A 70,223-nucleotide genomic window follows, 5' to 3' on the forward strand; every position below is an offset into this window, starting at 1 on the left:
GGCGGCCTGACTCCCAAATTTAGATATTTTGAACCGACCTACTAGTGGCCAAACCGGCCCTAGTGGCGGTCAGACCGCCAGACCCCGCCAGCAGCACCTTCGTGAGGTCATCGGCGAGGACTCCGATGAAACCTTCAATGACAAAGAGCACCCATGTACTCAATAGGACTAAGGGAACATATTCTATGATTGTTTGACATGCACGATTCGAACACGTAAAACCCCACGAATAAGATCTAGGCCTAGTATTCACTATGGTTTCACGGTGAAAATCAAAATAGTGATCACCTAGGGCTAGGAAATAATGGTAAAATGGTAGGGGGATGTTTACCTCGGTGTAAAGGAACTTTGTATTTGATCGGAATCCTCTAGGGAAGCTTTGATCCATCAATTTGACTCCTAGAGGGTGAATGAACTCGCAGAGGAAGAAACTGCAAGGAAACCCTTCTAGAGGGGAGGGAAGGGGGAAGAAGCTCAGGGAAGTCCTCCGGGAAGTTCGTTGGAGTCCCCACCTCCGATCTTTGGCTTTCGACATGTCGATTTGGAGCTCTCTCTCTCTCTAGGGTTTGTTGGAGTGAGAGAGTGAGACAGTGAATGAGAGGGAGAGAGGCAAATGAGAGAGAGAAGGAGTGAGATAGGTGATTGACCACTTAAGGGAGCCTCTGTGCGCTGGCGGTTAGACCACGGGAAGGGTCGGTCAAATCGTGGGAAGGCCACGTGGCTGTCCATCTGGTGGTCACACCGCGAGAAGGGTTTTTGCTAAATTTTGTTTTAATTTCCTGCTCTTTTATTTCTTCTTTCTCCAAGGTATTTAGGGTCTTCCTATCTCTTACTATACCATTTTCACTCCTGAAATATTCAAAATAATAATTAATCGCATAAAACATGCTGCCATGATGATTATGCATACTTAGTCCTGTAATTAGCATTTTGGAATGTGACATCCTGCATTGTGCAGTTTATCAAAAGTTAAGGAGCTCAATTGGTGTCAGTATGTAGTAGATTCACTGAAAACTTCTGTACATAAAATACAGACTAGGAATTATATCAAAGGTTACCTCTTCTTTCTTGTGGTAAGCCCACCTAACTGTATAAACATTGTCATTTAGTATATTTTTGCCTTTTTTTTGCTAATCACATTTTTGTTAATTATTGTATGTTTTTTATTCATTTGTACGTGTCACATCCGGTTTTAACGGACAAAATCAAGTGCGGCTTATGTGTACCCAGGAAGCTTAACACACATAAGGACATCATAGGTGAAGTAATAAAAGCAATATCTTAACTTACAACCATTTACTTCTTATAAAAAGACTTCACCTAAACAACTTTAATAACTAAATGGCAGCATCTAATCAACAACAACGGGACGAAAGCATCGGCGATCAAGCACTCCACAGGCACCGACTGGAAGACACGCTCTTAGAACACCAGGTAGTCATCTTGGAAATTTTCAAAGTCTTCCACTGAGTAGCATATGTATTGTGTAAGATAGCAAGGGTGAGAACATGGAGTACTCAGCAAGTGTAGCAAAAAAATAATATGTAGTCTTACAACAAGAATAGGCTAACACATGGTATATTTGCATAAATGCGAGTAATGAAAAGATATTTGAACTCAAAAAGCATTAAATAATTATTAAATGAATGTAACTCATAGAGTCCATCCAGCATACAAGGCTCCCCACCTTGCATACCATAACTGTCTAGTACTCCCTGTACCAAAATCACAACCAAACCCATAATCATGTGAGGATCCAAGTCTCCCATAACCGCGAGCACAGCTGTTATAACAGCTTTTGCACTTTGCAGAGGTTGTCCAGCTTTCCCCACAAGTCAGTGAATTCCAAGTTGTCGTGTTTGCAAGACACTTAACACACGCCAGTGGTGTGCCACCAAGAAATCACTAAATGATATTTTCCACTAACCAGAGCCTAATCCAGTATGCAACTGCCCACTAGGTTTCACCGCTAGGGTTTATGCATACCCAGAAGCCCCCTTTTGTGCTGACACAACAGACACTGGATAGAGTCTAACTAGTATGTCATGCATTACCCATATCAGCCTCATGGTTGGTACGTTACTTCTTGGGCTGTTTCTCCACGAACCGGTCCTTACTTACGTTACATGAGCAAACACTAAACCAATATCATAACCATGACAACCACCAAAACCACTTTGCTCAAGGCCTAACGTGCCATATTGCTAGACCATTAACAATTTAACCACCATTGCTGCATATGTTCATTAGTCAAGATTATAATACTTCCTAGTATCCCAAAAGCATGGATAACCAATGTACCCAACAAAAATACCTAACCATAAACCATCTAGGTTCCAATGGATGATAAGGGAAAATCTAGAGAAAAACCCTTAACATAGGTGACTACCCATCATACTGACAGACACTGCATGTAATTTGTAAAACAAAACATTTAAATCATAGGTTCAAGATGATCAAGGACACTTGCCTTCTCCTTACTGCTGCTCAGTGTACTCTTGCTCCTAGTCTTGACGTTCCTCAAATTGATCCAGGACACTGTCGACTAATCGCACAATTACCGGCAAAGCACACAAACAAAATACACTAATAATAGAGTACAAAACAAAATAACAACAAGACAAAATCTATCTAGAAAGATAGAGCTCAGAGAAACGAATCTAACAGCGCAAGAATCGCTTAAAACGGAGCTACGACGAAAAAGATACACTAAAATCAAGATTAGGGTTTATTTCATAAAAGAAAAAGACTAATTTGTTATTAACAGAAAGGTTTAGGGACCTTTTTGTAAAAATAGAGGGACCTATATGTAATTTTAGAAAAGCTTAGGGACCTAAGTGTAAAAGGATAAGGCTCTTTTTTAATTACAGAAAAGTTCAGGGGTCTATTTGCACAATTACCAATTTCTGGGAATTATTATATTTATTTTTGTATTGAAAATCCTTGGAATATTGCGTGGCAGCTGACTGGGCAACATGTGGCTGACATGTGTGCTGGGTGGCTAAGGTGGCAGCTGAATTGGTAGGTTGACAGGGCAGGTGAGGTGGCCGAGGCTGACTGGGATTAAGTGGCGTCCACGTGGCAAGGTCTGATTGGTCGTATAAATCGTAAGTTTAGATCTAATATGGGCCCTTGGCTTTAGATCGGACAGCTCGGGATGATTGGCTGGCCGGGGAAAAAGGGAAGCGGTAGTGCCGAAGGTTTCACAGCGGTGAAGTCGCCAGAGCAGAGCGGAAACCTCGTTGTCAATGTCGGATCTCGACGGCGAGCGGTGGAACAGAACCACACGCGCATGTGGAACACGATGGAGGCCTTACCTCGGGTAAGGCAGGGCGGGAAGAGGGCTAGCAACGGTGAGGGGTGGCGGAGATCTCGGATCTTCATCGGTGAGGGCGCTCTGGCGATCAATTGGTGACGATTAGGGTCGGAGAAGCTTCAGCGATCTCAAGGGGTTCTTCTGGTGGACTCGGGCGACTCTGGGATTCTCGGGGTCGTCTCAGCGGTGAGCTCGATCGAGAACGGCAGCGATGGCTTCGGTGGCGAGATGAATCTCAGTGAATTAGCACAGGAGGCGACAACTTGGCTTGGGAAAAAAGTAGAGGGGCATCGTGTACATATATAGGCGGCAAAAGGAGGCTCGGGGCGTAACATGACTCTAAAGGCGGCGGCGATTTCCCGTTTCGACTTGGCGGTGCGGCGGAGACCGACTTGGAGACGACGGATCTGACGCGGGGGTCCCACTTGGCAGTAGCTAGGGCGAAAACGGCTTCAGCGCAGGGCGTCTTCGGGCACGAGTGCGGCAACACGGCTAGGCTGGCTCGGCGCAAGGGCGCAGCTCAACAGAGCGAGGACGCGGGCTGGCGCAAGCGAGCTAGCGCGGGGAGATGGGCCGAAATGAGGAGAGGGCGGCCTGAGGAGGTTTTAACCTTTTTCTTTTTCAATTCATTTTCAAAAGCTTTTGAATTCAACTTAAGCACTCAAATTCAAACCAAAAACAACCAAATAAAACCAAGGGAGACCAAAATACCTAAAAACAGCATGAATGCACTTAAATGAAATATTTCCTGTGTCAAATTGGATTCTCTTTTTATGAAAATAGGGTTTTGCCCTTTTTTAAGGTTTAAAATTAAATTAAGTTCTAGCAAATTTTATAAATTGACATAGATTGAAAATTAGGGTGTTATAGTACATGTATTGATCTTGACTCATTGGATGTTCCAAATATTCAAATTCCTAGTGGTCTTCCAAGAGTTGTAGCTTGGAAGAGGGCAGTCATTGATAAGGTTATCAAGCTTGATACTAATATAGATGGCACCTTCGGGAAACTAAAGTATGTGAGGCTTTTTTTCTACATTTGCATTTTTTTTGCAAATTAAGTTTAACAATAGTTTGAAACTTTTTCATTCAAATAGGGGGGCACTGATCTTTTGTTCTTGTTCACTATTTCTGTTTCGAATTAAGCAAGGGGATCACTCTATTGTTCAGGAATCATTACTTGGATAGATGGAATACATTGAGAGATTTGTTGCATCGAAGGTTAAACCAAGTCTATCATCTCATATTTGTAAAATATTGTTTGTAGACTTTCTATTATGGCAGTATTGCATGGTAAATACTAGCATTGTGGCAGTATTCTCCAGAAATTAAAGTAGTACAGACTGATACTAGTAGCTTAACTGATATATGTTATTCTTTTGAAGCTTAAGTAGCTTAACTGATATATGTTATTCATTTTAGAATTAGTAAAAGCTGATACTAGTATCAAGCTGAAAATTTGCAGCAAGCATTGCTGCAAATGGCTATCAACCAACTTTCAAAATGAGTCATAGTGCAGGACAACCTAGGGATCAATCTACTTTGGACACCTGAAAAAAGGTTAACACAGATTTATTTTCTGTTATTTTGTTCATAAGCAATTCATTTATAAATGGCATGCCTTTTTTATGAATATCATAAGCATATCTTACTTTTCTATTATTTAGTTTGAGTTTTTTTCTTCAAGTTGTGAAATATGTTGAAACATTTTCTTTCTTTCTTTTTTAGAAAAAGAGGATGTTATCTGATGCTGTCAGCAAAGTTTGTATTGGTATCACAGAGCTTGTGGGCAACTTTTTAGGAGATGTTTATGAAATTATTGAAGGAGACAATCCCATTGATCAAGCTGAAACAATGTTTAAAAGATCTAAGCGGATAAAAATTAGCAAAGAAGATAAAGATCATGATGATGAAATATCTTTGGTTTCTAATTATTAAGAGGAAGAAGATGGCGACGAAGATTATGAATCAAGCTAAGACAATGTGATTGATGAGAAGGAGTAGGATTCAGGTGCAGATGAACATAGAGAAGTAGAAGATGAAGAATTGGGTCAGGAGGTGGGAAACCCAGCTAATGATGATGCAAGAAAAGGGCCAGCCGACGGTGAAGGTAATAAAGAGATTGAAGTTTTGCTTGTCCGCCGATCAAGGAGGATCAAGGTTTTGGAATCAGGGCATAGTGAGCCTCACAAGGAGCAGATAGGGGGTGACAGTGTCCCTATTAAAATGGATGCAAGCCTTGGGTCACATGGCATAATCAATATTGCTAAAATTTGTCCTCAACCTTTAGCTGTCATCCCTAATCAAAATTCAACCAGAGAAGATGAGAGTTTATCACCAAGATAAAGGAGTTGAAAGAGCATGTGGCCAAAGTTGAAGTTGCCCGAGACATTTGGAACTTCATCAAATATTGGTACAAGCAACACATGAATTTCTCACCCCCCCCCCCCAATTGCAACATCATGAAGTTCATTGACCTTGACTCACAACAAGGTGAAGTTGTATATCAGTTTACAAAGAAAGGTAGGATGGTAAATTGTACAAAGGAAATTCCTGCAACAAAAGGTCTTTCACTTGAACAAGACTTCTCTACACACAGCTGGTTAGATGATTTATCTTCTTAGGAGCTAGAGAAGCTTTTAGAAGATGCTGAAAGGTATAGGCAAGTTCGAATTGATGAGTCTTCTTCAAGGACGATGAACATAGATGACAAATCTAGAGCAAGCATCTAAAGAAGCATTGAAGTGTCACTAATTGAAGACCTTCAAGACAGAACCCCAACACCAAGTATTCGTGAACCTCCTAGTGGTGCAAGAATGTCAAGTCCCAAATTCATAATTGCATGATGAAGTCTAATTATGTGTCATTAGCATCATGATTAGTTTTGAGACAATTTATCTTGGAACGCTAGTACAATTCGTTTAAAGTCAATCAGGCGGCATAAAGAATTTCGGGAGAGAAAAGAATGGAATTGGCATTTAAAATGGACCCTTTTCTCTAACACGTGGACCCACCTAGCTGGCCCCACCACCTCTCCCTTCACTTGGGCAACACCCACCTGCTCCCCCTCTCTCTCCCTCACTCCACTCCCGTGCTCCCTCTCTCCTCCACCAACCAAGCCAAGGAGCAAGAGCTCTCCCTCCCTCTCAAGCTCCCTCTCTCCTTCTCCCCCAAAATACCACCTCAAGAGAAGGAATCGAGATATGCATGTGGAACTCATGTAATCATGAGCTCATGAGCTATCCATCCATCCAATTCATTTTTGTTTTTTCGAAGGATTCGAGTCAGTTTTGATGTCTTTTGGTGTTCTTGGTTGAAGCACAAGGAGCACTGGCATTCTTCCTCTTTCCAAGATTTTCCTCCTTCAACTGACGGTCCCCAAGCTCGACAAGGCATCTTGGGTGAGTCTCCTAGGCTCACATGGCACAGATGCACGTTTTCTTTGGATGAATCCTGAGTTTGAAGCTTCGGTTGCAAAGTTCTTGAGCTTTGGAGCTAAAATGAGGATTTGGGTGAGTTTTGAGTTAGGAATCATGTTGCTAGGTTAGTGAGTGAGTTCTAGACTCTATAAACTCTCTCAAACATGTTCCTCTTTCATTTGGAGAAGCTCACAAATCAAATCGGCTGAGATTTCCTCCTTGAAGCAGCCTCTATGGACAACACAGGTAATCCGGATTGACTCGGATACTCTGGGTAAACTTGGAGAAACCCCATTGAATTGTTCTTAGTAACTATGGCAATTTAGGGTGCAATTTGAGTCTAGAACCCTTTGTATAGTGTATATCCATGTTTTGGTGGAATAGATTTAGCATGCGACTTGAATCGACCGGGAAAAACACTTTAGAACTCATCTCAGCTAGAACCCAGATAGTCCGGATCAATCTGGAGTGTCCTGCCTAATTTGGAGCATCTAGACTCGACCCAAAGGGTCCGGGTAAATATCCAAGAGCCCCACTTGGAGCCTCGCCCGGAGTGTCCAACAAATCCGGAGTATCTGGACTCACTCGGAGGTTTTGGGTTATTTCAAAAATGGCTAATCAAGAGCTCTCACCCAGAGGTTCTGGAACCCAGATACTCCGAGTTCAACCCGGAGTCTCTGGCCTCCTGTTACTTTTCCGGCGTTGTTTAGATCACAAGTTTTGTTATTCCTCCGTACGTCTTACACCTTTAGCTTGTTGTTATGCATATTGTAGTATACATTGTGCATTTCATTAATACTCATCATTGCACCCGTTCTTCTTTAGTGAATGAATAATCGGAGCATGTAGCGACCGTGGTTGAAGGTGATGCCAGTCTACCGGAGTTTTACGAGTGTTGCACGGATAGCATAAGGCAAACACCTAAGAAGCAATGCAAGCATCTAAACATACTTCTCCTATTAATTTGGATCATATGCGTCATATGTGATAAATTATGTTTTATGTATGTTATGCATGAGTTCGAGTCGATGTCTGGTTATGATGAGTAAAACCTATGTTGATGCACTAATCCTCCTATCTTGAATAATTGTTGATCTGTATCCTTGTAGCCTAGGTTTAATATGATGTTGTCCAACTTAAAATGTTATTTGTGATGCTTAGAAAGTGCTTAGGGGTTGATGGTGTCGGTTGGATGAGTGGGATGGATAAGGCGAGATGTGGGTGGTGTTAGGGGTGTTTGTCCTGCCCGGATGTAGAGTTCCCCTAGTTAGGTTGGGAGATGGACCCGGTCACCATAGACCGTTTGCATCGTTTAAGCACCGATCATTGTTGCAGTTAGCTTTAGCACCTTTTGTGCTTACCACACGTCGTATATGGGAACGATAAGCCAATTAGCTTTGTAGCTGTGGCTTTTTCGCATGCGGGTCGATGGTGTCATGTATGAGGTCGGTTGGGGTATCTAGTTTGCTCCAGAAGTAGTTCTGGATGACCCCCGCACCTATCAGCGCATGATCAAACGGTTGGGGCTTATTAGAAAAGGTGGACACAAGTACCCCTTGTATGGACCTGTGTGGTCATGCAAGTCGTATGTTTTTCAAGTCGTGTGGATAAATGAGTACCCCTACAGGGTGTAAAAATATTTTGAAATGCCGCACTCTCGGTCATGAGCATTCTTTTGTCCATTTGCAGCAGTCGTAGGGTTACGAATGTGGTTTGGTACGGCTGAGATATTGAGATGGTTCATTATAGATGTTACTACTATGGTTCCTTTTACATTATATTCAGTTGATGTTTATGGGTTAGTTTGTTAGACTATCCCCAACTATATTCCCTTTATTTCGTTTCCTTCCTGATTCCCTTCCCCGTTCCCATTCCCTTTATTTCCTCTCATCTCCAACAGCTTCCCTTCGAGGGAAATCGCGAAGGGAACGGAGAGAGAATCCCGTCCTGAAGGGAATGACCCTGGGAATCCCGTCCTGAAGGGAACCGTGAAGGGAAACCGTTGGGAGCGCTGAAGGGAACGGGAATCCCTTCACGACGGGAATCTGCCCATGAAGGGACTCCCTTGGGCTTGGTCTTACTTTGATCAAGTATAGATGCTCGCACATGTTTATGTCAAATTTGCTTTCGCATATGAATTTACTTAACCATATGGTCGTACTCTTGCTAACATCCCAATGCATAATCCTTGGAGTTGGGCTATTTATAAGTGTGCATTATGGATTAAGCCTTACGAGTACCGTCGTACTCAGCTGCTCTATAAGTTTTGCAGGTGAGGTGAAGTTGGTTTTTGGCTACTTCACGCCCGTCAATGCGAGTGGCAAGAATGAGTAGTGCATCCTACTCTTAGAGGTCGTGCGTTCAGGGTGAAGCCTAATGGCATATGGCTTCACCCATCTTTTGTTGTCTTTAGCTTTTGTTTCTGCTACATAGTTTCTTTTGTTGGTTAGAAATTGACCAGGTTTTAGTATCCTCCTTGCTCTCTTTTGCTGTAAACTATATTAACTTAGTGCATGCTTGAGAACTTGTAATATAATGTTAATTACTCGCTTTTTCTTAAACTTTGTTATGATGTTCCATGTTGGAACAGCATGTGTTCTGATCTTAGGCACAAAACACGTGATGGAACTACCAGAGCGGTAATCTAATTAATCGTTGAAGTCATGATTAAGAAAATGATTTACTTAATGATTAATTAGAATACTGTGTGGACAGTTCCTCATAGCATTGTACAGAGCTTGGTTTAATGAAGTAGCCTAAAAACGGTTAGAGCGTTGTTTAGTAAGTGTGTCAAACCTACTAAGCAACCCGCTAAAGTTTCCTTTATGCCTCTTCATGATTAATATGTATGAACTTGCTATACTATGCCCCTAAGTGTAACGTATGATTGAGTGATGCACTCGAATTATTTGTTTATGCATTGTGTGGTTTTCTCGTTGTGATGCATTTGTTGATTTTGTTGCATTGATGCATCTCGATAGTGGCAAATATCAGGAGTTCAACAGGTGAAAGGTAGGGGCCCGGTGTGTTCCATACGGCGATGTTACAGAAAGTGAATAGGTTAGCGATAATGTATGAACATCCACCATACGATGGTAGATATAGTCGTCTACTCATGTGGTGTTTACATGAGGTGTCCCATAAGGCGAAGGTACATGAAGTGAATACGTGGGTAACCACATATGAAACATCGCTTGTGTGGCGAGTTGCACAAGCACCATTCGCGCGAATACTTATCTCTTCATGTGAAAGGTGATGTATGTATTTGTAATGATTGTTTGGCGAGAGATGCATTCGGGAAAGAAACGTGAAGATGAGGATCGAGCATACTTTCATGTTCCATTGTTCATTTCGCACCATACCTTTGAACATGAATTTTTCTTGATATATGATGCCTTAGTGTGTATCACTTGTTTGAATCCAACATAGCAAAGATAGCATTGATCCATGTTAGAATTTGACTTTTTCACCTCTCTTTTATCTTATCGCCATAATAGGATGAAAACCCGCCAAAATCTCAGAGATTGTCCCAAGGGTTCCAATGAGAATAACCCCATGCCACCCCACCGCTGAGCATGGCAGATGTGTTGATGCAAATAGAGCAAAACCACCAAGCTCAAACTGCTCTTCTCGAGGTCCTCGTGGGCAACACGACCCCTCATGGAAGAGGTGGGGCCGGGCATCGAGATGACTTCATGGATTTCCTCAAAACTTAGCCGCCCACCTTCACACGAGCTGAGGATCCTCTGGATGTCGACCATTGACTCTGGACTATCAAGCAGAGGCTTGCTCTCCTCAGGTGCGAGGACCATGAGAAGGCGCTCTTCGCCACCCATCAGCTTCAGGGTGCGGTGCGCGCATGGTGGTCCAACTTTCTAGTCTTGCACCCCGCCAATCATCGGGTGTCTTTGGCGGTGTTCCGCCAGGCATTCCATGATTTCCATATTCCTAAGGGCCTTATGGAGATCAAGACAGGAGTTTATGGACCTCAAGCAAGGAGGCAGATCGGTGACGGAGTATGTGCAGGTGTTCAATCACCTTGTACAGTATGATCAGGATGAGTTCAACACCGATGAGAGGAAGTAATACCACTTTGTGAATGGTTTCAACTCCAAGATGCAAGACCGGCTATCGGCACATGAGTTCGTCAACTTCAACAAGCTAGTGAGCACCTTTCTTATGGTGGAGTTTAAGTTGAAGAACCACCAAGAGGAGAAGAAGCGCAAGAGGGTCCCGTCGTCCTCCATGAGCGAGTGTTTTCAACACATGAGGACGGAGAGTCAGCCTCCTCCATCTCACATGTCGACCTCAACTGCTCCACAGACAATGTGAATGGAGCATCGCCCATCTTTCTCTGCTCCTCAAGGATAGCCTCCAAGACTTGTTAGTTCTCAAGTGAGTGTGACGTGTGGCCTCAGCGGCCCGTGTTATAACTATGGGAACATCGGGCACTTCACCCATGATTGCCCTTAACCGAAGCTAGAAGCCGTGGTGACTGCTCCAAAGTCGCCACCCACTCAACTCGCTACACAATCCTCCCGGGCTACACACATCCCCAAGCGTGCCCAAGTGCGCCACACCACCATTGAGAGTTCTTGAGAGGACAAAAACGTGCTCATCGGTACGCTATTTGTGAATTCCCACATCACAATTGTTCTTTTCGATTCGGGGGCATCTCACTATTTCATTAGGGATAGTTATGTTTTGAGTCATAAGTTGGCTACTGAGACCCTGCCTTCCACCTATATCATTGATGGACTTGGAACTACGTTAAGGACCAACCGAGTTGTTTCGAAGGCCAAAGTTCTTATCGAGGGAGTTCAGTTTTGTACAAATTTGATTCTCCTTGACACTACAGGAGTAGATGTTATATTTAGAGACGAATTGGCTAAACAAATATGGTGCTCGGCTAGATTGTGCCAAGAGAGTCGAAAGGTCCCAAGGGTGATCGAGTTTGTCTTCGCCTTGGAGAGGGTGGCCTACACTTGTGTGCTCTTAAAGCGGACATAGCCACGGATCTCCTAGATATTCCAGCCGTCTGTGAATTTCCTGATATCTTTCTAGAAGAATTGCCAGGAATGCCACCTGACCGAACCGTGGAGTTCTCCATTAATCTATTGCCCGGTACAACCCTGATTTCAAAGAGGTCCTATCGGATGCCGCCAAACAAGTTAGCGGAATTGAAGAAGTAAATTTAGGAATTGCTTGTGAAGGGTTTCATTCGTTCGAGCTCCTCACCTTGGGGATGGCTGACACTCTTTGTCAAGAAGAAGGATGGTACTATGTGGATTTGTGTTGATTACCGTCCATTGAATGCCATCACAATCAAGAACAAGTGTTCACTCCCTCTGATTGTTATCATGTTCGCAAGTGCTTAGGTCCTCAGTAGAAGTCGAGTGGTGAAATATTTCATCGTTCGAAAGCATAGGATTTAATTACTTGCGCAATGATCATAATGATGGGTTGATGGTGTTTGTTGGATCAGTGGGGTGGATGAGGTGAGGTGTGGGTGGTGTTAGGGGTGTTTGTCTTGCCAGATGTGGAGTTCCCCTGGGTAGGTCGAGAGAGGGACTCCAACTCCGTAGACCGTTTGCATCGTTTAAGCACCGATCATTGTTGCAGTTGGCTTTAGCGCTTTTCATGCTTACTACATGTCATATATGGGAACGATAAGCCGATTACCTTTGTAGAGGTGGCTTTTTAGCGTACGGGTCAATGGTGTCGTGTATGAGGACGGTGGGGTATAGGAGTAGTTCTGGATGACCCTCACACCTATCGACGTATGATCAAATGGTCAGGGCTTATTGGAAAATATGGACATGAGTACCCCCTTCTATGGACCTGTGTGATCATCATGCAAGCCGTATGATCCTCAAGTCATGTAGGCAAAGGATTACCCCTGTAGGGTGTTAAAATATTTTGAAATAGCGCGCTCTCGGTCATGAGCATACTTTTGTCCATTTGCAGCGGTCATAGAGTTACGAATGTGGTTTGGTATGGTTGAGGTGTTGAGATGGTTCATTATAGATGTTACTACTATGGTTCCTTTTACATTATGTTTAGTTGATATTTATGAGCTAGTTTGTTACTTTGATCAGGTATAGATGCACATACATGTTTATGTCAAATTTGCTTTTGCATATGAATTTACTTAAGCATTTGGCTATATTCTTGCTAACATCCCAATGCATAATCCTTGGACTTGGGCTATTTATAAGTGTCCATTATGGATTAAGTCTAATGAGTACCTTCATACTGAGCTGCTCTACAAGTTTTTTGAGTGACGAAGAGTTAGTTTTTGGCTACTTCACGCCCGCCAATATGAGTGGCGGGAATGAGTAGTGCATCCTACTCTTGGAGGTCGCGCGTTCGGGGTGAAGCCTAAAGGCATATAGCTTCACCCATCTTTTGTTATCTTTAGCTTTTGTTTCTACTGTGTAGTTTCTTTTGTTGGTTAAGAGTTGAGCAGGTTTTAGTCTCCTTCTAGCTCTCTTTTACTGTAAACTATATTAACTTGGTGCATGCTTAAATCACAACTAACATGCTGGGTGTTTATCACTGGAACATAAAATTTGTGTATGTTCTACCTGGATGGTAGGGTCCAACTTCTGACTCAAGGGTTTTGCAAGATGTAATGACTTGCCAAGATGCTTTTGTTGTACCCAAGGGTATGGCTCCTTCATCTTGGTTGTTTGATGTTTCATTATTTACTTGTTTATTGGCTAACTCTCTTCCCTCATGATAGGAAACTATTACTTAGTTGATGTTGGTTACATTAATGGTCCTGGTTTCTAGCTTCATACCGATACACTCCCTATCACTTCAAAGAGTGGGCTGCAAGTCAACAACAGCTTAAAATTCCAAAAGAATTGTTTAACTTGCATCATGCTCGGGCTCAAAATGTGGTAGAGAGAACCTTTGGTTTGTGAAAGAAGAAATGGGCTATCTTGATCTTTCTTTAAAATAGAGGACCAGGTAATGTCATGTCCACACTGTATATTGTAGTTGACTATAACATTGGTTGCTTGTTTTGACACCATATTGCAGTTTTGATAGATTTGCATTTATTGCTTGTTGTGTATTGCACAACTTTGCAAGAGATAGGTAACATGAGATGGATGATATACTGTTGCATGAAGTGGATAATGATATAGCTGCTGCACCGATTGAGATCCTAGATGATGCTAATCTAATTAAAAGTGTTTAGTCCATGACTGAGTGGAACAACTTTAGGGATCAACTAGCTAATGATATGTTTGTTGATTACCAAGCGAGGCTTGGTTAACTGCTAACTGTTGGGGTATTTTGTGTGATAGGTAAATGGGATATATATTTTGTGTGACAGGCAGATGGGATAAATATTTTGTGTGATAGCTTGCTTTTGGGATGTATGGCTGCTATGTTATTTTGTTACCTTTCTTGTTCTTTCATAGTTGTATTGTTTTAGTTGATTAAATTATTGCCTAATTGCCACCTTTATTATACATATCATTCTAGCACCATGACTGAACCAAAATCAAAGAAAAGTCATAGGACTTACCTCACTTGGACAGAAGAAATGGATAGTGCACTCCTAGAAGTACTTGTTGAGCATCACAACAATGGTGATCATGTCCAAAATGGGTGGAAGCCACATATATACAATGCTGCAATAAGAAATGTATTGGAGAAGTGCAATGTGGATATCACAAAGGACAACATCATGGTAAGATGCAAGACTTTTGACAAGCATTATGAAGTTTTTAGCAAGATACTTACTCAAAGTGAGTTTGGCTAGGATTGGAAAAACCATAGGCTCTCAATTGATAGTGATGATGTCTGGACTAAATATATGGAAGTATGCACCATGATAACTAGAACTAGCTTGCATTTGATATTGATTTTTGTGACTATTTTACAGGCTAATAAATTTGTTGCTTGTTACAAGACCAAAGTTGTCAAGAATTGGGATCCAATTAGCACCATCTACTCCAAAGATCATGCCATAGGTCAAGCTACTAGCACAGGAGAAATGATGGCAGATGGTGCTAATCAGAACTCCAAGGAGGCCTCTCCTGAATCTCCCACAACGCCATCTCTGTTGGGAAATAGATCACGAATAGGTGAAATTCTTGTTTCTTTGCTTTGACACATCAAAGCAGCATTTTTCTCTACTTTGAAGTCAACCGAACCTTTGTAACTACTGAAGATTACTCCTCCCCGTGAGATCCTTGATGCACTTTAGCATATTCCAGATTTGAGGCATGATGATATGTTGCAAGCATATGGTATGCTGATTTGTGATTATCTAATTTTCAAAGCGCTTTTGGAGCTTCCCATGAACATGAGAAGGATTAGTTGTTGATGGAGATTGGGAAAAAGTAATAATGGGAAGTCATGGGATTGAAAAAAATGAACTAGTCTCATCTATTGTAATGTTTGTAGTACTTATGCTCTTGCTCATCGTTTGTGTTAGATTATGCACTTGCTGTGAGAAACTGGACTTGTATTTGAGCTGGAATGTTGTGAGAATTTATGGGCTCTATGAGCAGGCACAATGCACTTTTTCTTTGTATTGTTGAAGCATGGTGTTCTAATTACTATAAAATGCTTGTTTGTAAAATTTTTGTGCGCCTAGAGCATGTAGTAATATGTGCACATGATGTTTGTTGTTTTTGCCAATTTTTTTCAAGTTGAGCCATTGATCCTTGTAATGTACGTGTCACATTTTTCATTTTTAATTGATATATAATTATTTATGTTATTATTATTGTGTAATTTATATTTTCTACTATCCAAGTAAAACAAGTATTCATCAAAGTATAAACTAACAAAAGCATTCTACATATTCATATATACTCACTTGTTTTCATGTTCCAACTCTGAAAAGAACCAATTAATCAATAATGTACATCTACACAAGAATTGGAATTGGGAAGTTGAATGGATTCTAACAGGAAATTTCAAGTGCCATCCAAATATCTAAATTGGAATCATAGATCATTTCCAATTTAGCTTGATTTGGAATTAGTCCTCCATTTCCATAGACCTAATTCAATTTTGACATCCAAACGGACCCTAAGGGCAGGTCCAACGGGTAAGCTAGTTGCTAGTTCTTATTTTACAGACGTGGAGAGGAGAGAAGTGAGTGGAGGTGAAGATAATAGCTAGCTGCTAGCTTTTATTTTGCAGACGTGAAAGAAAATTTGGAGAGCTATCTCTCCATCAAAAGATAGCTCTAAGCACGAAGCTATCTCTTCATTAAGAGATAGCTCTAAGCATGAAACATGCTCCATCCTAACACATCTTTCCTCTGTGAGGTATGGAGAATTGAAATGATAGGATCTATATAAATTTTAAGAAATGTATTCTAATAGTTAAAGCTAGCTAAGTTGGAGAATCATGCCCACACTTTTGTTGCTACGTCACCCCCCCCCCCAGCGAAACATCCCAGGCAACTGGGATATCCACCTTTGCACCCGTATCTTATATTAGTAAAGCGCGTCATGAGTGGGTGATTTCGTAGAGCCACATAAGCGCAAAAACATCGGCTGTCGGATGTCGCTTGAACGGTTGGAACGGACGGGGCAGCCTTTGCGTCCACCAGCTGATGAGGAACGGCATCGGTGTCTCCCGCAAGTTCCAGAACCATTCGGAAGAGACGAGCATCAAGGTGGCTCCTATAAATCATGAAGCTGCTTCAGCGCACTTGTTGCTCGTCCTCGGATCTTGAGAAAACCAGTTGGGCATATGACTTAGTTTATTTATGATGAGTGATTGACAAGTTTATTAAGTTGGTTTGATGATCTTTGGTATTGCATAAGCATAATTGTGTGTGCCTATGTTTTAGACTAACAACAAAATATTGGAGTTGGATTGTTTGTCTTTGAGCTAGGAAATTTGCACTCGTCGGATGATCCGGTGCTAGAAAATTTGTACACGTCAGATAGTCCGGTGATGAGGCACTGTCCACGTCAGAGCATTCCAGGAGGCGGAATTCAGGAGTTCTATACACCGGATGGTCCGACGATAGAGGAGTGTACACCGAATGTTTCACTAGAGGATTTTCGAAGAAGTTTTCAGTGGAGTCAGAATTACAAGCCCCGGATGGTCCGATGATTTGAGGGCAATACATATCAGATCATTCGGTGTTCACAATTTTTTAAGTTCTTCAACAGAGAATTTTAATTTTGTCTAATTGGAGATGAAATTGGAGATACGCTCATGCTTGTCTTATGATGTATAGGTGATGGATACAACTTGGCGGTCAACGGTGGGATGATCATGGCTAAGTTAGGTGCTTGGTACTAGACGATCAAGGTGGCCGGATGGAGTTAAGGGTGATCCTAGCTCTACACGTGATATGCAAATAAAGCGTGAGAAGGTGGATGAAAACGGTATGTTGACAAAGTCAAGCAAAAGAGATAACGGTGCAAGTGACAAGACGGCCGAGGGATCGAGAGCAGGAGAGACTTACTAACGGTCAAGATCGCAAGACGGATTACATGTGTCAACATTGTGAGGTTTTCTTAAGGTGTAAGCAAGTGGTGGTGAGTCACGTTTAGAGAAAGTGGCCTCAAAACCGTAGGAAAGTGTGAAGTGCACGTGGCATCATCGTAAAGCTTGCATCGAGATGAAGCTAAGTCATGAAGACGCCATGACAGTTTGATAGACGAGAAAAAGATGGACGAAAATACCCTCGATAGTAGGTAGGAGTGTATTGGAAGAAATTTAATGGTTAAAAAACTTATGCTATAAATAGAGAGGAAGGGCTGTTTGAGCCCTTTAATCCATCCATTCGAGAGTTATGTGCTAGAATTTTAGTAGAAGAAAAGAAGAATGCTTAGTTTATGTATTAGATGAGAGTTTTTATATTAAAAAACACACTGTAATCTATCAAAATTAGAAAAAAAATAAAATCTATATTTCCTCGTACTTATATTCATCTCCTTCTAGTATTTATCCAGGGACCCCAACACAGCCCCAGGACCCTCCACTTTTTCAGACCCATTCTGCCCACTCGAGAACCCAAGAAGCCACACTTCTTTCGGTTACAGTGGTGATCTCTCTCCCTCTTCCTCTGGCTTTCTTTCTCTCTCACGCACATCCACAATGGGGAGAGCACCGTGCTGTGAGAAGGTGGGCTTGAAGAAAGGGAGGTGGACGAAGGAGGAGGATGAGATCCTGGCGAGGTACATCAATGAGCACGGGGAAGGGTCGTGGAGATCGCTGCCCAAGAATGCTGGTACGGAAGGACGAGGAAGAAAGAGTTCTTCAAGAGTTGCAACCTTTTTGCTTTTGTTTTTGTGCGTCCAGGTATAAGATTGATAACTGATCAGTTGCCTTCGTTGGATCGAAATTTCTTGCTGCAGGTTTGCTGAGGTGTGGGAAGAGCTGCAGGCTGAGGTGGATCAACTACCTGCGGGCGGGTCTCAAGAGGGGGAACATCTCGTCGGAGGAGGAGGAGATGATCATCAAGCTCCATGCCACCCTCGGCAACAGGTACTCATCACACATTCAGCTCACCTCCCTCACCCGCTCGAATTTGCTTGCAGACTCTTGTGTCTGGTTCCTGCATTGAGCAATTTTGGTAAAATTTCGTGCTTCCTATGCCGTCGAGGCAGTGCCTCCGTGACATATATCTAGATGATTAACTTGTGAGAATCAAGGGTCATTGTCTGTTTGGTCGGCAGAAAAAAAAAAACTGCAACGCCTCAGTCCAAATATATGCATATTTTTGCACATTTACACATAGGGATGAAAACAGAGGAGTTCGCAAAATCAGGGCTGCCTTATAGGAACCCAAAATTCTCAAGTTAATTGGGAAAAATATAAAAGTATTTTTATGGAATCAATTGCTGAGGGAAGGGGGAAAAGATCCAATTCATTTCACTTTCTCTCGTGGATTCAGTTGCTACGGACTTACAATGACCTGACATCCTTTTTGATTTAACACATCAATTTGCGCACGAGTTGGAAAGTAATTCAGGTGTATGTGTGTGTGGACGATGTAGCTATGCACTTAGGATATGCAATTTGGTTTTAGCTTCAAATCACTTGGGGGTTTACTTCAGGTTAAATGGAAAGACATGAACAAGCAACAATCTCTCTGCTATTTCTGCTAAAGTTCTTTCTTTTTTCTCTCCGTAAAAGCTGTGTCCTTGCTATTATTCCCTCCTTTGTCAAGAAGAAGAGAAGAGGGCAAAACGCAAGAAAAGCAAGTTCTTCTAACTTTTTCTCCTCCTCTAACACCCTTTTCCCTTGGTTCTTAGCCAAAACCGTGGCTAAAACACACTCATTTGAAGGCCTAAAACACCTGCTGCTTAGAAAGCTACTGCAAACTGAAGTGGCTTCCATCTTCTCCCTCCTCCTCTAGTCGTTTTCTCTTCTTTGTCGCTTTGCACCAAGGTGACTGGTGTCTCGTATTTTTCTATGCACCCTTGTTGGTCTCGTGCAAAAACTTAAAAAAAAAGGGCACAAAAAAGAAAGGGCAGGCGTGACCCACGCCCATTTCCTCTCCTGGACGTGGCTGAATCATTCGCCGACTGTTGCGTAACAGCGGCAGCCGCAGCCTCTCTCCCATTCTTAACCAAGGAGAGAAACATGACACAGCGCTGCTATTGCTAATGAGCTCTAGGCACGGCGTCGGCGTCGGCGTCGGGCATTATTTTGCTGGGGGTCCCATCCCATGCATTGAAATTTCTGGGACCCCGCTGGCATGCACGCTGCGGCCTCTGACGGGTTTCAGTATGCTCTGTCGTTAGCCGGTCGATGCGGCACCAAATGCTTTACTGGAAAGGAAAAAATGGACACGACTGATGGCAAGAAAATTTGCCTGATCCCACTTATAATATACGCAGTTAGACCATAGAAATTCCTGGGACTCCATCTATATTGTTGAAGATGCATTGTGCTAACACTGCTTCTTGTTTACACCCCGAGCCATTTAAAAAAAAATACACTGGCTGCTGAATTCGCAACACTGTTTGGGCATTTCGGACTGAGGTGGCATACAATCGAGCTGCACGGCGTGGCCAGCAGTAGAACTTACTGATTACATGCACAGCACGTAGGGTGCGTGCTCGGAGCCAGGAATCTCTCGTGTCTCACGTGTGACTGTGACACGTACGTGTCGTCTCGTTTTTGACCCGGAGTAGGGTACCGTCCTCGTCGCATGCACACGACTTGTCGGCAGGCATTGCTCGCAAGTACGTTCACCATGATTACGCTGCGTATGGAAATTGAACTCTGGTTGCAGTTGATCAGCTGGATTTTACATAGGCCATGCATTATGTCCGAGTGATGTCATAACGGTATATACTTAGGCTTAGGCCATGCATTATCTACTTGCTGCTAGATGAGAAATTTGTAGCAGTCTCGAGAAAAGTAGAAACAAAGTCCATATAGCCAGAAGAGGAACCAAACAATGAGAAGGATAGGATCTAAAGTCTTAACATACCACACGGTGCTGCTTCACTATATAAAGGAGTTGTAACTACTGCTCTGTCTCGTAGAACTTAAGATGGGTACTCTGTTTGTTATCGCATCATTCAGTGCAAAGTGCGCTGACAGAAAACCATTCATGAATCATATGAGACTTGGCAAATAGTGAATGTCGTGAACGAAGCAAGAAACCATTTGCACGCTTGATCTGATCACCGCAAATAAATACCCGTAGCACTGCTGCCAACGCAAACTCGCTGCAGCTAGGGTTGTTGGATCTCCGGCACGCGTATTGATTGCCACATCAGGCTGCCGCCTGAATCTCGCGGTCATGGACGGCCATGACCTGCATCTCTTGTGCATATCCTGTTTTTTTCGTAGTACAATACAGTGCAGTTAATTTCTCTGTGGAATTTCCCTTTTCTGTTCTGGCTCAGGTGGTCCCTGATCGCGGGTCACATGCCGGGCCGGACGGACAACGAGATCAAGAACTACTGGAACTCGCATCTCAGCAGGCGGGCGAGCGACTTCCGTGACGGCGTCGTGGTCAACGTCGACCTCAGCAAGCTGCCCGGCGGCGGCAAGCGGCGCGGCGGCAGGACGAGCCGTGGCGCGGCGGACAAGGGCAAGGAGAAGAAGGGGAAGGAGAAACAGAAGGACAAGGTTTCAGAAGTGGAGCAGCAGCAGCAGCAGCAGCGCGAGGAGGAAGACATGAGCGTCTCAACACCTAGCTCCCTGCAGCCTTGCACTGCCCAGCAGAGCGAGGAGCAAGCACAAGCCAGTGCCAGTGGCGTGACATCTGATGGGCTCGAGGAGGGCCCGTTGGGCCCCAGCGAGGAGATGGTGAGTGGGCTTCTAGGTCCAGAAAGCCAAAAGCTGGAGGTGGGCCCAGATGATCAATCATGCAATGGGAGTGAAAGTGGGCTTGCTGGTGTGGCCGAAGAACTGGGTGACAAGGCCGTGGATTGGGACCTGATGGCGCTGGACATCTCAGCCAGCGATGACATGTGGGACTCGCTGGTGTGGGACTACGATGACGTGGTGGCCCCGGATGGTGGGCAGCAGGAAGAGGTGATGTCAGACCTGTTCTTCCTGGACAATTTGTAGGAGGTGACGCTGTGTATCTTTAGCATGGCTTTTGTGATGCTTTTAACTTTTGATCCGGTAGAGTTTGATGTGTTCGGCGCAGAGTGTGCTTCAGTGACGTTTTTGTCTGTTGGTCTGGTCTGATGAATGGAGGGAATGGAAGAAATTGTGGAAAAATAAGTGGTGGAATTGCTCCTTTGTTGAACAATTACAGACATGATCCATGATGAACGAACAAATGTTGCTGGAAAATTCTAGTGAAATTTTGCAAGCAAATGCAATTTGACCAGGATTTTCAACCATGGAGGTGAAGAGCCTGTAAAACGTCTGCAAAATGATACGAACAATGCAACAGGCAAGGCCCTACTCCTTGCTGATTGTTTTAACACATAATTCCACTAACCAGTTCATAGCACGTGATGTAATCGGTACAGGATTCAGCACATAATGTTTTCACACAGTCCAATCAGTTCATGCAACACATGTTGCAGCAACAGTTAAAACTACTCTCTACACACCATCTAGTTCTGTTTGCTGGTCAGCTCTAGTACCTAGAGTAGCAGAGCTCGCTAGTTCTCGGTCTTCTTTGATCCCCTTCCCTTCCTCTTCCCTCCCCTCTTCTTGTGACCGACGGCAGATCCATGAAACTCGGTTGCGGCCATCGTCGCCGCTGGCACCCTGCGGCCTCTGCTGTCGCCGTCTGCAACCGCGGCGGTCTCACTCGCTTTGATCGCCTGCGTTCCAGCTGTGTTGCGGCTCTTCTTGGTGGAGCCCCAGACCGAGGTGCTGCAGCCCTTTCCAACGTTGACTTCACTAAAGACTCTCCGCGCCGGCCCGTCCCCCGCGCATTTCCTCTTGCCGCCCCACGCGCTGGGGGTGACCGGCGGCGCGTTCTTGCGGCCCGCCATCTTCGCTGTAGAGTCGGCGGCGTGCCGCCGCGGATGCGGCGTCCGTCCAGCGCTCCCCGCGTCCCGGTCCCACGGCGCAGGGCGCGCTGGAATCGCCCTGCACGTGGACACCGAGAGGATGCTGGCGCGGCTCGGGGCCTCCTCGACCGTGAAGGCGCGTGCGGCCGCAGCGTTGGCGTACCTGACGCGGTGGCGCGGGGCGTCGAGGTCGAGCTCGCAGTCTCGCGCGCGCCAGTCGACGCCCTTCTCGGCCAGGACCACCTCCCGCGGCCGCGCTGCGCCGAACGGATCCGCCCTGCTCTGCTCCCTCTTCGCCTCCCGCCGCTGCGGCATCGCAACTTGTTCCTGCTGCTGCTGCTGCTGCTGCTCTCGCTCCTCGCGCTCGACCTCGTCGGCCCACGAGAAGCCGAACCGGGTCGCCGGCTTGGCGTCGCCGCCGCCGCCCTTCTCCATTTCTTCCTTCTCTTCTTGAGCACTGGTTTCTTGTTTTCGGTCTGGGAGTGGTGCGCAAGTGCAGGTGCGGTTTCCGAGTGCGAGGGATTTCAAGTTTCGAAATGGGGTAGCGCTCGCAACGGTCGGTAACCGCACGGGCGCACCGAGCCCAAGGGAAGGGAGGCCCGTAGCCGTAGATTCAAGTAGAGCAACGGTCGGGTGAGGCAGCGTCTCGTGTGTAGCTGCTGGGTGAGTATATGGAGGGAGAGAAAATTAACACTGGAAAATACTAGGTATATTTGGTTTTTCGAATGAGATTTTGTAGATTGTATCGTATATGTGGGCTAAAAGAAAACAAGCTAAGTGAAGTTATATTTATTAAAAATAAGAGTATTTGATTAGTTATATATATTTGAATAAGTTGAACTAAGTTTATATTTGATTAAACAAATCTAAGGTTATATGAGTGGATGCAATAGTTAATATTGTGATTGATTGGTTTGATTAGTTGTATATATCTGAGTAGGTTGAACTAAGATTATATTTGATTAACCCAATCCGTAGCCGTATGAATGGATGCAATAGTTGATATTATGATTGGTTGGTTTGATTGGTTGTATATATCTTAATAGACCGAACTAAGTTTATGCTTGATTAACCGAATATGATATTATATGAGTGGATGCATTAGTTGATATTATGATTGGTTGCTTGTATTAAGATAAATTTATGGTACTGACAAGTGAGACCGTTTACATGAACGGATGTAAGAACTTGTATCCGTCAGGCCAGGTTGCGGAGTGAAGCTCAAATCGAGGCATGCTGAAGGTGTATATTTACATTTGTCGCACCAGATTAGAACAGTGGATATGGTCAACCAAATATACTTCTTCATAAAATTATATGTATTCACATATCAGACTAAAGTAAATTAAGACAACTAAATACACCCCTATAGTATAAGGGGAAAAGCCCATCAGGTTTTTCATGTTTTAAAAAGCTGCAAGATGCTTGAAAAGAACAAAAAAATGTTTTCTAACAAGATCATAAATGAAAAATGTGCAATGTACCGTGAATTGCTTTGTGGAAGAAAATCTAATTTTCTTATGCGTGAAACATATTATTCGACGGTTCTACTAGAAATCATGAAACTTTCATTGTTATATTTAACTTATGTAGTTATTTTAGAGTAACTTGTGTAGAACAACATCATAATTTAGTGGTCTTTAGAAGGTACAAAATGAATTAGAAGCATGCAAGCCAAGCCACCACAGGACAGGGAGGTGGATTTTTGCAGGGGGGCTGAGCTCAGGGCTTTATCGTGGCCATCGATTGACCCATGGAGATTGGCACAGGCATTTAATGCGGATAGAGAAAGGGATGAAGGAAAGATTTTTCTGAATAAGTGGGGAAAACGGGAAATAGGTTAGGAGGCCTAGGAATAGGGTACGTGATGTTCGGTCGTCCGGTCAGCAAATTGTTCCAAGGGGCAGTATTGGGAGATGGGCTTGCACTTTGGAACAAAACTGGGGGGATTATGTCCTTGTGCACATGGGGGACCGGGTATACCACATTGGAGCCAGGAGCAGGGAGCGTTGAAGAATCGGATCTTATCTGTGCCAAAAAAGAAACCCAAAAGGGAGCAGCTGGTCGCCGGCAGCTTGCAATGTTCGTCGGAGATTAGAGCGAGCAGACGATGAGGTGAGGAACGGCAGTGGTCAGGTACCTCTCTGCGATAGGGCGGCGAGTTGGCAAAGATTGTTGGTGCGCAGGTGCAAGGATGGAGGAAACTGTGGGCGCAGGCGTCCATGCAGGAGCGGAGGAGGCAGCTTCGGCGACGAGGTCAAGTGGATCTTACTCTTGCAGTACTGGTGGCGGCACGAGATACCAGCGGGAGGTTGTCGGCGACAATGGTAGTCATCGGGGCTATGTCAGAAGGTACGCGTCCCTTGATTCATCAGTTGCGCGCATTCCTTGAACCATCGGGAAAATTGGTATGTATAAGCTGTTGCGATGTGTTTTGCCGACGAGCATTTGTGTGTACGTTCCGTCCTGATTGGTCAAGTATGGTATAGGAAGTAGAATTAAAGGGTTTCTGAGGATCATTAGCTGATTACTAGATCTTAGTTGAGTGGCGTGCTGTGTGCGGTGTGTTCCTGGGTGACGGGCATCAGCCATGTAATTTAAGGCTACTGAAGCTGAAGTCTTCGTATGGTCGAATTGTAGGCGTCGTTGTGTCAGCGGGCCGAATGAAAGGACACCAGCCATTGGACGCGTGACTGCAATGGAGGAGGCTCTGAAGTCTTTCGAGCAGAGGAGAGGATCGTGCATTATCCAGCCAGAGGAAGGCATGGTGTTTGATTCACTCGATGAGGCATTCGATTTCTATAATCTATATTCCTGGGAGAAGGGTTTTGGGATTAGGTACAACAGCAGCGAAACCAATGATGAAGGGTACCACCTTATGAAAGAGATTGCGTGCATGTGCCAGGTATTTATAGTCCTGAACATGATGCAGTGCTTGATTTCATAGAAGATTGTGTTGTCATTTTGGTTGTGTTGTTACAATGCAGGGGCGTCCGGCCGCTGGGACAAAGAATTCTGTACTTTGTGGTTGCAAGGCAATGATGCGTCTACGGCGCACAGATGACCATGGCTGGTACATCCGCCATTTTGTAGCTGAGCACAACCACAAAATGACGGAGACCTGCGGGGAGAAGAGGCATTGGCCTTCCCACAAGCACCTGGACAACTACACCAGGGATATTATTAAATACCTCCGACAGAACAATGTTAGCCTTACTAAGGTTTATTCGATTATGGCGAGCATGTTTGGTTCAGTTCAGAAAACACCTTTCACGAAGCGGAAGCTGAAGACCCTCTGTGGAGAGCTTGCAAGGGAGACTGCTGATAATGATGTGATCAAAACTATGGAGGTCTTTATGAAGATCAGGGATGAGGACCCAGAGTTCACGTACAAGGTTGACTTTGATGTTGATGGATCAATACGTACTATGATGTGGACAAATGGTAGATGTAAAATGCAGTATGCACATTTTGGCGATGTGGTCACATTCGACACGACGTACAAGACAAACCTTTACGGCATGCCGTTTGGAATGTTTGTGGGGGTGAACAATCACTTCCAGAGCGTGTTGTTTGGGGCAGTATTAATGAGGTCAGAGACAATAGATAGTTTCAAGTGGATTTTCCGTGAGTTCGTTAATATGATGGGTGGGAAGGAACCAGTAACTGTGTTGACAAGTATTATGTGTAATTGTTTGATTTTTAACAGCAGTGTGCTGGGACAGGCATTAGCTGGTATACTAACATTTTTGGAATGAACATGCAGATCAGGCACGAGCTATGGAGGTGGCATTAGCGTCAGAGTGGAAGGGAGCGGTGCATAGGTGGTGCAAGTGGCACGTGCTTCGCCTAGCAAAGGAAAAGTTAGGACCAATTTACAGCAAGAGCAGCCCTTTCAAGGCCGAGTTACACAAGATTCTGAATGCAATGATGAGCATCGAAGAGTTTGAGCTTGCTTGGCATCAGGTGTTAGGTGAGTATGGAGTGGTAGAGCATCCATTTCTGCAGAGGATTTACAATGAGAGGCACAAGTGGGAAAAAGCATTCTTCAAGGATGTTTTCTGCGCCAAGCAAACCAGTACTCAGCGTAGCGAGAGCATGAATCATATGATGAAAGGTTATGTGCCACCCGGATCACCAATGCACCACTTTGTTACTCAATACCTGAAGTTAGTTGCTGATCGAGATGAGCAAGAAGACTTTCAAGAGAGGCGTAGTAAGCTGGTAAGGTTGCAGATGTAAATGTATAATGTGACATTCAATAGAATTCTTTGTTGGTCTGAAATGTGGCATATTGGTTTATTTGCAGGGCAACAAGAAACCATGGTTTAACAATGAGATTGAGCGGCATGCAATGACAATATACAGCCCTGCTATGATGGAAGTGGTAAATGAACAAATATTTGAAGCTGGGTACTATCGGGTAGAGGATGTGGAACCCGGATTGAATTATACAGTTGTGCATTGTAAAGAGCAAGGAAGATCAAGTTGGATGCGCGGCAGATTCTCTATAAAAATCACCGAAGGTGGGAGCAAGTACCAGTGTGATTGCGGAATGACAGAGCACATGGGCCTACTTTGTTGCCACATAATCAAGGTATTGCAATAGTTTGTTCATATATTGAAATTGATTGATGTGGTTAACCAGGCGTGTGAATGAATTTTGTGGACATATGAAATGCAGGTGATGCTTAAGCTGGATATCATGGAGATCCCGAGTGTGCATATATTGAAGAGGTGGACTAAAGATGCAAGGGACATATTGCCTCGTCACCTGGCATTGTATCAGAAAGACAGTCCTGCAATCCGGTCGCAGACATTTCGGCATTGTTCGGTATACATTGGTGCTCTCGAATTGGTGCAGATGGGAGACTGCAATGGTAAAAGATATGAGGAGTTAATGAAGATAATCAGTGAGGGGAAAAAGAGATTGGCAGCAATTGATGGAACCAAAGATGGACTAACATTGGAGGAACAAGCAACAGCCATGGCGAAGGCAAATGGCAGCCAGGAAGATACGGATAAAGGGAAGGAGAAATTGAATAGCATGGTTGGGTCTGTGGGGGGCTACAATGGTGGTGTCAATGATGAGGATGAGTGCAGCTCTTCCAACTTCTTTGCATTGTCTCAATTGAAAGCCCCGGCTAAGAAACGTGGCAGAGGAATGCCATCATCAAAACGTGATAAGCCAGGGTACGAGCTAGGCATTGCAAATAAAGGGCGAAAGGATAGAGGTTGTGCAAAAATGGAACCAAAACGTGCAGTTACATGCAGTGGATGCCGGCTGACGGGGCACACGAAGCAGCAGTGTCAGAAAAGGCTCCAAAGTGCAGCGACAAAGATCCGTGAAATGATGTGATGCTGGAATAATGTAGAATATCATAATTTTTTGTTTTCTATGGTGCTGTAACACCAATGTAGGTCAGGTTTATTTTGTGTATGGCTGAAGAATCTGTGCCGGCCATATCAATTTGTACGAATGTTTGGATGTCTTTTGAGGTATGAGTAAAATGTTATTTTGCTGCATCTGGAAGGCAAAATGAAATTTGTGTCGTGGGGCTGTTGCTTGGCTGGTAAGGTGCGCAATAATCGAATCTGAGACGGATGGCAAAATTTGAATGTGAGGCAGGCGATATTTTGAACGAGACGTGAAATATGTATAATTTGTGAACAGCACAACGTGGTTTGTTGTCGCAGCACCTGAGGTCTTTGCAATGGGCCGCGCGTAGTCATTGGACCCTATTGGTCCAGGCTGAATGAGGAGGGGCGTACCCCGGTGCAAAATGCATGTGTGCCAATGGGAGGGAAAGCAAGATGGAACCAGTTCAAAATTTGAATTGCAGACCTATTAAGCCGAAGGACCTTCCAGACAATTGGTTTGGTTCAGCAATGGCAGGAGTGAGCAGCGCACGCACAGCAACGGCGAGCGGGGTGTCGATGGACTCCATAGGTGCGGTGAGCGATGTTGCGGGTGGAGCAGTGCAGGTCAGATATAGTGGAATCCATTTGGCACGGGTATTGGTACATTCTCTTGCAGTTGTGATACAGGTCATTGATATGTTTTGTTCCTTTGACGGCACTGAAGTATGTTGGCGGTGGGGTATCTTCGGAAGACTCTGCTGATGAAAGCATCGACGTCGAGGAAGGTGTCCAGGAGATGGTTCAGATGGAGGCGTCGGGTAGCAGGAGTAAGTCTAGCATGTCGTCTGCAAACGACGCGGTACAACCTCGCATCTCATGTGATCATTTGCGTGTCATGATTTTCAAGTTGATGGCAGGAAATATGACTTTCCCGGTTGATGGCTGAAATGTGCAGGATTCGGTGTACGCGATGGACACGGCGGGGAAGGAGCTTGGCTGTTCTACATCTCGCAATATGCAAGTTGCGCGCAAGGTTGATGATGAGCAGCTTGTCGAGGGGAGCGGCGACTCAGAGGATGATAACAAGGGGGCAAGTGTTGCCGTTGATGGAAACGGAGAGGATGCTATGTCAAGCAATGCAGCAGGTGTAGGGGGGCCTAAAGAGGAAGACGATGATGCAACAGAAGTGAGAAGCTATGTAAAAAGGGCAAGGAAAAAATAGATAGTCGCCTGAAGGGGTTATGAGTTTTTTTTTTGGAAGTGTGGTGTGATGAACAGGTCATTGTATTTTGAGTGTCTAAGGCAGTGATAAGCTGTAATGGGCTCGTAGTTTGGTGTGGATCGAATGTAGGCACTCCTGCTGAATTAGATTAGCTTTTGCGACCATTGTATAGTTGTTAGTAAGACGATGAAAAGTTTGGTTGGCCGTGTGTACAGGGAGGGAACTGTATAAATTGGATGATGTAGTAAGGAAGATATGTAGTAGTATGCTAATGGTAATGGCCGAAAAATTGTTCCATTTCGGTGAAAGGAGAGTAGCTGGTCATGGCGGTTGGAAAAAGGAATCGGAAGAGCTGCGGGGCATTGCCATTAATGGTGGGCCCCAGCTTTTGTGATTTGAGATAGTGCAGCTGTGAAAAGATGTGTATGGAGGTGCAATGTACTCGAACTGACTGCCCAAGTCATACGGGCAGGACAACGTGCATTAAATGAGAGCAGTGCGCCTTCTCCCCCAACCAAGGTTGCGGTAAAGGGGAGATTGAGGGAGCCATTTGCGGAGTTGCCGTAAAGTGAAGATTGAGATGGCCGGGGCAGAGGCTGGTAAGCATCGTGGATTCGTTGGAGTAGCCGTAAGGTTCCACCGCAATCAAGGTCACTACAGCTGAAACTTGCATCCCCTTGCAGGCTTCGGGATGGGCTCCGTGCGCCGCTCTCGTAGGTTGAGCCGGGCTTCAGGAGAGGACTCTGGTGGTAGTTGTTGGACAGATCGAGGAGGTGGAGGCCGGCGAGAAGCAGGGCAAGACTCTCCAATTCCTTTCCCTTCGCTAGAGGTACCGGTAGTACTGTATAGTTGCATGAGCCCTAGGACAGTGCATGATGAGTTGCAGGGTTTAGATGAGGAAAAAATTGGATTGCTACGCGAGGTAGGTCTAGGTGGATTGATGAGTCTGCCGAGCATCAAGGTTGTAGATCGTGGTTTGTCACTGTGGTTGTTGCGTAGATTAAGGCCAAAGGACATGAAACTGCAGCTAGGTGACAATAGTTTCGCAGCTATCAGGGAGCAAGACATCAATAGGGTCCTAGGAATTGTCAGTGGAAGAGAGTTGGTTAGCAATGTGCATTCAAGTTTAGTTGAGCATAAGGTGAAGCGGTTGTTGGGAGTTCATGTACTGAACATTAGCAGTGTCAGAGGCGTTCTTGAGAACCTAAGAAATAAGAGTGGACTCAATTCGGAGGAGAAGAATGCATTCCGGGTGGCGGCTGTTTTGGTTTCATTCGGTTATATGTTGTGGGCAAACAACCGTGGTGGAGCTACGATCTGCAAAGAACTACTCATTGCTTGCTCAATTCCAGAGAAGTTGCGCATGACCAATTGGGCAGAATTCATACTACGGACACTGAGCAGCTCAGCAACAAAAATCCAAGCTGATCTGAGAGCAGGTGCTGGTAGTGTGCTCCTAGGAGGTTGCTTGATTTTCCTACAGGTACATGGATAGGAGACATCTGTGCTGTAGATTAGGAATTGATAATTGAATGAATTTGTTGAGTGAGAAATAAAGAGGAGTTTATTTTATTTTCCGTGCAGATCTTGTACTTGGATTGCTTGGAATTTGGAGTATATTCTGTGCCTGCAAATACCCTCCCACGCATAGCAGGCTACACAGCAGAGAAGCTTCGAGAGTTGATAAGGATGGATAAGTCGAATCAGGGTGGTGGAGCAGCTGCAACTTTTGGTCAAATAAAGGTAAGTTATACGAAAATGTCGTGTAAGGTTAGCATTTGGCTGGGATGGTTAGGCAATTATAGGTTTTGTGGGAATTGTTGCATGCAGAGAAGAAGGGATGCGGTGACACGAAGTCAGGGTAAGGAGAAGAATGTACCAGATGCATGTAGAGGGGAAGGTGAAGGGGGCGGGCCAGCGGATTCAGCGAAGATGATGAACATGGCCGATAGAGCAGAAGTAATGGCATTGCTAGAGCAGAGAGACAATTCGCTGTTGAGAAATTTGGCAACACAACTGGACGTGAGACGTCGTGAGTTAGTTAAGGAAATATTTGGGCAGACTTGCAGTACAGGTGCAAACAAGGTAGGGAGTGAACAAAATGTTTCATCGTCAGTGGCACCAACTAGGTGTGGTGCTAAACTTGACATTGGTATATCAGGAGACAAAGATGCAGCAGGTATGTATGTATCCGTGGTTGGGAATTGGTAAGGCATAATTCATCATGAAGGCATGAGTTAAAACTTATAATTAGTTAGAACAGTAAGATGTATTTAATGTGTGGGCAGGTGTGGGAGACCCTGGTAGGGTTGGAAGGGGAAATCGAAGGAATGAACAAGGGATGCGGTACAAGGTATGCGCGGTGCGCCGTAAGCGAGGTAATATAAATATTTGTGGAGTAGGAGCATGAAGTGCAAAAACGGTATTTATATGATTGAGAAACGTGTAATTTGTGACGGTAGGTGGGAGTGAAGAACGGGCAACTTTCGGAGGCGCTCATGAATGTACTGGTGCCGAAGGTGAGGTCCAACCGAAGAAGAAGACGAAGGTTCTAATGGGTTATGACGAACAAATCAAGAGAGCAGGTAATTTAAATGGGCTTAAAAAATCTGAAGTATAGTTTGCCATCAGGTAGTTTATGGTGACTGAATGTGGCCATTTTGAGTATATTTTGCACAGGAGATAACTTGGGTACGGCAGAGGCGTCGCTGCCACGAAGCATAAGGGACAACAGTTTGATAGTACCGTGGATGATAAAGTCGACAGGATTTTTCAATAATGCAGTTGGCAGTGCAGTGAATGTACATGTTGGGTATGGGTATGCAGGTATGAAAGAAATAAGAAGGACCAGGCTTGTGATTGTCGCATTGTTGACAGAAACTGATAAATGGTAAGCCTTGTTAATTGTAGGTACCTCTGGGATGGGCCATAATAAGAAAGCATTGTTGAAAAGGACTAGAGTACGGAAGGAACGTAACATTAAGAGACAGCGCAAGAAGCGTGGGGTTGCGGAGGAACCACCTTTCCCATTTGGACGTAATAGAATTCAGGTTATAGCAGAAGCGGCACATGAAGTATATGATTGGGTCATGAACTGTACATCAACTGAATTGAAGCGGTGAGACGTGATACTTTCTTGAGAACCAACTGCCTCAATTGCACTAAGAAAAATATATGTTGCGTCCTTATGCAGAGAGTGGATAGCTGACACGCGCTCCAGTATGGAGACACGGATAAAGGGCGAGCGGCTAAAAGCTGAGATGAGCATTGGTGGCCGCATCGGAAATGACGTGTGCTCGCTGATTTTCCGTATTCTGGAGAGGGAAGACCATGAATTGTATAAGTACCAGGTGGTGAAAAGAAGTCGTCACTTCATTCCACCAGAATGGGGGGTAATTGCTAGTTTCCTTCGCACAGAATTGTATAAGTACCGTAGTCTGAGTTGTAACTGATGTGTTTGATTTGTGTGTAGGTCCAGGTGTTGATCCAAGGCGACTACCTCAACTCGGACAAGGTGAAGGCAATGTTTATAGCAGCCGGGTTGGGCTATGATCCAAAAGATTGTGAACTGGTAAGAATTAACAATTAGATGATCAGTTGCATTGACAGTAGGGAGACACGCTGAATGGATGGGGCGTGTCCCAGTTTATTGTTCCAGTATCAGTTGCAGGTAGATGGGTCTGCTACTTTTGGGATGTAGGAAATAGACGGCTAACCATCATTGATCCGGTAATGAGCACATGGGAAGCGACTGAGGTGGAGCAAAAGCACAAGAAATACGTTGAAATATTGCACGGAGGTTTCAGGGCGTGCAAGGAGCAATACTTAAGTGAATGGGACATAGAGACGGCGGATTGGGAGGTGAAGTACATGTGCAGCATGAATGAACCATCGTCAACTAAGTAAGTTTATTACTGTGTTAATAATGAGGAGTGGTGTGCCCGTGGAACTTACATGCTCTATTCTGTAGGGCTGATTCTGCACTGCACGTATTCCACTATGCACGGCATTTCGATGGACAGACACTTCACTATGGCATAGATCAGGTTTGCATTGATGGTGATTAAATGATGTTCAGTTAGCACCAGTACCAAAGGCATAACAATGTTGTGGCTAAAATTTCAGGAGTACGCGGAAAAAGCACGGAAATATTGGATGTATAAACTACTGAATATACAGTGGAATAGTGGGCACCTTCCTTCCGTCATGTGTGTGGACTTGACGTGTTGATGGTTAGAACTGAAGGGCCTATTTTGGTGGTCGTTAGCAGTGAAGAGTATTTTGGGCTGTTAGGGCCATGGTCTAGAACTGGTAGTCATTTTGTGCATAAGGACGGCCTATATGTATATTCGTAGTAAACATGTTGGGCTGAAAATGACCTGAATCATGGTGGAACCACTGGTAGTCTGGTGCTTTTGTGAAGAATATGCGCAATGAATATGGGTACCTAACGCTGAAAGAACTTGATATAAGCATCAATAGAATGGAGCAATATGTCCATCTGCTGGTAGTGTTGAACGCTGATGAATGTGCATGCATGATTGAAACCATTGTGACTGGCGCACAATATGCATTGCGCGTCTGTATGATGGGAGGAAGAGGCATCCAATAAGTGAAATATTAAGAAATTTGCATTTGAGGTGGAGTCGTGCAGTGGTGGAAACCATTGTGCCAGGGAGTAGCGGGTAGTAGGGAGGAAGATGATGGATGCAGATTCTTGTTAAATACAGGCCGTAACAATACATTTACACTTCTGCAAAGTCGAAAGTAACATATATATAACAGAAAAAATACAGCATGTCAGGCCAGCAGAAAGGTTGGCACAAAATGTGAATCCTTACAGTACGTTTACAGAAAAGCCGATTTAGATGTTGCGGCTGTGGTGCGACATTGCGAAGAACAAACGCAGGGTGCAACAGTAAATCAGGAAAGCAAAAAGCATCAGCGTCACTAAAAGAATTGTATCGCTAAAAGTTGACACAACCAAAATGTAAACGTGTACAGGTCGTCCATTAGATTGCATAGTTGAGCAAGAACACCTAGTACACAGAGTCGGCAATGATAGTTTTAAGGGGAAGTGGAATGGCGACATTGTTCCCAGAAATAGTCAGCGCTTCACAGAGAAGGGCATTCCGCAAGGAAGGGATTTGACCCTGAAAAGGATAAAAATCGAATATACTAATAAAGAATGTAACGGCAGAAAGAACATATAGAACTGAGAAGAAGCGTAGTATTACCAATTTCAATGGCATTGCCAAAGCATCGCCTTTGAAATTCCGGGCACAATGTAGCATGCAGACACCAGAGTGCACACTAAGACAGATAAAATATTCAGTGGTTACTGCATTGCGTTAAATTAGAGAGGGGGGTGGGGGCATAGCATGGCATACTTACACATCGCAGGACTCAATGTTGAGAGCTGGGAAATGCACCTGCCATGCATTGGGGTCAGGTTGCCAGTTATCAAAGAACGCGGATATGCATTTGCACAAAGCATCGAGAATCCTTTATGCAGCATGCCTCTTCAAAGTAGTGTGAGGATTCGGGCCACAGGGGTCAAGCACATATATGACTTTGTTCCACATGTCAAAGGAGAAACAACACCACACTTGATTGATACATGCAGGGACCAGCATCTACAAAAAAGGGATAAGATGAGCAAAATTGGATGGGCCAGATTGTTGGGGCAATGTGGTACAAAAGTTTGCTGATTATAGCACTTACCATCCGGCAAGCAGATAGGTTGTAGGGAACATTTGTTCCAATGAATTGCTCCCTAACAGAGAGGACATTCAGCAGGTCGTACCCAGCTAACGCAAAAGACTTTGCAGAATACATACAAGAAGAGGACCACTTTTCAGAGAGGTGTGAAGATGGAAGGCAACAAAAAAGCAATTTGATCAAAGTGAACTCACATAGAAATCAGATTCAAAGAAATGCCTCCAGCGACATTTCCAAGAATTGGCGTGCATGTCTGCATCGAGCTGGGTAAAGCGGCGGATGAGTATGTCACACAACTCAAAACCCATAGGGTTCGAGCCTACCAACTGAGACCTAAAGGCCTCACCAGAAAGTTGTATGTACTTGGGTGAGTGGTGAATAACCCAGTTCCTGAAAAGACGGGATCAATGACATATAAGTCCATGGAATTGGTTAGTAAGATATATTAGGGATGGATAGTTGCTTACCGCTTGAGATATACATCAGCAGCAGCATACACCCAAGAAGCTAACTTTTGAGGGACAACACAGCCATTATCCGGATGAATGCACCCCATGTTCCATGGTGACCTAGCCTGTTCCCCAAGCATCAATTTTTTCTTGCATATTGGTTCAGATGAACGTTGTGCAAAAAGAATTTTGCCGTCAGGATCCTCGACCTCATCTGCACTGCACATCTGATTGACAACAGCAACCGTGCAGTCTTGTTTTAGCAAACGACGTGGAGTAGATGGTAGTTCAGTAGTCTCTTTATGCGGGGCAGGAACAAAATGACTAGTCGAAGTTTCCTGGTATGTAAGTTTAGGGCCAGCATGAAGAGGACGGGTTGCAGCGCCTGCAAGTAAAAGTACATTCTTTAGCTGGGCAAACATGTAGGTGTGAAGGCAAAAAACTGCGTGTACAAAAAGAAAATTATTTACCAGCACTCATGTAGTTGCGTTGCTTCTTGATTCCATATGAAGATGGACTAGAGGTCCATGTGTTAGGCATAACATCCAGCGAACGTGAATGCTTGTGAAGAGGCGTAGCAGCACTCTCAGCTAAGTAGAAGCATGTAAAAAGGGAATTATTTAGGTACGTTAGGTAAAATAGTACACATAAGGTGTGATTTATCGCTGAAGGGGGAACATACCTTCGGTATCTGATTGGTCGAGTTGTTGTCCAGTTCCATTTTTTGTGCATGAAGACCTCGGGCCTACAGTGGGTAATGGCATTATTCATGGTGGTAGGAAAATAGATATTATGCACAGCATTGAGTCAAGACTCTTGACCGTTTATTGGTTCACCACCACTAGCAACGCACGTCGGGGCAGGCGTGAGGGCGTCAAGTGCCCCACATTCCTTTGAAATGTAGTCTAGAATGAAATCAGCTAGGGAGATAATGAGGTCAGAGACACCCTTCTTGTAGGTCACAGTGAGATTGAGGTACCGTGCATTGAACCTCTTAAGAATGTCAGCCATTTTACTCCTTTCCTGCACATAGGTGTCCAGATAATTCCAATAAGTTGTACAATTGAAAAGAGGAATGATATACATCTAACTAGTGCAACCATGGATTCACCAGCTTAGGATAATGGGTTCGGATATGGTTAATTAGCTCCGTCTGATCAGTCAACAATGGGTTGGAGTAGGCAGGTAATGGCAGTTGGGGCATGGTTGATGTAGGCAGCTGGGCAGACTGAACCTCTGGAGATTTTGCTACATTGTCCTGAAGGGAAGGGATAGCCTCTGTCCTTGTTGCCTGTGTATCGGGCCTTGACACACCGAAACACTTGTAGCATACCTCGGAGGGATCGCGCAGCTGCAACCAATGGAACAAATGGAGAGACAAGCAAATAATTGCAAACGTAAAATATAAACTAACGAAGACGGTGCATGGAAGTACGCACCTGGCTTATGCCAAAGCAAGGTTCAGGGCAGCCATGTTGGCGATATGAATCAGCAGATATCATCTTTGACAGCAGGTCAAAACTGAATTCCTTGATACGAGGCAGCTTTGCATGCGACATCTTCAGAGGGCCCAATTCCAAATTGTCGAGATAAAGAACCTGAGAAGATATAGGAAAATTATGAACTGTTGGACAACAAAATATCTTTGGAATGTGAAGTAGCTAGTATCTTTATTGAGGTTACCTGAAGGAATATATGGCATCCTGAGATGTTGGAGACTGTCCGCTTGCGTGCAAGATCAGATTGAACTTTCCTTGCAGCATCAACGAGGGTGTTCAGTACATGGGCAGCCCAATTGAATTGGTATATTTCTTCCGACCGGCTCAAGGCTCCCCAGAAATTAACATTTACATAGTCATGTTTGGCAGAAGGAGTGAGGACATTGCCCATGGCAAAAACAACGAAAGCCACCTTGAAAGCCTCTACAAGCATCTTAGATGAGGTATTAATAATTTCCAAACGCAGAACAGACTCTACTGCTTTCAGACTACGTGGATGCTTATCAGACATTCCTATACTGCTCTGGAGGAAATTTATAGCTTCCTGCGTGATGAAGGCATCAGGGCCTAATATATCCTTTGGGCCGCAGGGGATGCCAAATACAGTACTGACATCATTGGGGATCAACTGAAGCACGCGGTTGTCATCTATGCGAATGGATCGGGCCTGGCAATCTACTTTCTGCATGAGCCACATGCTAAACTTGATGTTTAGCTTCTTAATCCTAGGAAGATGTAGCATTCCACCAAAGCCAATAGACCTAACCAAGTCCTTCTTGTAGTCATTGAAAGTCTGAACAATAGTGCAGAACTTCTTAAGAGAGCTGCGCGAAGTGGCAGCAGATGAGGATTGGGCATGTGCGTTGTCAGGTGACCCCCCGGGAGTTAAACTGCCAGAGTGATATGCATCTAATTCTTCAGGGTCATCATCAATGTGGGTTGGAGCTGTTCCAGGCATCCACTGGGAAAGGGGTGAAACAGGCGAGGGGAAGAACAAATTAAGTAAAATGAAAAAGCGTATGCATGAACAGTAAGGATCTGTGAAAAATGCTGAAATCAGAAGAATGGAAGAACGCACCTCTACGGTTGGCTCGAATCCGGCAACACGCATCTTATCCGTGTACCGGAAGCAGATGTCAGGTGAAGCACAAATCAATGGAAGCAGTGGTTGGTGAAAATATGCTGTTTAGCGTCAGTTGAAGCTCGCATCAATGACGGTGGCTGAACTGCGAAGGGGGTGAAGTGAGGACGGATTTCCTTGCAGACCTGAGAGGAGCACTGGCTCCGGAGCTCAACTGAAGAGGATTGGTGGCAACATCGTAGGTGCACGGATTTATTGCAGCGGTGGGCGGTGGGGGAGGGTGCGACCGCGGGATTTTTTTGGAATGCAGGTGCGGGAACGAGTGAAGAGATGCGCGAACAAGATAAGGGGGCCGAATTGTACGATTGAACATGCAGCGCAAGGGACAAGACACGCGGTGACCGATCAGTATTATGTGCTGCCGAACAGGACAAGCCCACACGGCCATAATTTCCGGCTAGCGCTGGAGAGAGAAAAGAAAATGAAAACTATTCCATGGCACGAATCTCGAAATGCACCAACGAACAGGATAACCACCTGCTTTCAGCTCTCGCTACGAAACGATTTATTGCACAGGACACCAGCTTCGACTTATAAGAATGAGCCTGGGGGATGGAAAGAGTCGTACGGTAGGAATTAGAAACGGCAAAAATCCAAAAATAGACAACATATGGTATTATATTTGTAAAAATAAATAATATGTTGCCGTATTTATAATTATAGCAAATTATAGCAAGTGTATTCGGCACCTCATTTATTGAAAACCTATTTTCAATACAATGTACACCGAAAAAGAGCTAGCCCCACTGTTTTCGGCACAGAAGGTGCCAAATAAGGCACACTGTTTTCGGCACATGAGGTGCCGAATACGGTACACAGTGCCGTATTCAGTACTTCGTGTATCGAAAATAGCCAGCGCCAAGTCACGTCGTGTCAAGCTTTCGACACGGCTGCTTTCGGTGCTACTGCATCCGCGTGCTAGTGCCTTTTGTGTTTCGGTGTATCGCGTGCTGCTCGTGTAGGCTATAAAATGAGGAGGAGCAGCAGCATAACCCAATGTGAGAAGAGAAGTAGCAACACGAGGTGAGGAGCAGCTACGCGAGTTGAACACTTCAAGAGCATTTCCTTAAGTTATAATACTTAGATTACGTATGTAATTAATACTTATATTAGTAGTAGTACTAGTAAGCAGATTATTTAATCCTAGTTATTGTAATTAGATTATTTACTTAGTTTAATAATATGAATTTAATTAATCTGTGTAATTAGAGCCACCTTATTCAGTGGATTTGTAGAGCTAGCCCTCAGACTCTTCCCTGAGGATCGTATCCATCTTCTTCATGTTCTGGTAAGTGATGCGGTACTTCTAATGATTTTTATTGGTTAAACCTCCGTGTTACTGACATAACAATTATCTTATACAAACCGAAGAGACATGCGAGATGCATACACAAGCGGAGCAAGCTTGTAAGGAAGTAAGCGGGTCATCAACGCGGAGGAATCGAAACCCTCCCAAGGACTACATGAGAACGAGAGGGTTCCGCTTTTTGTCTGCTATATACGGTCTATGTGGTTGTGCCCCATAATCTTGTGCTTAATTGCCTTAGATGATCACTTTAAGTACTTTGATGGTTTGGATGTCTTATCAAGTGTATATGAGTTTCCTCTAGACTCCAGTAGCATACCACACGTCAAATGACTGAGTGGAGGGGTATTTATAGCCTCAAACCTATCAACTAGCCGTTTTCCCAATAGCTTAGAAAAGTTGTTAACACCAGATAATCCAGTTAGAACAATAGTACTAACACCGTATCATCCGATGAGTATAAACTCAGAAACTAGCCACTGGAACTCCACTCACTGCCTCCGTGAACACGGTACACTCCCGTATGCCTTCAAATCCATCATCGGACATTTCGATGAGTTATCTCGAGCCATCCGAGCATTTACAGTCTGTCTGTGTAAAATGCCCCGGTACAAACTCAAAAAGGGAGATTGTAGCAAAAATAGCCCTGTTAGGCTATGATTGTGATTTTAGTGATTAATAATGATATAGTCATTGGGAGTAATATGTTTGTCAAGAATATATGTTAGTAAGTCTCTTAGATGCAATACATCAAGAAACCACCGCAACCGAGACAAAGTTTTATTGAATTGGAGAAGTCCTAGAAGAATTGACCTCATCTGATAGTCCGATACAGTAGAGTTTGAACTCACCGGAGCATTATGCACAAAGGCTGATAGCCTCACCGGATAGTCCGGTGCTCTATGTGTTGAACTCATCGGAGTATTTCTAATAAAGAGGAAGAAGACTGAGGACCTCATCTTATAGTCCGATAATCTGCACAGGGTAACACCAGAGCATTTCTTACAAAGAAGAATGTGAGTGCAAAGACTGAAGATTAACCTACCGAAAGGTTCGGTGCTTAGTTTGTGTACACCGGAGTATGGCACTGGAGCATTTTTTACAGAGGCAACTGCAAGTACTGAAGAATGAAGATCAACTCACTGGATAGTCTGGTGATCATAGAGATAGTTGCATCAGAGCATTTTCAGAGAAAAGAATAGAACATTTAACTCACCGGATAGTCTCGTGCGAATGGAATAAACACCAGTGCATTTTACACAAAGAAGCTGCAAATGCTTGGATGGCTCGAGACAACTCACCGGAAGGTCCGATGATGGATTTGAAGACACACTAGAGTGTATGGTGTTCAATGAGGAAGTGAGTGAAGTTCCAACGGCTAGTTTCTGTGTTTGTACTTACCGAATGATACGGTGTTAATATTAATATTCTTACCGGATCATCAAGTGTTAACAGCTTTTCTGAGCCATTGGAAAAATAGCTAGTTGATGGGTTTAAAGCTATAAATACCCCTTTACTCAATAATTTAACGCGTGGCATGCTGCTGGAGTTTAGAGAAAGCTCATATGCACTTAATAAGACATCTAAGCCACCAAAGTGCTTAGAGTGATCATCTAAGGAAATTAAGCACAGAATTAGAGAGTGGTTAGTGCTTATAAGCATAGAGTGAGTTGTAATTAGGTGTTGTAACTTGAAGAAGGGATCAAGGAGTGATCCTAGCTTGTACCGAGTGGTATGTCGGTACCTTGGAGTCTTGGTGACTCGTCAACATCTTGGGCTTTGGTGGCTCAAGCTTATTGACCATCTGACTTAGTGTGGAGCGACAACAAGACACGTGTACGAAGATGCGAAACCTTGGTGACTTAAACTTCGAAGTGATCATGGTAGCAAGTGACCGGAAGATAGGCTAGTGGTGAGACTTTATCTTATTGGCTTGGTGGCTCATCGTGCTTGAGACATTGTCTTAGTGACTTGGTAGCTTAAGAACCGTGACCGAAAGAGTCATGCTGACCAGGAGCATGTCCTTTGTGGAGCTCCAACGTGAATTATAGGTGGCATTTATGCCATCGATACTACAAGATAAAAATCCTCTGTGCCGAGTTTGTCTCTCTATCTTATTTACGATTCTGTATTTACATACTTGCAATTTACCTTGCTAGAGTAGGTTGTAATCTTCTTAAGCGGTAAAGTAGACACACTAGATAAACCTAGAGCACATTTAGATATAAATTGAGATAGATTTATCTTGTGAAGTTTTTGAAGCCGAATAGTTTCTAAGTATCCTAATTCACACCCACTCTTAGGACGTCACCGTTCCTCATAGGCGGACGCAGCAAAATTCCCTGATACCCACCCTAATATCGCAATAACTCTCCCTCGAATATGCATTGTCTTTGAGCAACACAAACTCAACTCGCATACAACTCGCTAGCTGCAGGTGCTAGGTACATAGCCCTCACATGCAACTGGATCAAGGATGGCAATTCTACCTGCGGGTGCGGGTACTCGCGAGTAGTGCGCCTGACGGGCACGTACATGGGTTTGAATTTTTACCCACGGGTATAGTGGGTCGGACATGGGTTTTATAATCTACCTGCAGATACCCGCGGGTATACCCGTTAAGCACTATTGGCCTAAAACTCCCAAGCCCAACCCACAGGTCTAACCTTAGCTTTGCTTTCCTTCAGCCTAGCCCATGAGGACCCCTAATCTTCTTGTTCCCCTAGCCTCTCATTTTCTCCTCCCATGCTGCCGACAGCTCGTCACCATGGAGGCCAAGGCCGCCGTTTCCACCACTGAGGAGGTCGTGGCCGCCGTCACCGTCTCTGCCACCGACCACCCCGACCGGCCCCCGTCCCTGAGCGCCACCCATGGACATCACTGTACCCGAGAACTGCCTCCAGGATGCTGTCCTCGAGCGCCGCCCTAGCCATAGCTATACCCGAGCCCCACCTCCAAGCCACCTTCATCGAGTGCCAATCCCAGCCCCCGTCATTGAGCACTGCCCTCGGCCGCGCCCGCTCCACGCCTGTTGTCGTCCGCCTGGTCGGAACCGTCACCCCAGCTTGACCGGATCCTCCCACGCGCTACCAGCTTCCTCCCAAACTCCCCCGCCATTGGCCTCTCGCCCTCTGCTAGCTCTGCTTGCCGTCAGCCTCTCGCCTGCACGCCGCCGGCTCAAGGTGCTAGATCCGCGTCGCCGCCCCCGGCCAGCCCCATCCCCGAGCGTTGTCTCCGGCCGCCTCAGTCGCCGCCGTACCTGAGCGTCGTCCCCGGCTCCCCTCTCGCTAGCCACCGACCCTCGACCTCGCAGACGACCCGCGGGTTTCGGGTACCCGACTGGCACAGGCATGGGCATAATATTGTGCCCGTCACCCTTCGTGGGCGTAGGTCGGGTAACCCAAATCGGGTCGCAAGTCAGGCATGGTTATGCTTCACCTGCACCTGACCCGACCTGTTGCCATCCCTAAATCGGATTGATTGCAGAGCCCTCAGCACCGCACGTGGCAGAGGCGACAAGAGACAACATGCGACAGAGGTACCAATGCCACAGGGCCCAACTGTTTTCAACATACAAGGTGCCGAATACGGTACTGTGCATATTACAACTGGATCCAGAACTTGCAATTACATGTGAAGAAGCACTGGACCCAAAAGTTATAGAATGCTCCAAAAAGGAAAAAGAAAATATTACGATGATGGCAAATGGTAACAAGGAAACGTAGCAACCACTACTGAATTTATGATGTAACAGTTTTCAGGAAATGCCAAAAATTAGGTCCCCCCCCCCCCTAACAAGGAAACGTAGCAACCACTACTGAATTTATGATGTAACAGTTTTCAGGAAATGCCAAAAATTAGGTCCCCCCCCCCCCCCCCCCAAAAAAAAGGAATGACTTTGCATTATGCTAAAAAAAACTTCATAAGATGTGCACAAACAGTGACAATTAGTATTAGATGAGCTCAAGTGCAAAGCTGAAAAGTTTACAAGGAACACTGAGCTTGCAGAAAGAGTTGTAGATAGAAGAGAGGTTGATAGAACATTACATAACGCTACAACAGACCTATAACTTCATCTAGAATACTCGATACTTGTTTCTGTAAAGCCAAACAAGGTTCTAGTTTAAGATTGGAATTCCTGTCCTTCCAGACTAATAGAAACAACTTAGCAAAAAAGGCAAGGGTGTGGCAATAACTTTTCTTTTAATATTCAGAAAACAAAAATAATTGAAAAAGAAAGAACTACATCAGTGCTCTTTGATGTCAATCAAGGCGACGCTACTTCTAAGTTATAAGTGGCATTGGATGCGGTCCTGACATTTCACATTGGTTTGCAACCGCCGGTCAAAAGAATGCATCGGATTCCATTCATTGTGACGTTTGCGTGCACACCAAATTTACAATGTTCGCAGATTATCCAAATGAAATAACAATGATGACCATATAATTTGATGTTCATGTCAACAGAAAACAAGGAGAGCATATTGTTGAGAAAAATCTCTTGAACATTGTCCATAGATCGATTCCAAATTAAACGAGGACAGACAATTTCGGGTTATCAACCAAAGCCAGACATTTATGAACAGCCAAGGGCAACATGGCACCTCCTATTCTCTAGGCAGCATGTATTCTGGAGTCCGGACTCATGGATGACAACCCATGCAGTTTACATCCTCTGGAAAATTTCTTTGGAATCTACGGGATCGATCGGCTCGGATGCAATGAACTAACTCGATTCTTCATCAATCCATAAATAGGCACCGGCAACCCGAATCCATCGAAGAGTACGTGGTAGAATTGTTGCAGCCCAAAGAACGGCCTTTACCTTCGAAGGGCACGGTTTTTCAGAAATGCAAGATAACTGAGCACTTGCGCTTGAACCATCGGAGCCCCCGGCGGAGCGAGGCCTTCACCTTCCCCTCCACACCGTACGCCTTGTACCTCGCCACCCGCCGCTGCCGCTTCATCTCGGGGTCGCTGAAGCACCACACGCGAACCCCGCGCACTCTGTCTCCGCAGCGCTGCCTTCCGGAGGCCGCCGGCAGCGCCATCGAGAACTGCTGCCGCGGGGTCGGCGGCGGCGGCGGCGATGGCGCGGTCGTGTAGATCTCCCGGGGGAAAGGATTCCTGAGGGCAGGTGATTCGTACGCGGTGGCGCGACGAGGGAAGGCCGTGGCAGCGGGGTCGGGCGCGGTGGATGGCCGGAAGAGATCGCCCCGGGAAGGACGGTGGTGGAGACTGGCCATGGAGAAAAAGGCGGAGACGCGAACGGGGCAGGGAATATGGACCAACGAGGGGCTGTAGCCCTGTGGGCTTAATTTGGAGCAATGTTTGACTATTTACGAGTTTTTCTCTCTCTTTTAGAGAAAAACTCTATTATTTTTTCAGAGATGCAAAGGTTTTTCTGAGCGGAAAACAGATTCCATTAGATCTCAGCTCAGCTAAATCACCAACTACACAACTGGTTACAAAATACGAAAATGATCTAGCTATAAATGAGGATCATTCCAACCTAAGCTAACATCATATTTTGCTAAAGGATCTGCTATCGAATTACAATCACGAGTATAATAAAACTTGGCCGTAAAATCACGAGATACAAAAGTTAATACACTTTATAATTTTATAGAAAGTCACTGAACCTTTGTCAATATCTTTGAGTAGTTTTAGTATTTATGCAAAAAACTACACATGTAACAATAACAGTCTACATACTTAAGTGAATATATAAAAAACCTACACATTAACCATACATACCATAGAACTACTATATAAAACAGAAATTGTTCGTGCCTCACTTCCCCTAGCTAGGGTTGTCCACTCCATCTAATAAAAAATAAAAAAAACACATGCAAAAAAACCAACTGAATCGAGAAAAACTGAGCCACCCAGGCCCAACAACCCCATCATTGTTGTGTGCATGAACCACTTTGGAAATCGTTGCCCTGCCAACCCCCAATCGCTAGCCCCGCCTCGGCTTCTCCGCACCCCCTACCCTTCGCCTTCTCTGCGCACCCCCCGGCACCCCGTCCTGTATTGGGCCCATGGAGGTTAGCCTATGCCATTGCTGCCATGGCAGTCCAGGCTCCCCCGCTCTTCACTAGCCACCCGCTAAACCCTAACCCTCCCAGCCAAGCTCAAGCGTGCCCAGGGCATCCTCAACCCCATCACAGCATCCGCCACCACGACCGTGGCATGCAGCACCACCACGTCCCCCCGTGATCCTTGGGTACTCCTGCTCCCACGCCATCGCCATCCCCATCACGCAGCACATGCATCCCCTGGTGCACGAGTAACCCTGGTCGTTCGTGGCCATGCCTTGGGCGGTGGTGGAGAGCGTGGCGGTGCATCCTAAGCAGCCTTCTCAAGGAGTTCTTATAGTTCCACAACCTAAGGTTAGTGACCTTTTGTTCGTGTGCTCTGACTGGAAGGGGAATTGGACTAAAGCTCAATCCTTTGATCGATTCTCAATTTGATGCTTTAATCATCCTACAATAAATATCTGTTTGTAGTTTTGGATCATGAATTCCGGTAAAATTTTAACTTAAATTTGATTAAGCATATGTCTAGGACCTGATGCACAGGTTGAGGCATTTAATTAAAGGAAGAAGTCCATTTTACTCCCTCAAACTATGTTGTTATTCTAGATAATTCCCTAAACTATTAAACCGCCAATTTTATTCCCCCGAACTATCAATACCGGATCATTTTACCCCTCAAAGTGGTTTTGTACCCGGTTTGACTAACATGTATGCCACATCATCGTGTGGGGCCCAACTGTTAGTCTCACCTCCTCTTTTCTTTCCTTCTCTTTCTTTTCCCTTTCTCCGCCAAAACAGAGGGGGGGGGGGGGAGGGGGGAGGGAGAGGTGGCGGCTCGGTCGGGCAGCGGTCGATGGTGTGTAGGGGTAGGCGGTTCACAGGGGCGGGCGGTGGCCCGAGGTGGGCTCCCTCCCTCTGCTCACTCCATCGAGGCGGCGGGGCGACGGTGGCCCGAACGACCGAAGTAGGGGAGGTTGTCAAGGGTAGGCTTCCTCAGCATGTCGCTGTGGCAACGGTCTACATAGGCTGCTTCCTGAGATCCCAAAGATAGTGTGAGAGGATGTAATCGGCCGGCGGTTCTTTCTAGAGGCCGCGCGACGATGAGTGGCTGTGGCCGAAGCAGGTGCAAGGTGATGGCTCACCTCAGCAAATCGCAGAGGAAATCGGGATTTGGGGAGCTTAATAGGGTCGCAGTGATGGTTCATGCATGCTGGATTGGTCGGAGACGCCTCAGGTTGAGGAAGAAGGGCCACGACCTCCTGCGATTGAGTGTGGTAGAGGGTGAGAGAGGTAGAGTAGATGCTCTCAGAGGATGTCAAGAAAGGATCGCCTCACCGTTTGCGGCAACAAGCACGCGTGGTGGCGGCACTTTCCACTGGAGATGAGGAAGAAGGTGGGGATGTAGACGTCGTCGGCTCGAGCTTCTCTTAGCGGTCAAAGTGGGTTGAGGGGGAGGCAAGACACTCATTCCCAGTGGTAGCGCGGCTCTCGATCGATGGTTGCGGTCCTGTTCCTTGGCTCGTCCACTGGCGTCGAGGAAGAGCGTGGTGGCACTATGTAGTTTCTCTCGCATTTGGATGGCATTTACACTCCCCATCGTGTGTGTCATCGTCGTGCGATGCGACGACACGGACTGAGCTGCAGCGTGCGTGGAACGGTGTGGACGGTGGGCTAGCGACGACGGTCTTACATCGTGACCAAGCGGCGCGACACTACGGGAGGAAGGTGGCCGGAGAGCGGGCACGTGGGCGACTACGCGAGGGAGGTGATGAATGTAGCGGAGGAGAAGAGCTCCCGACGGCAATAGCTTGGACGACGTGCACGAAGGAGCTGTGGGCCGGCTAGCCGGCGGGGTAGAGGAGCTGTGGGCCACAACGGCTCGACGAGGAGCAGGGCGCGGCAGCAGTGGCAGGGTGCACGGTGGTGGCGCATAGGCAGAGCAGCGGCACGGTGACGGCACGCACAACGGCTCAACGGGGAGGAAGGGTGCTCGGCGGCGACGCGCACAGATAGGAAAAGAGATAGATGACATGGTAGCCAGGCGGCAAAAACCGATCTTAGGGGTTACATCACCCGATTTTTGCCATGGTAGAGGGAGGGAGTCCACCCCAAGCCGCCGCCCGCCCCTACGCACCGCCGACCGAGCCGCGATCTCCCCCTCTCTCTTTGCTTCGGTGGAGAAAGAAAAAAGAAAGAGAAAGAAAGAAGAGAAAAGAAAAGAAAAGAGGAGGTGGGACTGACAGCTGGGCCCCACGTGGTGATGTGGCTAACATGTCAGCCAAACCGGGTACAAAAACCACTTTAGGGGGTAAAATGATCCGGTATAGATAGTTTGTGTGAGTAAAATGAACGGTTTAATAGTTTAGGGGTTATCCGGACTAACGGCATAGTTCGGAGGAGTAAAATGGACTTCTTTGTTAATTAAATTATCTGGCACTATGCCAATAGTGTGCAGTGTTAGCGTGGAGGTAAGTGATATAGAGTATTAGGGTGACGTGAATGCTTAGACATGGGAATTCAATCCTTGAGAATTTCTGGAGAGAAGAAATCAAAGTATATTGTCTTAGCATGTTATTTGATTTTAGATGTCCATGACCTGTTCCAGTTGTTCTTTTGAAAAAAATTACCTATTTCAGTTATTGTGTTAATTAGGATATTCCTTGATGGTAGTTCTGGATCGAAGATTATTATTTTTGAAGTTTTCTTGATATTTTTCCTTGTGTTTGTGTTGGAACTTCTTAGGCTAATCAAGTCTCACCTGTTGCTCCACCTAATGAGCAGAATAACTCAAAGGTGTGTTTCTGTTGGAACTTCTTAGGTTAATCCAGTTTCACCTATTGCTCCACTTAATCAGCAGAATAACTCAAAGGACCGGTAAACGATAAGACAAAAAGCATGTAGATGTTTGCCTTTTGGAATGAAAATTTGTTATGTTACAATTTTGCTTGACTTCATTGTAGAGAAAGAAGTAGAGAAAACTCTGTGACTGTGGTGATTAATTACTGCAAAGTAAGTACCCTGCATGTTCCTTTTTTTTGTTCTAGACATAGGTTAGTGAAATGTGACATTTGGACTCAGTTTTTTTTTACTGCCAATACAGGGTCTAATAAGATGGGAATGGTTATATTTTCTGTATAGTTTGAATTTGTCCTGTGAATATTCCAGATACCAATGGCCCTTACTTATCAGTATCCTTGTGACACACCTTGGACCTGTGATGACATGCTGTTAAATGTTTTGTACGTTGTACTGATTAGTCATAGGCTTTCCCATTTCCCATGGTAATATGATCCCACAGGTTTTAATATTTCACCACAGAGATGGTAAAGGTTATGAGTCATGACAATTTAATTTGTTCTTCACACTTCTTTTTTTCTCTGTTCAAGCAAGACTAACTGCTCCTCATTATCCTATTCTTCCAAAATGTTATGATCATATTGATACTTTGACAATGAAATTAAGATTGGTATTTAATTTATGAAAGGATTCTTCTGTTGCTAAAGAAGGACCAGTTCACGAAGTTTATGCATACCTTGTTTGTTATCTTGATAAGCAAGGTGGGTAGTGCACAAGCATTGATATTTCTTTTGACTCTGTTTTGGCTGCTTGAAAGGTTAACACCCTAGACACTGAGCCAGGATCCTTGTATTTAATTATGATGGCAATTCCCTTCTTAAAGTCCCCAAATCATTCCAACAAGGAGAATGCCCAAAACAGAGAGGTAAGATAATATTTATAAGCATCTTACAAATTCAAATTACAATAATATATAATTCTAACCATCGTACATTTATTCAATATTATTAGGAATTTCCATTGTATATTCTACTCAACCATATATCCTTCCATGTGGAACCAATCTCACTCAACTTCAGATACAAAAGCTGAGAGACGAGATCAAAGCCATAAATTGTTTTTGGTTGCCTATGTTTATTGTGCAACATGGTTATTGAAAATTGTTTCCGTTATTTGTAGGTCATAGAAAAGCATGTAGATATAGTCCAATTTTTACATATCAAGATTCAAGATGCTTTAAGGACTTATGGCATGCACAGTCACCATTATGCAAGCTCCTGAGGCAATATCTTCACTCCACTAAGGCCCTCTCCGTGGCCTTCGCTGTCGCCAAAGGACCTGCGCATTCAGGCCAAGCACCTCTAGATATCACATTTCAGATTTTGTCGATTCATGAGATCATTATGTTAAAATGGTTTCTCTAGCAATAATTTATTGTAAAATTATGTACTTGCATCCTTTTTCATACCATATGGAGATAACGACCTGAGGGCATTGTGTAACCTAAATAATGCAATGCTTATTATTATATCAATGCACTCCCACCAAACCCATCCGACAGTTGATCAGATGGGAACAACAGAGAATATGGGTTAGTCACGGGATGAAAAACATGGGAGTGGTTTTGCTATTCTTAGATCCGGATATGAATATATTAGTATGGTCTCAGCTTGAACCAGTGAGCACTTCCCCATGTAAACATTAACATCTACGTGTCAATGAACTTAAATAAACTTATGTTTGAATGGAATCAGCAACATTGCATATTTTGCTCTTTGATTTACAATTCTATTACTTTTCTACCTAAATTTGTTGACCATGTGTGAGAATTGCTTGTGGTCAAGTGTAACCTGATGTGTTTCATTTTGCGGATCATTCAGGTTTCAGGTCATATTTGACCAGGCAGAAGGCGGTGTATAAGAGCAGGAGGTTGGAGAAGCCTACATCAAATCATTCAATGTACTGCAGAATGTTTTTGATGTCAAGTACGGTTGTTTGCGCTTCTTGTAGTTCAACTTGTTTGCGCTTCTTGTAGTTCAACTGGCAAACTGGTGTTATTAGTTACAATATGAGACAATCAGGCTGAAAAAAAAACATTATTGGAACAGAATAAGCAGTGCATTTATATATTTGATTGAGTATAGATGATCAGGGATTGCTGCGACAATCAAGCTTTCTTTTAGTTTTGATTCATTTTCCTTTTTCTCATCATAATCTGTGATGCTGGATTCAAAATATGCCGGGAAGTACCGTGCTTTACTTCATTTATTGGTGTATTTGTTTGAGAAATGCGATAAAGTATAATTTGTCTACTGAAAGGGATGGTTGCTTCATTTTCCATGCAACATTCTCATCAAAGTTTTGACTTGCTTTGCAACTTTATTAAATTTAATATAGTCTCAACTACTGATCTTCATATATGTAGTGACCAATAAGTTAATTTTCCTTTTTGGATAGTTAATTTTCAAGGCAAATATAGTTTTAATGAGTTATATATAGACCAACAAGATATTTTCATTTGTGACTTACTACTGCAGAAACCCTCTTCACTGCCAGCTCCAAAACCACCTTCACTGCCGGTTTTGGAGCTGGCAGTGGGCAACGGGCAGTGATAGTCGTGGACTATCACTGCCGGCTCGATGGATCGGCAATGAAGGTCATTATCACTGTCGACGCAAGGATTCGGCCGGCAGTGATACCCAAGGCATCACTGCCGGCTCAAGGATTCAGCTAGCAGTGATAAACCTAAAATCACTGTCGGCTGAAAGATTCAACCGGCAGTGTTTTGCCTCTCCTCCCTCCCCACTTCCCTCTCTCTGGCACTACTACAGAAACCCCCTTCACTGCCGGTTTTGGAGCCGGCAGTGATTTGCCCACTGTTAGCTCCAAAACCACCTTCACTGCCGGTTTTGGGGCCGACAGTGGGCAAATCACTGCCGGCTCAAGGATTGAGCCAGCAATGATACCCAAGGCATCACTGTCGGCTAAATCCTTCACTCGGTAGTGATAAACCTGAAATCACTGTCGACTAAAGGATTCAGCCGACAGTGTCTTGCCTCTCCTCCCTCCCCTCCTCCCTCTCTCTATCCTCTCTGTACTCCCTCTCACTCCTCGATCTCTCCGTCTCTCTCTCAATACATGCATACAATGATACATATATTTAATGTAAATTAATAATAAATGCACCTCATTAATACATAGTAATGAACACATATTTCAAATCATAGGCATCGACAAATACACATATGTACATAATAGTTCTCACACGTCACCCCCTGAAAAGTCGGTCAAGTTCAGCCAGTCCAGTATCCCTCTACATGTACCACTACTTCCTCTCCTGTGATGAGGATCGTGTCTCCGCACTGTCGACTATTGGTGTGCGTACATCCGGGGATGTGGGGGAGGGGGCGATGGTGATGGAGCGTTGGACCCGGCCACGCCTGATCAACCGCAGCATCGCCTAAGCTCCAGTCTCGCTGGCGTGTCAAAGACATCGAAGTCTAATGCCTGAATGCCTCTACGGTTTGAGCCTTTGGCCTCCTCTGCAGCACACTAATGGACCACCCTCTCGTCCTCTTCCTCTTGGGCACACTTACGGGACGTAACTTCTTGCTCCTCTGCAGTGCATAGCTGACGGGCTAGCCTCTCATCCTCCTCCTGGGCACACTTCCTGGCCGCTGCTTCTTGCTCCTCCTTCGCATCATCGTTGGAAGGCCATCCCATCGATACCAACTTCGTATCATACATAGTAATTCATATCATTCATTAATAAATAGTAATTAATGACATACATTAATATCGTGTCATTTGGCGAAATATAATACGTTGTCAAACCCCTTGGTAGCCTTCCTTCTTGTTGCATACTCTCTACTAGAAGGAATGGTGTCATCTGAAGATCCATGACGCGTGGATAGCATGATCGGTTCATGAAACTCGCCGTTTGGGTTGATAATATGTTCTAAGAAGAACCTGGCGATCTGTTCTTGAAGGGCATGTATTTCTGCAGGTTGTAACGTATTTGTGCCTAGTTTCGAGTGTTGTGTTTGATGAATCATATAACAAGCCAGCAGTGATGCCCTGCTATTACTGCCGGTCGGTGGATTAAACCGGCAGTGAAGATGGAGCAGGGCATCACTGCCGGCTCAAGCCAACAGCCAGCAGTGATGCCTTTATCATTGTTGGTTCGTAAGTCACGATGACTGTATTTTTCCCGTGCGGCTTATGAACCGGCAGTGAATCCCCATCACTGTCGGCCCATTAGGAACCGGTATGATGGGCCGGTATATATAGGGGTTTATGTAGTAGTGCCAAAGTGTGCCCACAATGTATTTGCCAAGAGAACCCTTTGTACTATGAAACTGTTTGCATGAGAATATGTTGGCGTACAGTTGGAACTCTTTTGTCAAGGCAAAAACCAGCTTTGAATCAAGGCATACAATGCTAATGCAGATTGATGTTTCTGTAATTGTCATGCTGTCTTGTAGTAGTATTGAAAATTGTTTGGGCTGTCCACCTGTGCCTATACTGAATCATTTGTTAACCAACTTTTGTTTGTTAATAATATGCTAGGATGCTACTAGACATAATTTAGTCTGCACTCTACTGCTTTAGTTCTTGAGAATTCAGATTAGTGGAGAAAAAGATATAAAAGTGTAGTATCAAATGCAGGATATAATAGAAGTAAAACGATTCCCGTCACTCAATAATTCTCTAGGGCATGTTTGGATCCTATGAATTAGTCTGAATTAGAATTGTATTCCAAGCTCGGGCTGTTTGGCTCTACCATAGAATTGGAAAATAAGATTCTAGTCCATTCTAGTGAAGCCCATAAACACTTGCACCACATTCTTGGCCAAAAAAATAGAAACTTCGATTCCCTGGCCTCCCGATCAAACTTCTCGCCCCCGACTCCCCCACACGTCACCTCCATCGCAACCATAGACCGCCACCAACCACTCCCTGCCACTACTGACCTCTCCCCACCGCCACCGAGCATTCACTAAAGGTACCTTCCCCTCCTTCTCCTTCTCATTTTCCTCCCTCCTCCCTCAACCCGTAGCACCGCCTGCCGCTGTCCCCATGTCGGCTCGCGGACATGCGGTGCTCGCAGATTTGATATGTTATTTAGGTTTTGCCCATGACTGCATCAACATCCTCCATCCATGGTGCTTGCAGATTTGATTGTTCATGGACACAGTCGAGTAAGAGAAGTTCTTCAGGATTTGTAGCATATCTAATCCATGAGGTAGCATATCTAATTACACCATCTAATTAGCAGATTTGTAACATATCCATGAGGTAGCCGAGTAGGAGAAGGTTTTGACAATCACGGTCACTGAATAGAACGTTGGCTCAGATTAGATGCTCAGACCTGAGCTAGTTCAAGCCAAGTTTTGGGTTCCTTCATAGTTGGCAGCGTAACGGACTAACGACTAAGCTAGAACTGCTAACCACAAGAGCAAAATGAAGAGCGAAGAGGATATAGATCTGCTACCTCGGTTGCTCTAGATTACTTTTTCCAAAATTAAAGCGACATTTTCATGCTCAAAGTTCAAGATATGAAGTGAAAGTTGTTGAGTTTTTTAGTCAAAAGTTCTTAAATCCAAGTTCAAAATTCTTAAGTTTTGAGTTCTTGAATTCGAGTTAAAAGTAATTTTTTTATTTCTAACTTCATGGTTTTGAGTTAATTTTTCTTCTTAATGCACGAGTTGAATGTGAGTTCCTAAATTCAAATCTGATGTTTTTGAACTCTTGAGTTTTAAATTCTAAGTTTTTGTTGAAAGTGGCGAGCTTGGAGGTGTATCGGCGTGTGCAATGGTGAGGAGCTAGGAGCTCTTAGCCTCACTAACCTAGTTTAATTTGTTAGTTTAATGATGTTCATATGGTCAGTTGTTGAAGTGCTAGCGCTTGTTTGGGTATGTGATGTTGTACCTTCTATTTGGTGACTATATCAAGTGTTTCTTATGTAAGTCTGCTGAAGATCTCCACTCTCTCTCTCTCTGAAGGTGCTCCCCTTATTGCTTCTCCAACGAAACAAGATGATTTGAACTATTCTGTTTAGATATTTTGTTCTCTGATTTTGGGCATTCATGTTTGATTGACGCAGCCGTTTCCTTGGTTGTTCTTTGTGGGTGTCAATTTGGTAGAAAAATTTCCAACCTAACATGTGCAGAATTTTCCTAGTCTCGTATCTTTCATACCTTGAAATTTTGTCAAGATGTTTTTGTCATATTCGGCATGGAAATTTTGTCAAGGTGGTTGCAGTAGGTTTCTTTATGCACCCTTTGTTCCATGTCTATTCACTTTGTATGCATTTTCCAGTGAGTTATTATCCATTTAAATGGATGATTATATTATTAGGGGATCTTGTTTTTCCACTACTAAAAAAAAACCCTCACTACCGGCCCATAAAGAGGTTTCACTACCGGTTTTGGAGCTGGCAGTGGGCAACAGGAAGTGATAGTCCCCAATTATCACTGTCGGTCCGGGGGTCCGGGAACCGACAGTGATAGTCGAGCGCCAAATCGATCTTTTTGGGGCTGGAAAAATTGAAAAAATATATTTTTTTTGCACCCAAGGAACCCTCACTCCCGCGCCATCGCAAGTCACAAGTCACAAGTCACAAGTCACGTGATTTTTCACGTGAAATATGCGTGCGTGCAGTTCATGGCACTCGAACTTCAAACCTCTCAGCCCGTGCGATACGTCCTTACCATCCCACCTTTTAAGTACTAGTGATACTATTAGCATATACAATACTTTTGACATCTTCTATCTGAAATTTTAAACTATTAATTGGATATCTAAATGACATCAAATGAAAGTTTTTAACTACAAAGTTGTAGATCTCGTCGAGAGCTACAGCTTTGATATAAAGTTTGTCCCCATCTGACTTCATATGAAAAAGTAATAAATTTTTTAAAATAAGCTGTCTATCACTGTCGGCTCGTGGCTAGAGCCGACAGTGAAACCTTGACTATCACTGCCGACTCTAGCCACCAACCGGCAGTGATAGTCAATGTTTAACACGAACCGACAGTGATACTATCATTATCGGCTCATGGCTAGAGCCGGTAGCAATAGTGGATTTTCACTGTCGGTTCTTTTTGAATGGCCTTTTAGTGTCAGTGCATGATACGAACCGGAAGTGATATTCTATCATAGCTGGCTCGTAAGTAACCGACAGTGATGGGCCAGCATGTAAGCCTATTTCTGTAGTAGTGTTCTTTCCTTTTTAATTTGTGTGTGGAATCGCCGGGGACATTAGAAATTTGGCTCCTTATCAGTTCCGGTGGTAGAATCATTAACCATCTAATTTCTTACTATCTGGATGCAGGAAACTTTTGTGGAATACTACAACAAGGGTGATAGAGCTAATAATGGGTGGAAGTCTCATGTGTAAAATGACATGCTAGCTTTCAAAGTACCTAAAAGATAATCAACCTAAGAAAGATACAAAGGCATGTGAGGAGGGTGCAACTTTCTTCAAGATTTCTAGTGTCTTTGTCTTGATAATGCATGGTCAAGGTGATTGATATCCTAGCTTTTCTGTCATATGCTTACATGCTTGCTTCTGAAGTATCTGGTCAGGAATATGATTTTTTCCACCAGCAACATTTCTGATCTTTGATAATTGTTTCAGAAGCAATATGCTTAGCCAGGCCTTCAGCTCATACTGCCACCACTAGTTATCATGATGTTTACTGCTACTTCGGTGAGCTTGTGATGGGCACTCGTCTATGAATCACGTGTGACGAGTAGTTGTGGCCCGATCTTCTCGAAGGATCCACAAAATTGATAACTATCGCTGCGTGACCTGGTGAAGAGGCAGTGCACCGCGAGTCTGCACACGCGACGAACTACCGAGACAATCACCCTTCCACGTACCGACGAAGCCAGCCCACGCAATCACACCATAAAGATGTGAAGGCACAAACTGGGTGAACCGCAGTTCGGCGTTCTACAACTCCCTCAGGAATCGAAAGAACAAGTTTGCAAGCCTCTCAAGACTCACATGGAAAGACGAACTCAAATAGTTTGTACTTCTGAATTGACAGCAAAAAAAAAAAGTCCCCTTGTCATCTATTACATGGCTATATATAGCACTAGTGGAGTCTTCAGTTCAGATTAAAAAAATAAATGAAAACATGCAGTAGGAAGTCGCAGCAATCCTTGCATTCATGGCCTAGTGGAGCTCTCTTGATGTTTGGACTTCATTTGCATGCAGCTCCACATGCGAAACAGCAATCTGAAGGTTTTATTTACTATGTATAGCAGCTGAATGGTTCCTCTTTTCTATGCACGTCCAGGCTCCTTAGTCCATATATTTGGAGGGCAGAAACCATCATCATCCCATGTCCGTTCGTGCACTCCATCATTCCTAAGAACATTAAAACAAGTACTCAAAAGCATAGGCTCATCCAAAGTAATTTGATTATTTAACACAAGGTTAGCGTTCACCTGAGAGTGAATTTCCTTCTCCAATTGTTTGGCTCTGCTCCTTGTAATTGGACCCACTATATCAGATGCACTTTTATTAGGAGGTGGAGAAGAGTGGCTGCTAGGGATGTCCTCATCAGCCTCCCCCTCTTGAGAAGGAGTCGTCCTCGACTCAGACTTACCAACAAATGGACACAAATCTTTGACATTGAATGTTGCACTCACATTGGTATATTCAGGAGGGAGCTCAATTTTGTAAGCATTATCATTTATCTTTTCTAGAACCTTGAATGGACCGTCACCCCGAGGGGATAACTTACTCTTGTGCTGTTGGGGAAATCGATCCTTGCGTAGATGCAACCACACTAGGTCGCCGGGCTGGAAAATAACAGTTTTCTTACCCTTGTTCGCTTGCCTTGCATATTGTGCAGTTTTCTTCTCAATATTCCTCCTTGTGTCGACATGTAGCTTCTTAATGAATTCAGATCTCTTTGCAGCATCCAAATTTACTTGTTCCTGTAATGGTAAAGGCAAAAGATCCATGGGCGTATGTGGTTTAAAACCATAAACAATTTCAAAGGGACAAAATTTGGTTGTGGAATGTACTGCCCTGTTATAAGCAAATTCAACATGTGGAAGGCAATCTTCCCACATCTTTAAGTTCTTTTTCAGCACAGCCCTTAGCATTGTGGATAGAGTACGGTTGACGACCTCAGTTTGCCCATCAGTTTGTGGGTGACAAGTGGTGGAAAATAACAATTTAGTGCCAAGTTTACGCCATAATGTATTCCAAAAATAGCTAAGAAATTTTGTATCACGATATGAAACAATAGTCTTTGGCACTCCATGTAGACGAACTATCTCCCTGAAAAACAAGTCAGCAACGTGTGACGCATCATCGCTCTTATGACATGGAATAAAATGTGCCATCTTTGAGAAGCGATCGACAACAACAAAAATGGAATCCCTCCCCCTCTGAGACCGAGGTAACCCCAGAATAAAATCCATAGATATATCTTCCCAAGGTACATTTGGAATTGGTAATGGAGTATATAGACCATGGGGATTAAGACGAGACTTAGCTTTCAAGCAGGTTATGCACCGCTCAACGTGTCACTGGACATCACGTCGCATATGTGGCCAAAAGAAATGATCAGAAAGCATGTCCAATGTCTTTTTTACACCAAAATGACTAGCCAACCCCCCAGCATGTGATTCCTGCAAAAGAACATTTCGAATCGAGCAAGCTGGAATGCACAGTTTGTTAGTCCGAAATAAGAATCCATCATGCACATAGAATTTGTCCCATCCTTTTCCCGCAATACAATTAGAGAAAGGTTCGTTAAAATCAGGGTCATTAGCATAAAGTGTTTTTATTGATTCCAAACCAAGCACTTTTGTATCTAATTGTGTAACCAAAGCACATCGTCTAGACAAAGCATCTGCAACAATGTTATCTTTGCCACGCTTATGTTTGACAACATAGGGGAATGTTTCAATGAACTCAATCCATTTCGCATGTCGACGGTTCAGTTTGCCTTGGCTTTTCAGATATTTCAAAGCTTCGTGATCATAATGGATTACAAATTCTTTAGGTAATAAATAATGTTGCCAGACTTCCAAAACTCGAACTAAGGCATAAAGCTCTTTGTCATAGACAGAGTAGTTCAGATGTGGATCATGTAACTTTTCAGAAAAGTAGGCAACAGGTTTACCTTCTTGAAGTAGCACACCTCCAATGCCAATACCACTTGCATCACATTCGATCTCAAAGGTCTTACCAAAGTTTGATAGTTGTAGCAGCGGTGCTTCACAAAGCTTTTGTTTGAGCTCTTCAAAGGCATGCTCCTGTTCAGCTCCCCACTTGAATGGAACATCCTTTGTCAAATTGTTAAGGGGTGCAGCGATGGTGCTGAAATCTTTAACAAATCGTCGGTAGAAACCTGCAAGACCATGGAAACTTCGAACTTGGCTCACATTTTCAGGTGTAGGCCAATCCTTTATCGCTTTAATCTTCTCTTCATCAACCTTGACGCCATCTGCAGTCACCACAAAACCAAGAAAAACAACACGGTCTGTGCAAAAGGTGCACTTAGCAATATTTCCATACAATTTCTCTGCTCTCAAAACAGCAAGGACTTCACGGATATGGTCAAGATGTTCATCAAATGATTTACTATAGATCAGGATATCATCAAAATATACAACCACAAATTTTCCAATGAAAGCTCTTAAAACATGATTCATTAAACGCATAAAAGTGGAAGGAGCATTCGTCAAACCAAAGGGCATCACAAGCCATTCATATAAACCAAATTTAGTCTTAAATGCTGTCTTCCATTCATCACCAATTTTCATGCGAATTTGGTGATAGCCGCTGCGTAAATCAATCTTGGTGAAAATAGTTGAACCACTCAATTCATCTAACATGTCATCAAGCCTAGGAATGGGATGGCGATATCTAACAGTTATAGCATTGATAGCACGACAATCAACGCACATGCGCCAAGACCCATCTTTCTTAGGGACCAAAAGTACTGGAACAGCACAAGGTGAGAGAGATTCACGAACATACCCTTTGTCCAAAAGCTCTTTTATCTGTCGCTGAATTTCTTTTGTTTCTTCAGGATTGGTGCGGTAGGCTGGACGATTGGGAAGAGAAGCACCCGGTACCAAATCAATTTGGTGTTCAATTCCGCGTATGGGAGGAAGACCAGCTGGCACCTCATTGGGAAAAACATCCTCAAAATCCTGTAATAAATCAAGAACAACACTAGGCAGCGACAATGGTAAGTTGTTAGCTGAAAATAGGACCTCCTTGTGCAAGAGCACAAAGAATGGGGCTGTGGTGTTCCTCACTTCTCTCAAATCACTCTTGCTCACAAATAAACACTCATGTTGTCGTGGCAGTCTTGTATTTTCAGGAGGCTTTATGTGGCTGGATGGTTTAGGAGTCTCTCCCTTACTATTTTTGTGGCTCTCACATAATTTTCTTTTCTCACTCTCATCTCTTTTCATGCGAGCAACATCGGAAGAGTGTATGTCTTCAGGAGATAATGGAACAAGAACCACCTTCTTCTCTTTGTGAATAAATGTGTATTTGTTCGACCGGCCGAAGTGCATAGAATCCACATCAAATTGCCATGGACGACCCAGAAGTAAGTGGCATGCTTGCATAGGAACAATATCACAATCAACCTCATCATGATAGTCACCAATTGAGAATGACAAGCGGACCATGGATGAAACCTTCACTGTCCCTGAATTATTCAACCATTGCATATGGTACGGGTGTGAATGGCGACGTGTTTGCAGGCCAAGCTTCTCAACAAGCAATGCACTACCAATATTGTTGCAGCTCCCACCATCAATTATAAATCTGCACACCTGTCCTTTCACTTTGCATCGTGATTGAAACAAATTATGGCGCTGCCCTTGCTCAGCTGCAACTAATTGAGTAGAAAGAACTCGTCGAACCACCAACGACTGGTCTGGTGCATTCAAAATATAAGCACGCACGGTGGAAGTTGTAGCAGACCCAAATGAACTATCATGTCGGGGCGAAATAGGAGCCTCCAAATAATTAATATCAGCAAGCAAATCATCAAAATCGGCACTAGTGATTTCCTCTGGATTTGGAGGAATAACAGCTTGTGGTATGTCCTCCTGAGCAACATGTGGAATAGACTGAATGGCCAAACAATTCAATCCTAGCTCATATTCACCATCCTCAGCGTGATACTCACAAGTTTTGAGATTCTCATCTGCTAATGCCAGGATATTGTGCTCCTCCTCCTCGTCACTCTGAGAATCATAAGAACCATTAGCAAGTGCTATAATTGTACGCCTATTGGGGCATTCAGCTTGCTTATGCCCATGACCACCACACTTAAAACACTCAATCCTACTTGTCTTCCTTTGGGCTGCTGCAGGAGAGGAGTTGGACTGATTGGAACTCACAGCTTTGCCTTTCGCATCAAATTGTTTGGCAGAAGATGAAACAGAACGAGAAGCTGCACGAGAGGAAGGTGTAGAAGCTGCATGAGATGAAGGTGTGTGTGCCCCTGATCCGTGCTGTTGTGAATTGCGCCATGGAGTAGAACTGTTATGAGCTGAAAAAGAAACATGGTTTTTATAAGATTCAACAAGCTGCCGTTCTGCCCGTTTTGCAAAATGAACTAATTCTGTTAGAGTTGTGTAGTTTGTCATGTCCACTTTATGGGCAATTGGTTTATTGAGTCCAACCAAGAACCGAGCCATCGTGGATTCCTCATCCTCAGTGATTCCTGTACGGAGTAGGCACATTTCCATTTCTTGAAAATATTCATCAACGCTGCGAGTACCCTGCACAAGGCGTTTGAGCCGCAAATGTAAGTCACGGGTATAATATGCAGGAACAAAACGACGTCTCATTTCCCTCTTCATTTCATCCCATGTGATATGATCATGTCCAACTCGATGGAATTCTGCGCGAACTTGGTTCCACCAAGTTAAAGCATAACCTTTGAACTCAATGGCAGCAAGCTTTGCTTTCTTTTCAGCAGGGTAATCATACAAATCAAATATCTGGTCCACCTTGGTCTCCCACTCAAAGTAATCATCTGCATTCTCCTTCCCACTAAAAGCAGGAATAGACACTTTGACTCTCCCCAAACCATCGTCCTCACGACGACGTTCATGATCACCATGTCGCGGAGCACGATGGCCATCATGACCAGCAAACTGGTGGGCACCAAAAGCACCAAAGCGACCAAAGTGAGCACCTCCACGGTGTTCATAACCACCACGATGACCATGGTGATCTTCACGGTAGTCGTCATGATCATCAAAATCACCATCAAAACCTGCAGTCTCTAGCAAAGGAACACACCGTGCACGGCCAAAAAAGTTTGGCCTCATATTAGGTGCACCAAAATTGTCAAAACCAGCACCATGACCTCGACCACCACCACGTCCTCGTCCACCGCCTCTTGCAGCTGCACGACGTGCAGCCTCAGCCTGAAGACGAGCAGCCTCGGCCTCCAAGGCAGTAGGATCATCATCCTCAACATGTTGTCCATCATCATGTTGGTCCTCCATGTTTGGTGCATGGCCGAAATCATGCTGAAGTGCTTGCAGTTGTTGTGTCAATTGATTCATTTGTGCCCGCATTTCCTGAAACTCCGCTGCCGAAATTGGACCATTTGGATCTGCCATGTTAGCGTAGAAAAGAAAAGATATATATAGATGGGGAATATATGTGGAGTCACTCCCTCATCACTTGCTGAACAAGTTCTTTCTCTTCCTGAAGGGTCAGTAACCGGGGCAGCAATCTCCAGTGGAAGAGTGATTGTAACAGAGACGACGGTGCAACAGCTCACGATGCTTTGAGTAGAGTGTGGTGGGGTAAAATATATGTGTAGTGCACTGAAAAGGAGTGATGCAAAATCGAATAATAATCCAAAAGAGAAACACAAGTCTAAGTTGCTGATCACAAAGAAAAAATAGGTGGAAAGTAAAGGAACAAGGTAAAAGAAGTGGAGGGAAAACAACAATTGGCACCAATCGAACTGCTGCTCAAACCCCTATTTTCTTGCAAATACTCATACGTCTCTTTTTTTTTAAATAGAATTCTTTTCTTTAGCTGAAACACTTTTTTTTTGTTCTTTCTTTGTACTCTTTTTTTTTTTTTGGGAACCTCTTGACAAACAGCATACAACTTTCAATTAAGGGTGGTGCAGAAATGACAAACAAAGTGTCGGTGCCGATTGTTAGACTGATTTGGAAGCAATCAAGGGTGGGATGGGTGGGTTTCTTTTTTTTTTTGTGTGTGTATGTTTCAGAGGGAAAAAGAAGATGAAAAGATCAAAGGTAAAGTCAGGATAAAACTGGAGAAAGGAGAAAAACGAAATTCAGATCAGGAGAAATCAGACCAAGAAAAATCAGCAAATAGACAAGCCTCAAAGGATTGAAAACTCGATGATGCAAACTACAATTCAGCGCAAAAGAGAGAGGCTATAGGTCTGTATATATGTATTTTTTTTTGGGGGCTATTTGTGGGCTGTAGGTATAAAAAAAAAATCTATCCTACCAAATTAAGAACGATCCTACCGAGTAAACGGAGGCTCTGACACCAGATGATGGGCACTCGTCTATGGATCACGTGTGACGAGTAGTTGTGGCCCGATCTTCTCGAAGGATCCACGAAATTGATAACTATCGCTGCGTGACCTGGTGAAGAGGCAGTGCACCGCGAGTCTGCACACGCGACGAACTACCGAGACAATCACCCTTCCACGTACCGACGAAGCCAGCCCACGCAATCACACCATAAAGATGTGAAGGCACAAACTGGGTGAACCGCAGTTCGGCGTTCTACAACTCCCTCAGGAATCGAAAGAACAAGTTTGCAAGCCTCTCAAGACTCACATGGAAAGAAGAACTCAAATAGTTTGTACTTCTGAATTGACAGCCAAAAAAAAAGTCCCCTTGTCATCTATTACATGGCTATATATAGCACTAGTGGAGTCTTCAGTTCAGATTAAAAAAATAAATGAAAACATGCAGTAGGAAGTCGCAGCAATCCTTGCATTCATGGCCTAGTGGAGCTCTCTTGATGTTTGGACTTCATTTGCATGCAGCTCCACATGCGAAATAGCAATCTGAAGGTTTTATTTACTATGTATAGCAGCTGAATGGTTCCTCTTTTCTATGCACGTCCAGGCTCCTTAGTTCATATATTTGGAGGGCAGAAACCATCATCATCCCATGTCCGTTCGTGCACTCCATCATTCCTAAGAACATTAAAACAAGTACTCAAAAGCATAGGCTCATCCAAAGTAATTTGATTATTTAACACAAGGTTAGCGTTCACCTGAGAGTGAATTTCCTTCTCCAATTGTTTGGCTCTGCTCCTTGTAATTGGACCCACTATATCAGATGCACTTTTATTAGGAGGTGGAGAAGAGTGGCTGCTAGGGATGTCCTCATCAGCTTGCATTGTGTTGTCACAAGAAACTTCTAGTCGAGAGAGAGGTGTAGCTACCTTTTTATGCTTCTTCAGCATATGTTTCCTGTCATATGTTGTTTCAGTTATGGTTTCAGTAGGAACTAAGAAGCAAGTTTCATTACCAAGCTTCACACAATCTGAAGTTATTTTCTTGTTGATTGTAATATTCAGTATTCTAGTTGAGAGAGAGGTGCAGCTACCTTTTTATGCTTCTGATCTATAAACTATCAGTGTGCAGTTGTTTGTGCCATAATATCTGTGAATTACTTGAAAAACATGTGGTTACTTGTTCTTGTTCCATAATCTCTGTGAGAAATTGCTAAAGAGGTTGTTTGCTATTTGCTGAATTGTTGTTTGTGCCATAATCTGTTGTTTGTGCTGTTTATAGCATTGCAAATTGCTGAACTATCAGTGTTCAGATTATGGAATTGCAGATTGTGTGAGCTAAATCACTTCCTAAAGTGGTTGTTTCTTGTTTGTGCCATAATCTATGTGAGAACTTGCTAAAATCATCGATGAATTTGTTTTCATGTTGATTGTAATATTTACTATTCTAGTCGAGAGAGAGAGAGAGAGGGCATATTTGTTTGTTTTTATATCTAAAAAGGAAAAGGATTTGTAATTCCATATTTGAAACAACATTTATAATTTGATTCTTAGAAAAGAATTCTATGTACATCCAAATAACAAAAATGGATTTCAATCAAATTCTAGACAATTCAATTCTATTTTAGAATCTATATTGAATTTAAGTGATGGAATTACTTTCAATTCTAGGGATCCAAACAGACCCTAAAAGTAATATGTAAAAATTAACAGCTCAGCACTGCATGCATGCTTCACTGCAATCTACACTAAGCCCACGATGGCTCCGGCGTGCACGAGCACGTTGTTGTCCCGTAAGAAGCGATCCACCATTGCGAGGAGCACATCGCAGGTGAGTAGACTATCAGAGCCAGCACAGTAATGGTTGGAAAGTAAGGTTTTGAGAGGACAATTGGATATGTGCTACTAGTCTTAGCTATAGTTTTTTGGGGTTTGTATGTACTGGTCAATGTCATATGCTCAAAACCCCTATTTAATTCATTTTGGTACTGTTATGTCAAAAACAATAATGCAATTTGTCATTTTGCATAGAATTAAGTATAACGATTAATTCTTTTGGATGGTTGTAGACAATGACTGATGGATGGGTGTGAACCATCGAAAAGATCAATGATTTAGTTATAGACCTAAGAAAGATAGCTAACAAAAGCTTCGATCTATGTTCGTCCAAGTATTCCATGGATGTGAACCGGTATGTACTCCAACTTGAGGAGGTAGTGAGCAGCCTTCAGAAGGAGGCTCCTAAAGTTTTCATATAGGAGCATGCTAATTAATTAAAATATAAAAATATAATTGGAGATTGCAACATACCTAAATATCAAGGCTAATTTTTCTAATTCATTATAAATAAAAATAAATATGCTTATACCTAAAGTTTCTATATTGGAGCTTGCTAAATTAATTAAAATATAAAAAATATAATTGAAGCTTGCTATATATCTTAATTTTATGGCTAATTTTTCTAATTCATTAAAAATAAAAAATAAATATGCTCAAACCTATAGCTAAAAAATAAATAATAAAAACACTTTCAACCATAAGCTACTAATTGAAGCTTCCGTATAATAAATGAGATATAATTGCATCTACATTGTCTTAAAATATCATGGTCATAGGTGCATCTCCATCATTTCAAAATCTAGAGCAATTTAGCAAATAAAATTCAACTAGAACACCTAGGGCATGAGGATTCCTCAAAATCTTGAAGCCACTAAAAACTTGGTGACAAAAATAGCTGCCACCGAGCAAACAGAGCTCCTCTCTGTTGTGTGCTCGAGCTTGGGGAAGGAGAGGGCGACTTTTATATAGCTGAGATATCACTGCCGGCTCATATAACAAGCCGACAATGATGCCCTACTATCATTGCCAGTCGGTGGATTAAACCGACAGTAAAGATGGAGCAGGGCATCACTGCCGGCTCAAGCCAACAGCCGGCAGTGATGCCCTTATCACTGCCGGTTCGTAAGTCACGATGACTGTATTTTTTCCTTGTGGTTTATGAACCGGCAGTGATTCTTCATCACTACCGACCCATTAAAAACCGACAGTGATGGACCGATATATATAGGAGTTTATGTAGTAGTGACTTGTTATCACTAATCAGAATTTGTCAAGTTAAACTCTCATCATACATAAGCAATATCAATGGACGTGCTTGTGTTTTTTAGCAACGCAAGGACGCTCAGCTAGTGTCATAAAAAGTTACACATTTAGATTTTTTATCCATCAGCTTAAATGGTAGTTTTTTTTAATTGTTGCAACTAAATGTGTAGTCTGTTATACACTCGTTTAAATGTGTAGTTTTTTAATAATGGGTCTCACTAATTGTGTAGCTTTTTGATACACTCGCTTAGTGTTTTGTTTTTTTTATACATATGCAGAACTTGTCAGTTTTTTGAAGTTTACTCAATATCTTTGGTCATAGGAGAAGTACAGCCCCAATAACGAGCCCCTCCTGCATTAGAAATCGTCCGTAGGTCTGGGTTGTTCATGTAAGACTAGTGTATAAATATTTTGAAAATAAATATCTTTTAAAAGCTAATTTCATAAAACTACATGTATGTGCAAAAGAGTATCACAAAAGTACACTTTTTCGTTTATTACAACAGAGCTACACATAATTCGTACAATATATCAGAACGACTTTTGTTTGCCCATGGCGTCAACATTAACGTTATTTGACCGGTGGTTCCCCATGTCAAACAGAGAGAGTCAACAATCGCATTGCATGTGTTTGACATGTGGTACCATTCATATCATATAACATCAAAATTGATGGCGTGTGCTAAAAAATATAGTTTTATGATAAATTGTACAGAGTATGTATAATTCTCTGATAAGGGTGCAAATAAGTGTAGCTTTGTGATATTTTTCCACACGTAGGTGCAGTTTGTGAAATTCGCTCTTCTTTCCATGATTGAGCCATTCACTTATTTTTAGTAAGAGCGAGCAGGTCAATTTGTTATTTATGAGGATATATAATTAATATTATATATTTCATATATTCTGTATATTTATAAAAGGTATATGATGATTGACTATATCTTATTTGATACGGAGCTAGTCGTAGCCGTCATGGAGTAAGATATGGAGATAAGATAGATGAAAACTAATCATACCAAATATGAAACTTATCCACTTATTTGATGAGGATTCTTAGATATTCAAGAGTATAACAATCTAGAACAGATGCATCCAGAGGAGTCTAGATAGCTTACGCAATAATTTCTCTAACTATATAAGATGGGAAGGGGTACATCCAAGACATATCATCCCAATTGAATCACAACCAAGTAGCGCAGGCCTCCAAAGTTGCAAAACCCTTAAGGCAAGTCAAGTAGAAGATCAACATCCAACAAAGATCCACTACAGAAGTAATCCCGTAGTTGACTAGATTTTAAGCCTTAGACATATAAAAATCCACCTAATTCTTAGAATTAGATCCATCCACACATCGGTATTATACCATGTGATCCAAGAATAGTTAAGGTAAGACATGATATAGGGCTATTACCTAACTCAACAGTTCTGAACCATTACGTGAAAAACAGACAAATTAGATACTACAAAAGTGACGGATAGTAATATGACCTCTCATTAATGACTACTCATCAGTGACGGGTCATTATAGGCGAGTAACTGGTGACGGATGAAAACTTAACCCGTCACCAATGACGACTCATCAGCGATGGGTCATCGTAGGTAAATCGTTAGTGACGGGTTAAGTTTTGACTTGTCACCATAACAAACTAATCAGTGAAGGGTTTCTAGGCCAGTTATTAGTGACGGATTAAGTTATGACCCGTCACTATTGACAGTATTTACAAATTACTTTTCATATCTTACTTGAAGTGAAAATGTTTGAATTCAAAGTGAAATATTTTATATTTTTATTTTATTTCTCTTCTTCTCACTTCAGCAACACTAGAATAGGAAGCATTATACAGTTTTGCTCAAGTTTGATGTAAGGGGTGGCGGCTATAGACATAAACGCGTGTTTCAAAAATAGTGTAGAAACTTCTTGGGGCGAGAATGTAATTTTCTGGGCTATTTTTGGCCAAAAAAATTCACCGAACCGGACAAAGTCGGGGAGAAATGGATACAATTTTTTCTGTAGATGTCTGTAGAGTAAAAAAAAAAACGTCAAATTCAGAGTCCGTATGCAAAAGTTATGACCGTTTTACCGAAGACACTTCGGATCAACTAGTTTGTATGTCTATTGTACAATAAACATTAGTGACGAATTATAACTGTGACCTATCACTTATGACTTGATAAGTGACGGGTCATAGTTACGACACCGTCACTTATGACCTTCGGCAGAAAGTTTAAAAGGGTATTTATCTGGCTCCCTTCAGAACGCATGTGAGGGTGTGGTGGTAAGGTTGCTACCTATATGAGGGTAGGTCGTGAGTTTGATTTCCATAGAATGCATAGTATGAAAACAGTGTGAAAAATTTTAAGGGACATGCGGCGAGTGGTGATGTCACTAAGTTGGGTTGGCTTAGTTGATTTTTTTTTGACTTTTTCGTGTCTAAAAAGTGCGAAAACCGTTCATCAGTTATAAGTGACGACAGGTCATGACTCTGATGACCCATCACTTATGAGCTTTATTAGTGATGGGGCAAGTTTTGACCCATCACTAATGATCTAATTGGGGACGGGTTCTTACCCGTCACTTATGACTAATCATTAGTGACGCGTTCGGGTGACGAGTACGGGACCCGTCACCCATGGCGGTTATCACCCGTCACTTATGGCATTTTTTTCACGTAGTGAACTTATATAACCCTGTGTTGTTGTTCGTGGTATACTTCATCAATTACATATGTATCTCTATTTTCCGTATCATAAAACAATAGGTAGTCATATATAAATTCTTGATAGCTGGCGCCATCCATGGCGATACATGCCAAGCAATCGATATCAAAAGATATCACGCTTCCAGACATGGCATATTCGTATTTCAGGTCTTTCAATGATTTTGGCCCTGTCATCTACGCCAGACCAGAAGAATTACTGGAGATCAGCCAATCTCCAAAGGCAATCTATATCTAGTTGTTGTCTAATTCAGTAGGCCAAGGCGGTCTTTCAATATACCACATCAGAAGATCGGGTCACCCGACCTCCCCACTTGTCCCTGCTACCAGTAGGGCAGGTTGATGAGGAATCGAGGGCTCCGACAAGAACATTATGGAGGACAAGCCCTGATTTACTGAGTTCAATACATAATTCATCTGATGACGAGAAAGAGTATCATGAGGTAAATATCTGTGAGGAACCGTCCAAATAATATTCTAATTAATCACCAGGAGGATCATTATTCATAATCATAATCTCGATGATTAACCAGAATATAATCCCGGTAGTCCCGGCATGTATTTTGTGTCTAAGATCGGAACACATGCCTTTCCAACATATACATCACAACAAAGCTTAAGAAAGAACAAGTAATTAATATTATATTACAAGTCTTTAGCCAAGCAACTATTTACAACAAAAGACAACAACATCTACGTAGCGGAAACATAAACCTATACAACAAAAGAAAGTGGAGCCATATGCTCTTAGGCTCCACCCTAAAAGCACGACCTCCTCCGAGAGTAGGATGAACTACTCTTGCCTGCCACCCGGAATGGCATGCATGAAGTAGCCAAACACCGGCTCTTCCTCACCAGCAAGCACCTGAAAACGCAAGCATGAGTACGAAAGTACTTGCAAGACTTAAACTATAAAGACCACATATACATAGCTCGACTCCAAGGATTATGCATTGAGCCATTAGCAAGGAAAAGCCATATAGTTAAGTTAAACATAAGCGGTAAGAAACCTAAACACATATGTGTGAGCAACTAACTTAACCAATAACAATATAATTCTACCCTGCCATAACCAACTGAACATAAATAACTGAAACCATTATGAACATACATGTAACAAAGACCAACTCAACCATCTCCCACATATCCAACCATCAACCACAAGTGAAAACTCTACGACTGATGCAGATGGACAGAAGCATGCTCATGACCGAGAGCGTGGCATTTCAAAATATTTTTACACCATACATGGGGATACTCCTAGACCCACACGACTTGAGGATCATACGGCTTGCATGACCACACAGATCCACACAAGGGGGTACTCATGTCAACCTTTACCAATAAGCCCCAACCATTTGGATCATGCATCACTTGGTACGGAGGTACTAGAACTACTCCCGGAGCAAACTAACACCTCTCACAAGCATGCCCGCTCACACCGTCAATGTTCACACCCAAATGATCACAGCTATAGAGGTATTCGGCTCGTCTTACTATTAGATCGACATGTGGTGAGTAAGGTAAGTGCTAAAGCTGACTACACCGACGATCGGTGCTTAAACGACGCAAACGATCTACGGTGTCCGGGTTCCTCTCCCGGCCTGCCCCCAGGACTTTCCTTTGGAGCAGATAACACCCTCAACACTGCCCACATCTTGTCTCATAGTCATCACTCATCCAACCATCATCAACTCATATCCAACATTATGATCATTATGAAAGTAAATAACACATATGCTCGCGAACGATGAAACAATTCACCGCTCGACTTCTACAGAATGACCTATGCATTGCTACGCATTTTGATTTAACTCGTAATCTAGACATCAGCAACATACTTAAAGCGACAAGGAAAGGGTAAACAACAATTCAAGGTAGAAGTAATGCATTCAACATAGGATCTACCCATTTATACCTGATCTCGACTCGACACATGCAAACATACATAAGCATAGTTCATCAATTTTAGACTTCATTCAAATGAACAAATGTGCAATATGTTTAGTTGCTTGCCTTGCTCTCAGGTGACCGCCTATAATTACCCAAGCAACACTCGCAAAAATCCAAAAGATTAGAATCATCTTCAACCATGGTCATATCACGCTCTGGTTACTTGTTCACTACAGAAAAGCGCATGCAATGATGAGCATGAGTGAAATGCAAT

General features: G+C 43.6%; 7 protein-coding genes across 7 annotated transcripts; 4 read left to right on the top strand and 3 right to left on the bottom strand.

Annotated features, from left to right (window-relative positions):
* The first annotated feature begins 17,692 nt into the window (after nt 1-17,692).
* LOC133900364 (myb-related protein P-like) lies at nt 17,693-21,505 on the top strand. Its single transcript, XM_062341474.1, has 3 exons — nt 17,693-17,958; nt 18,086-18,215; nt 20,594-21,505. Exons 1-3 carry the CDS (start codon nt 17,826-17,828, stop codon nt 21,261-21,263), a joined length of 933 nt encoding a protein of 310 aa, XP_062197458.1. The 5' UTR covers nt 17,693-17,825; the 3' UTR covers nt 21,264-21,505.
* A 91-nt stretch (nt 21,506-21,596) lies between these two features.
* On the bottom strand, nt 21,597-22,734 carry LOC133900373 (uncharacterized). Its single transcript, XM_062341487.1, has one exon. It carries the CDS (start codon nt 22,601-22,603, stop codon nt 21,812-21,814), a length of 792 nt encoding a protein of 263 aa, XP_062197471.1. The 5' UTR covers nt 22,604-22,734; the 3' UTR covers nt 21,597-21,811.
* A 1,397-nt stretch (nt 22,735-24,131) lies between these two features.
* LOC133903076 (protein FAR1-RELATED SEQUENCE 5-like) lies at nt 24,132-27,527 on the top strand. The gene is made up of 6 exons (XM_062344432.1): nt 24,132-24,520; nt 24,809-25,073; nt 25,156-25,846; nt 25,935-26,392; nt 26,478-26,765; nt 26,853-27,527. Exons 1-6 carry the CDS (start codon nt 24,363-24,365, stop codon nt 27,525-27,527), a joined length of 2,535 nt encoding a protein of 844 aa, XP_062200416.1. The 5' UTR covers nt 24,132-24,362.
* A 1,683-nt stretch (nt 27,528-29,210) lies between these two features.
* LOC133903087 (uncharacterized) lies at nt 29,211-30,962 on the top strand. Its single transcript, XM_062344442.1, has 4 exons — nt 29,211-29,350; nt 29,435-30,234; nt 30,336-30,494; nt 30,582-30,962. Exons 1-4 carry the CDS (start codon nt 29,332-29,334, stop codon nt 30,960-30,962), a joined length of 1,359 nt encoding a protein of 452 aa, XP_062200426.1. The 5' UTR covers nt 29,211-29,331.
* On the top strand, nt 30,344-33,230 carry LOC133909881 (uncharacterized). Its single transcript, XM_062352423.1, has 10 exons — nt 30,344-30,494; nt 30,582-31,129; nt 31,214-31,336; nt 31,431-31,577; nt 31,662-31,869; nt 31,945-32,143; nt 32,224-32,322; nt 32,397-32,653; nt 32,722-32,797; nt 32,877-33,230. The coding sequence occupies exons 2-10, from the start codon at nt 31,093-31,095 to the stop codon at nt 32,979-32,981; spliced, it is 1,251 nt and encodes a 416-aa protein (XP_062208407.1). The 5' UTR covers nt 30,344-30,494; nt 30,582-31,092; the 3' UTR covers nt 32,982-33,230.
* Nucleotides 33,231-33,507: 277 nt separating this feature from the next.
* On the bottom strand, nt 33,508-37,971 carry LOC133900380 (uncharacterized). The gene is made up of 13 exons (XM_062341496.1): nt 37,499-37,971; nt 36,605-37,381; nt 36,361-36,519; nt 36,033-36,272; nt 35,743-35,944; nt 35,604-35,666; nt 35,392-35,511; nt 34,940-35,306; nt 34,667-34,862; nt 34,476-34,574; nt 34,146-34,387; nt 33,989-34,064; nt 33,508-33,904 (listed from the first exon to the last, which is right to left on the bottom strand). The coding sequence occupies exons 1-11, from the start codon at nt 37,529-37,531 to the stop codon at nt 34,259-34,261; spliced, it is 2,385 nt and encodes a 794-aa protein (XP_062197480.1). The 5' UTR covers nt 37,532-37,971; the 3' UTR covers nt 33,508-33,904; nt 33,989-34,064; nt 34,146-34,258.
* Nucleotides 37,972-43,305: 5,334 nt separating this feature from the next.
* Nucleotides 43,306-44,162, bottom strand: LOC133909882 (uncharacterized). The gene has a single exon (XM_062352424.1). The coding sequence runs from the start codon at nt 44,111-44,113 to the stop codon at nt 43,712-43,714; it is 402 nt and encodes a 133-aa protein (XP_062208408.1). The 5' UTR covers nt 44,114-44,162; the 3' UTR covers nt 43,306-43,711.
* Nucleotides 44,163-70,223: the final 26,061 nt, after the last annotated feature.

The sequence above is a fragment of the Phragmites australis genome, chromosome 2 (genome assembly GCF_958298935.1).
Source record: "Phragmites australis chromosome 2, lpPhrAust1.1, whole genome shotgun sequence".
NCBI lineage: Eukaryota > Viridiplantae > Streptophyta > Magnoliopsida > Poales > Poaceae > Phragmites > Phragmites australis.

Bases quoted from the DNA above. Each gene is read 5' to 3' on its own strand.
- LOC133900364 (XM_062341474.1), top strand. From the start codon at position 17,826: ATGGGGAGAGCACCGTGCTGTGAGAAGGTGGGCTTGAAGAAAGGGAGG. The intron at 17,959-18,085 runs GTACGGAAGGAC...TTCTTGCTGCAG, and splicing joins ATCGCTGCCCAAGAATGCTG to GTTTGCTGAGGTGTGGGAAG. The intron at 18,216-20,593 runs GTACTCATCACA...GTTCTGGCTCAG, and splicing joins CATGCCACCCTCGGCAACAG to GTGGTCCCTGATCGCGGGTC.
- LOC133900373 (XM_062341487.1), bottom strand. From the start codon at position 22,603: ATGGAGAAGGGCGGCGGCGGCGACGCCAAGCCGGCGACCCGGTTCGGC.
- LOC133903076 (XM_062344432.1), top strand. From the start codon at position 24,363: ATGGAGGAAACTGTGGGCGCAGGCGTCCATGCAGGAGCGGAGGAGGCA. The intron at 25,074-25,155 runs GTATTTATAGTC...GTTACAATGCAG, and splicing joins AGATTGCGTGCATGTGCCAG to GGGCGTCCGGCCGCTGGGAC. The intron at 26,393-26,477 runs GTAAGGTTGCAG...GTTTATTTGCAG, and splicing joins AAGAGAGGCGTAGTAAGCTG to GGCAACAAGAAACCATGGTT.
- LOC133903087 (XM_062344442.1), top strand. The intron at 30,235-30,335 runs GTACATGGATAG...TTTTCCGTGCAG, and splicing joins GTTGCTTGATTTTCCTACAG to ATCTTGTACTTGGATTGCTT. The intron at 30,495-30,581 runs GTAAGTTATACG...TGTTGCATGCAG, and splicing joins CAACTTTTGGTCAAATAAAG to AGAAGAAGGGATGCGGTGAC.
- LOC133909881 (XM_062352423.1), top strand. From the start codon at position 31,093: ATGCGGTACAAGGTATGCGCGGTGCGCCGTAAGCGAG. The intron at 31,870-31,944 runs GTGAGACGTGAT...GTCCTTATGCAG, and splicing joins ACATCAACTGAATTGAAGCG to AGAGTGGATAGCTGACACGC. The intron at 32,654-32,721 runs GTAAGTTTATTA...TCTATTCTGTAG, and splicing joins AATGAACCATCGTCAACTAA to GGCTGATTCTGCACTGCACG.
- LOC133900380 (XM_062341496.1), bottom strand. From the start codon at position 37,531: ATGCGTGTTGCCGGATTCGAGCCAACCGTAGAG. The intron at 35,307-35,391 runs GTAAATAATTTT...TTTTACTTGCAG, and splicing joins ACGCAACTACATGAGTGCTG to GCGCTGCAACCCGTCCTCTT. The intron at 34,388-34,475 runs GTAAGTGCTATA...CCTTTTTTGTAG, and splicing joins ACCTATCTGCTTGCCGGATG to ATGCTGGTCCCTGCATGTAT.
- LOC133909882 (XM_062352424.1), bottom strand. From the start codon at position 44,113: ATGGCCAGTCTCCACCACCGTCCTTCCCGGGGCGATCTCTTCCGGCCA.